The sequence below is a fragment of the Nicotiana sylvestris genome, chromosome 6 (genome assembly GCF_000393655.2).
Source record: "Nicotiana sylvestris chromosome 6, ASM39365v2, whole genome shotgun sequence".
Taxonomy (NCBI): Eukaryota; Viridiplantae; Streptophyta; class Magnoliopsida; order Solanales; family Solanaceae; genus Nicotiana; species Nicotiana sylvestris.
In genome coordinates this window covers 194,591,999-194,654,392 of record NC_091062.1, presented here as the reverse complement: position 1 = coordinate 194,654,392, position 62,394 = coordinate 194,591,999, and the positions used below count along the sequence as shown (strand labels likewise).

At 37.1% G+C, this 62,394-nt stretch overlaps 2 protein-coding genes across 5 annotated transcripts; one reads left to right on the top strand and one right to left on the bottom strand.

Moving 5' to 3' along the window:
• Positions 1-12,885: 12,885 nt before the first annotated feature.
• Positions 12,886-16,954, top strand: LOC104247831 (pentatricopeptide repeat-containing protein At5g61400). Its single transcript, XM_070149805.1, has 3 exons — positions 12,886-14,437; positions 14,540-14,890; positions 16,917-16,954. Exons 1-3 carry the CDS (start codon positions 12,886-12,888, stop codon positions 16,952-16,954), a joined length of 1,941 nt encoding a protein of 646 aa, XP_070005906.1.
• Positions 16,955-20,649: 3,695 nt separating this feature from the next.
• Positions 20,650-23,638, bottom strand: LOC104247664 (NAC domain-containing protein 100). Of its 4 annotated transcripts, none has more exons than XM_009803832.2 (4): positions 23,426-23,638; positions 23,127-23,322; positions 22,444-22,721; positions 20,650-21,699 (listed from the first exon to the last, which is right to left on the bottom strand). In XM_009803832.2, the coding sequence occupies exons 2-4, from the start codon at positions 23,314-23,316 to the stop codon at positions 21,136-21,138; spliced, it is 1,032 nt and encodes a 343-aa protein (XP_009802134.1). In that variant the 5' UTR covers positions 23,317-23,322; positions 23,426-23,638; the 3' UTR covers positions 20,650-21,135. The 4 variants fall into 4 exon arrangements, with proteins under 4 accessions (XP_009802134.1, XP_009802185.1, XP_009802067.1 ...); XM_009803883.2 differs by lacking the exon at positions 23,426-23,638 and adding an exon at positions 22,866-23,003 and having other exon boundaries at positions 23,127-23,258; XM_009803765.2 differs by having other exon boundaries at positions 23,127-23,638.
• Between the last annotated feature and the right edge of the window lie 38,756 nt (positions 23,639-62,394).

Genomic DNA, 62,394 nt, shown 5'->3' with positions numbered 1-62,394 from the left:
AAAGGGCGGTAGTTTTCTTATAAATCCCAGTAAAAGTAGAATAAGGAAGGTCCTTTTTAATGTTATAAATAGCAGATGCTAGCTCATTATTAAGTAAATTTACAAGAAAGCATACCTTTATAATTCTACAATAGGGTTACCGCGCCATTATCAAGGGAAATTTTTTCCCTACTTTTACTTTCGTGTTTGGTATATCAAGGTATTGATAGCAAAGATAAAGCTAAGATAAAGCTATGAAGCTGCAGCAAACTATTTATATTCTTGAAAAAATTCCAAGTCTTGCCCGATTTATGCTCGCCTTTTTTCAAGCTCTTTATGAAGAAATCGATGGAGATTATGAGACTAATGAGACACCATATTAATGGATAGGATATTGAATTTGTATGACCATCTCATTTAAAAATTTATGCTAATTATTTAATTATATTATATCTTAACATGCCCCTCATGTATGACTGTAATTCTCTTTTTATGAGCTAAACTCCTGTTTTTTTTTTTTTGGTACATTAGTTGCAGTGAAACTCGAACCCGAGATATTTGTTTGTTTTGGTATTATATTTAATTTGTTTGATCAATCATTTAAAAGTTCAAAGTTATTAGAGAAAGCGCTGTTTTAATTAGTATTTAATTATATCATTGAATATAGGGAGATCCATGATGCAGCAAGTTCTTGTTATGTAGCAGCTAAGAAGCCTTTTCAAATCCAATATATGAGAGGGGTTTGAGATTATCAACCTATTATTTTAAAGCATATTAATATTTTGTGTAAAATAATAAAGTATAAGTAATTTCCATCTTGTTTAACCAAAAAATAGAATTTTAGTCAAAACTATAATTTAGAAGAACGCGGGTTACTGATAATCAAAAGAATATGTAGAAGATAATTTGAAGTAACCAGAATGTAATCAGGAGAAAAACAAGTGAATCAGAGTATATTTCAATTGTGTTTGTCCTTACAAGTGACTCGATACCCCCTTTTATAGGTGTCTTGAAGGTATGCATTTCCTTCAAATCATAATGAGGCTATTATGAATAATTAAAGATATTAAATGCTACGTTACACAATCATTGTAATCAATACAAATTCTCTAACGTATCCGGTATTTAATGCCTATCGAATTCCGTATCTGCGCTCTTTATTAGGGTCAGATCCGTTCCTTTTGATAAATGATCTAAATAGGTACGGGCGCTGAATCCTTCAAATGTCCTCCCCTGCCTCTTCCTTTGCCTTTGCTCGTTTCTATTGCTGCCCGTGACTCTTGACTAATTATAATTCTTTGACTATTTGCCCAGTCCACGTGTCTCAACATATATAAATTCAATTTTTCCCAATACAGATAGTCCCCCCACTTTCCATTTATTCATCAATTGAATATTTGGGAAGTGGATTTCATTAAAACGAGAATTTTTGTCACCATTAATGCTATGACAAAACTGACGCTTCAATTGTCACTTCCATTTAATACTTCATGCACGTGTCGATTTTCCATTGGCTCTGCAATTTTTGCAGCCTTTTTTCAAGGTTTTTACGGTGCCACTATTAACGAAGTGCCAGTTATCATAATTATGTTATTTCCACCTCTGCACTTTTACCTTTGGCGGTTGCTTATCGGTATAAATATAATTTTTTCCTTTGTCTTTATCACATAAAACTTATTGAACACTTATTTCTCCAAATCTTTGTTGACTTCTTCCTTAGACTATTCCTCTTCGATATGTCTTCTCCAAGCCCTAACCCTGAGAGAGTTTCCATTACTGACTCCTTCCCTAATGCCCCTGTTAGGCATAGAAAGGGAGGTAGACTTCGTAGTTTAGGATCTACTAGAGGAGGTGGTTCGTCTATGCCTTCTTCTAGTTCTGGTCCTTCCTCTAGAACCAGAGGTTCCCTTTCTCAAAAATCTTCTTCTAGGGGTAAAGACCATTCTGAACCTTTACGCGAACCGTTAGTAGATGAGATAGTTCCTTCAGAATTGTCTTTTTACCATGACAGGGAATCTCTTAGAAAACAAGTTTTCGCATTAGATCGTGTCGATACTTACCCTACTCAAATTACAGAGGTTTTGACTCCTGTGATTCGTAAGGACTGCCATTGGAGTAATGATTTTTCCATTATTATCCCTAATCCGAATCAGAGAATTACTTCCTATTTAACGGGGTTCTTTTTTGTTTACACTTACCCTTTTACTTTAGGGTTTAGACCAGCAATTGACCCAATAATTCTCGAATTTTGCCGTTTCTTCAATGTCTGCTTGGGTCAAATTGGCCCAATCATATGGAGGGCAGTTGCCTGTTTAAGGCATTTGGACACTAGAGCTAAAGCTCCTTTTACTTTCCCTCACTTTATTCATCTTTACTCACCTAGGCTTTTTCGTAATGGTGTTTTTACACTAGTGGCCAGGAGTAAGAGGGTTTTGGTGAGCCCTGAAGATGACAAGGATCGTGGCTAGTATGCCCGATTTGTTGTTGCCCCCACTGTTGGTTTAGTGGGTGAAGATAATGTCCCCTTTCCTGAGAAGTGGAATTTTGCAAGTAGGTCTTTTATCCCTCTCGTACCTTCTTCTTTCAAATTTATCAACTTTACTAATTTTACCCCCCCCCCCCTCCTTTGTTTTTATTTATAGCAACCATGGGAGTTGTGGGGGATGTTCCCAATTTCCGTGGTTGGGTAGATAAATTGCTGAAGATCGCGCCAATGGACGGTAGATCTTGGAAAACACTTTCTAACCATTTTGGTTGGAAGGTTAAGACTCACGGTAAGAGTTCACATTTTGTTTTTGTTTTTTTTATTTCTATATTCTCCTTTATTGTTTTAACTTTTATCCTTCTTTTTGTCAGGATTTGCTATTCGAGGGGTTACTGCGGAAGCAGTTGCAGCCTCTCGTGTCTCTTTGGAGACCCGTACTCCTTCGGGAACCCATATCTCTCTAGAGAGAGCCCGAGAAATAGTCTTGGGTTCCTCTCTGCAAAAAGGAAGGATGCTGAAGAGGAAAATTCTAAAGAAGAGGAAAATGAGAGCCCGTTGGTAACGAGGCCACGAGTTAGGAGACGCATTGTTTCTGATGACGAAGCTGAAGTCTCGGTTTCTTTTATTGAACCTGTTGAAACCCCAATAATAATTCCCGATGATGACGTCACTCCCACGACACTCGTGAGTCTATCGACCAACTTTTTGTCAGTGGATTTGGTCGTGAAGATGTTGGGCCTGTTTTAGACAAAGTACCTTTATCATCTTTCTCATTACCCGTGCCTGTGATTCCTTCTTTACCGGCCCCAGCTATTTCCGTTCCTTCTTTTACTGCTCTTACCTCTTCTCCTGCACCTCTTTTGGTTATTCCCCCCTATAGTTCATCATACTGAAACGGGCTCTTCAAGTAAGAGTGCCGCTATGAGGCGGGTAACTATTGAAATTCCTGCTGAGAATAGCCTTTTGAGAAAATCAGGTCAGACGGATATATGGCTAGAGCCTCTTATTGGCTCAATTGAAAAAGCAAAGCTGGAAAGCCATAGTTCTCTGACTTTAATGAATGACATCATGCATGCCACTCTGAAGGTATTTTCCTTCTCTCCCACTTTGCAAAATTTTTCATCGTTGAGATTCTTATTTCTTCTCTTTTCTTTTTTAGGCTAATCTCATCGGCACAGAGTTGATGAAAAGAATTGCTCCTTTGGAGAAGACAGCACGTGACTCTCAATTGGAAGCAACCAATTGGAAGGGGCAATTTGAGAGTGCTCATCTTGACATAGAGAGCTTGCAAGAGAACAAGAATACCTTAGAGCAGCGAGTACGGGCCTTAACCTCAGAATTGGCGGTTACAAAAGCTTATTCACACCAAGCAGAGAAAGACAAAGAGCATCTTGAGTCCTCCTTTTCAGAGCAGCTATCTAAAGCTAGTGAAAAGATCAGATAGGTAAAGGCTCTTTTAAATCAAAAGGAAGTTTACTCTGGGGAGCTTGTGCAGAATTTGACTCAAGCACAAGAAGACCTCAGAATATCTGCTGATAAGGTGCGTGCTTTAGAATGCTCCCACGCCTCTCTTCAAGCTTCCCACAGCTCTGCCTTGGCTGAAAATGAAGAGCTAAAAAATGAGATCACTGCTTGAGAAAAGGATTATGAGATCCTTGAAGAAAAATCTGTTGTTGAGGCAAGTTGGGCTTTTTTGAATTTCCGTCGTGAAACCCTACTTGAAGCTAGCCAAGAAAACTTCAACCTGGAGTTAGAGTTAGCTAAAATCAACGAAACTATTAAAAAGGCTCAACAGACTTAGGACTTCCCTTCTCTTATGGATGAAGTTCCCGTGGCTGAAGCTTTTATGAATGTTGAAGCTGATACGGGTATCATGACTATTTCAACCCCGATCGAGCCCATTGCTGCAAGTCAAGTTGAAGCCGCGCCTGCTGATGCACCTGCCCAAATTGAGCCTGCTGCTATCGATGTTCCTGCCTCAATACCGCAAACTTCTCAGTGACCAGTTTTAATCATTCAAATGATTTTATTTTTGTTTTGACTTTGGAAGATAGTAATCAAACCCTTAACTTCATTTGAGGGTTGATTTTAGGAACGTCAGTCCCCAAGTCTTTTAATGGGGTAATCTAAACAATTTCGTAGTTTGATGACTAAGTTGGAACTTAGTCTTAGATGTTTTTTTTCTTTTTTTTTTTTACATATTAAGAAGTTTTTATCTTAAACTTCTGCTTGCTTTATTCTCGCCTTTATTTTTAAGGACTTACAGAATAATTTGCATTTTTATTTTCTGAAAAATGCTTCTGTTAACCTCATGATTAATTTAAACATGAGTTTTATAAAAGAGGGCCCTTTTATATTCCAATACTTAATGAAGAAGACATCTCACCTTCATAATGGTATTATCATACGACAAAAGAAATAGGAATACACATGTTTTTCTGAAATAACTTGGACAAGTTTTTATTTTTGAACCTTGTCTAGTTCCGAATAAAACTTTACATGTAATTGAATTACATCCATAAATTTCTCGTAACTGTTTTTCTTGTAACAGATTTAAAAAATAATAAATAATAGACACGGGGTTTTTCCTTATAACCTGTTTTAGTACAAAGCCTTTATCCCTAGTGAGGTTTTTCTTTGGCCTTAGCTCGTGGCTTTATGACTTTTACTCTACACTTGACTAGCTTTAGCTCGTGGCTTTATGACTTTTACTCTGCACTTGACTTGACTCTTTCAGGCTTGATTTTTCCTTAATCTTCTTTGCCTTCTTTATACACATGTCCGTGTATATTATGTAGTCCCCAAGTGTTTGAGTGTTGAAGTATGAAGCCTCGAGCACTTGATAGTTTCTCACATTTGGTCCTTTCCCTAAAAAGGAAAAACATACGAGACTCGGAGGGACGATTATAGATGAAGACTGCATAACCCATTTGTATTTCTATCAGAATAATTGTAACCCTAGGCCAGGAATTTTAGGTTACTCCATGTGCCTTGCAGGTCGTGACTCATCATTTAGTACGGGTTAGCGTTTTGCCTATCATCTAAAATCGTTAGTAAAATCTTAACAATTCAAAAATGAGATTTAAAATGGTTATACCTGACCGTGGATTTTCTTTAGAAATAGTATCTCTTTAAATGAACAACATTCCAATGCGAAGGTAGTATCTTGTCATCCACTGTCTCCAGTTCGTATGCTCATTTTCCTGCAACATCACGTACTTTGTAGGGTCCTTCCCATGTTGGACTTAATTTCCCTGTGTTAGCTACCTTTTGTAGACTAAAAAACCCTTTTAAGCACGAAGTCCCTAATTTTGAAGAACCCGAGGCGCGCTTTTCTATTGTAGTATCATTCTATGACTTGCTTCTGTGCTGCCATTCTTATTAAAGCAGCTTCTCTCCGCCCTTCGAGTAAATCTAAATTGACCCGCATCTCCTCGTCATTAGACTCTTGTGTCGCCTATGTGAACCGTGTACTTGGTTCCCCTATCTCAACTGGAATTAAAGCCTCAGCTCCATAAACGAATGAAAACGGTGTTTCACCTGTACTTGTTTTTGCAGTTGTGCGATAAGCCCATAAAACTCCAGGTAATACTTCAGGCCAGTTTCCTTTTGATTCCTCTAGCCGTTTCTTTAAGTTGTTGATAATGACTTTGTTCGTTGATTCTGCCTGCCCATTACCCACCGGATGGTAGGGTGTTGACGTAATCCTTTTAATTTGCCAGCTTTGAAAAAATTCTGTGATCTAAGCTCCAATAAACTGAGGACCATTATCACATACGATCTCCTTTGGTACGCCGAATCGACATATGATATTCTGCCAAATAAAGTCTCTGACTTCCTTTTCTCGCACCTGTTTGAATGTGCCTACCTCTACCCATTTAGTAAAATAATTAGTGAGAACAAGCAAAAATTTTACCTGTCTTTTTGCTTGCGGTAATGGTCCTACGATATCCATTCCCCATTTCATAAATGGCCGCGGCAAAATGACTGGATGTAATAATCCCGCAGGTTTATGCATATTGTTACCGTACTTCTGGCATTTATCACATTTGGCTACGAAACTTTCTGCCTCCTCTTCCATTTTAGGCCAGTAATAACCTGCCCTAATTAAGGTTCTTACTAGTGATCTTCCACCTGCGTGATTCTCGTAATGACCCTCGTGTGTTTCTCTCATTACATACTCTGTTTGTGAAGGTCCAAGGCATCTTGCTAAGGGTCCACCAAACATTTTACGATATAGATTGCCTTGTTTTAAGCAGTACCGAGCGGCCTGCCTTCGAAGCGCATATGCCTTTTTCTTGTCATCAGGGACGGTTCCATACTGCAAAAAAGCAACAATTTCGTTCCTCCAATCCTAGGTTAAGTTATTAAAATTTACCTCATTCGCATCAGGATCAAAAACTGAATGAAATAAATGTATCATTGAGGCATTTGCATCGTTTTCCACGTCAGCCGCAAATGCGAGATTAGCTAGGGCGTCTGCTTCAAGATTTTCGTCCCTGGGTATTTGTCTAATCTTCCAATGTTGAAATTGTTTTACCAATTCCTGTACCTTTTTCTAAATACTGCTGCATCCTTGCTTCCCTGGCTTTATAAGTCCCCAGCATTTGATTAACTATGAGTTGTGAATCACTCTTGATTATAATCTGATTTATGCCAAGTTCCCGTGCCAGTTCTAAACCTGCAATCATAGCCTCATATTCTGCCTCATTGTTAGTTATGGAATGACATTTAATAGTTTGCCGAATGGTTTCACCCGTAGGTGGTACCAATACTATCCCCAAACCTGCTCTTCAGATGAGCCATCAGTGAATAAAGTCCAAGTTCCTGGGTTGGCTCTATTGAACACCTGTAATTCTTTTTCTGCTTCTAACTGTATTCCCTGACTAAAATCAACCACGAAATCAACTAATACTTGCGATTTTATAGCAGTTCTAGGTTGGTATGCAATTTCGTATTCACTTAACTCTATTGTCCACTTAGCTAACCTACCTGATACTCATGCTTATGTAGTATGTTACGTAAAGGGTAGGTAGTTACCACAACGATAGGATGGCATTGAAAGTAAGGTCTTAACTTCCTAGATGCCATGATTAGCGCAAGTGCAAGTTTTTCTAACTGAGGATACCTCGTTTATGCATCTAACAAAGATTTACTTACATAATAGATATGTGATTGTTTACCTTGCTCTTCTCGGACCAGAACAACACTTACCGCCACCTCCGAAATAGCAAGGTATAGGAGTAACTTTTCCCCAGCTTTTGGTTTTGCCAACAGAGGCGGATTTGATAAGTACGTTTTCAAATTCCTAAGTGCTTGTTGACATTCCTCATTCCATTCAAAATGATCCTGCTTTTTAAGAGCTGAGAAGAGTTTAAAACACTTCTCTGATGATTTAGAGATGAATCTTCCCAAGGCCGCAATTCTCCCTGTTAATCTTTGAACTTCTTCCTTGTTTGAAAGTATGTCAGGGATTTCTTCAATGGCTTTAATATGTGCAGGATTTACTTCAATTCCACAGTTAGAAATAAGAAAACCCAAAAACTTGCCTGATGCAACGCCAAATGCATAATTTTCGGGATTTAACTTCACATTATATTTATGCAGAATTGAAAATGTGTCAGACAAGTGTGATATGTGATTTTATGAGTGTTGAGTTTTAACAAGCATATCATCTATATATACCTCCATTGTCTTTCCTAAATATTCCTGAAACATTTTGGTAACTAACCTCTGGTACGTTGCACCTGCATTCTGTAGACCAAAGGGCATTACTTTATAACAATAAGTCCCCCTGTCTGTTATGAATGAAGTTTTTTCTTCATATGCCGGATCCATTTTAATCTGATTATATCCTGAATATGCATCAATCAATTGATCTATATGTGGTAGTGGAAAAGAATCTTCAGGGCAGGCTTTGTTAAGATCTGTATAATCTACATAAACCCGCCACTTACCATTTTTCTTTGGAACCACAACAGTATTAGCTAACCAGTTAGGATACTTTACCTCTCGAACGGAAATAATTTTTAGCAATTTTTGGACTTCTTCTTGAATCATGCGATTCTTGAAAGTTCCCTACTTTCTTTTCTTTCGCTTCACAGGAGGATATGATAGATCTTCATTTAGTTTATGAGTCATCACCTCCGGTGGTATTCCTGTCATGTCGGAGTGGGACCAAGCGAAGCAGTCCATGTTAGTTTTCAAAAATTCGATTAACTTACCTTTCATTCCTTGGTCAAGATTAGCCCCGACATAGACTTTTTTATCAGGCCACTGAGCAAACAACACGACATGTTCTAATTCCTCTATCATTGTTTTGATATCTTCATTCTCTTCTGGTTCTTGAATGGTATCAGGCCTTGAGTCTACATCTGTTCGCACTTGTTCAGTTAAGGTTTGTGTTGTGGTGTCCTCAACTGCCTTCTGTGATTACTATTTGCCTTCACTTCTCGTGCTTGTATCTGCAACGGAGTTAATAGCCCTGGATGTATGTTGATCTCCGTGAATTTGACAAATTCCCCATGGCGATGGGAATTTGATAACTTGATACAAGGTTGAAGGAACAATATCTATTTCATGGATCCATGGTCTCCCCAGAATCACGTTGTAAGACATCTCCATGTCTACTACCTGGAACTTTGTATCTTTGATGACCCCTTCAACAAAAGTGGTGAGTGTTACTTCTCCTTTTGTGACGACACTAGAATTATCGAATCCAGATAGAGTATGCGCCTTTGGTATTACTCCATCTTCAACTTGCATCTCACGTAGCACTCTTAGCAAAATAATGTTCACGGAACTACCTGGATCAATCAAAACTCGTTTCACATTAGTATCATGCACAATTAAAGATATTACCAGTACATCGTTATGAGGGATTAATACGCCATATGTATCTGTATTACTGAATGTAATATTGCCTTCTTCTAGAACATGCCGCACCCGTTTCCCTTGGGTAATAGTTATTTGGAAGTTTTGTTAGCCGCAGCATATGACACACCATTAATGTCTTCACCCCCACTTATAACGTTAACAGTTCTTTTGGGAGAAGGTGGCTTTGGAGGCTCCTGCCTGTTCTTCATGTAAGCTTGCTTGCCTTTCTCGCTGAACAACTCTGTAAGATATCCTTGTTTTAATAAATGATCAACTTCACTTTGTAAAAACCTGCAATCTGCTATTTTATGCCCGTGATCATTATAGAACTCGCAGCAATGGTCAGGGTTGCGCCTATTTGGATTCGATCTCATTTCCTTTGGCCATCGAACCTTATCTCCCATACTTTTCAAAACAGCTACGAGCTCGGAGGTGCTGACGTTGAAGTTGTAACCTCCGAATCTCGCTTTTAAATTTCTATCATCATCCCGTGACTCATAGTTGTTTCGCTCGTTCCTAAATCTTGATGAAGAACCTGATTCTCTATTTCTTGATCTGTGATCGTGCCTTTGATTATCCTGTTTTGACCGTGAGTCTTTCCTCGTAGGTCCCATATAAGGCTCGTACCTATTTTTACCGGATCTTTTTTCGTTCTCTGCACGTCTTGAACGTATACTTTCTTCTTTTTGAGATCGGGGAACAATATCTTCCTCAATCCTCAACTTCGTACTATACCTGTTATAAACATCGTCCCACGTTGTAGCTGGGAATTCTCGAAGGCTTTCCTTTAGTCTCCTCGTAGCTTTCGAGCTTTTTTCATTCAAATTGCTTGTGAAAGTTATAGTTGCCCAGTTATCAGGTACACGCGGCAATGTCATTCTTTCGCGTTGAAATCTGTCCACGAATTCTCTAAGCAATTCTGAATCTCCTTGCTTAATTTTGAAAATATCCTCCATTCTTTTTTCCACTTTTTGGGCTCCCGAGTGCGCTTTGATGAAAGAATCTGCAAGCTCAACAAAAGAATTTATAGAATTTTTAGGTAAAAGGGAATACCACGTTAGTGCTCCTTTGGTGAGTGTTTCACCAAATTTCTTGACTAATACCGACTCGATCTCCTGCTTAGTCAAATCATTGCCTTTTATGCCCGTTGTGAATGCAGTCACGTGGTCCTGTGAGTCTCTCGTTCCATCATACTTTGGAATATCAGGCATTTTGAACTTTTTTTGGAATTGGGAGTGGGGCAGCACTCGGCTTCCAGGGTTGTTGCGAATATCTGTCCATGTCTACCCCTTTGATTATGGGCGGCACCCCGGGTATCTACTCTATGCGTTCACTTTGCTCCTTGAGCTGTTTCTGCAAGGTTAGTACTAAATTTTGTAAATCAGAATTAATTACATTACCTGGTTCTCTCTCCTGCGATTTACTGGGGGTTCCACCGCTGCCTGAGTTAACAAGCTCGGAACGAGGGTTTTCTATAGTGTTATTATTTGGAGAAGGTGTGGGTGTTGCAACAGGTAACTGGTTAGCAAGCGCTTCAACAGCTTTGTTGACCTGAGCAGTAATTAACTTCTGCAGAGCTTCATCAACAGCTTCAGCATTTTCAAATTGAGCATACTCGTTTATTTGAGATCCATCGAGAGTACCCTCACGAGATTGCCGTGGATAGTCCTGCGGAGTAGGAACCTGAATGTTAATGTTCTGTGGGTCTCCCTGACTTTGTTGGTTCTCTTGGTTTCCTGGGGTGTTGTCATTGTTATTCGACATGATTGATGTAACAAGGAAGGTCAAGTGAAAAGAAAATAGATTATCAGATTTCCGGTAACGGAACCAATTTGTTTAACCAAAAAATAGAATTTTAGTCAAAGCTATAATTTAGAAGAACGTGGGTTACTGATAATCAAAAGAATATGTAGAAGAGAATAATTTGGAGTAACCAGAATGTAATCAGGAGAAAAATAAGTGAATCAGAGTATATTTCAATTGTGTCTGTCCTTACAAGTGACTAGATACCTCCATTTTATAGGTGTCTTGAAGGTATGTGTTTCCTTCAAATCATAATGAGGCTATTATGAATAATTAAAAACATTAAATGCTACGTTACACAATCATTGTAATCAATACAAATTCTCTAACATATCCGGTATTTAATGCCTATCGAATTCCGTATCTACGCTCTTTATTATGGTCAGATCCGTTCCTTTTGATAAATGATCTAAATAGGTACGGGCGCTGAATCCTTCAAATGTCCTCTCGTGCCTCTTCCTTTGCCTTTGCTCGTTTCTATTACTGCCCGTGACTCTTGACTAATTATAATTTTTTGACTATTTGACCAGTCCACATGTCTCAATATATATAAATTCAATTTTTCCCAATACACATCTGCTCCTTATTTTCTTATTAAATCTTCTTTTAGGGTATTAGCTACTAAGGAAAGGTCATAGCTGCTGCATGATCGAAAATTACTGGAATATATATATTGGTAAGAAGGGTGAATTCTGTTATATAAACGTTATGAATTGATCATTATATAAATGTAATTTAGGAATAAATTCCTCCTTTTTAGATTTAAATTTCTCTACCCCTCTCTCTCTCTTTTTTCCATTTCAAAATCATCTTAATTTCGACTTTATACTTATTCAATATTGAGTGAATTTCGACCTCCTAAACCTTTTCTGTCTAGAAAACCGAATCTCTAACCTTGAACTCTAAGTGAATTCATAGAATGAGATCATGAACACCATAATTTTTTTAAAAAATTCCAAAATTCTCCAAAGGTAAAAAAAAACCCCTCTATTATGGATTATAATACTTTTAATATATTTCAAAATTAAGAGGTTAACATATTTTTAAAAAGTTTACTAAAAAAGATATTACATGTTCATTTTTAATTGGCTGATTTCACAAACCATATAAGTTTATAAACTTCGACAGGTTTTTTACTAATATTTTTTTTTTATTACATTTGCTCAACATTTGAGCAAATAGGCCTATCATATTTCATTTCAAGTTCAAAACAAGATTTATTTCAAGTCAAAACTACTACTCCATTGTCAAATCTCAGTATACAGCTCAAACAGCAGAAACCAATGAGATGTAGATATGGAATCAGCTGACAATCACCAGCGTGATCAGCAGCAATGTCGAAGTCCTTTTCTCAAAACATGAAATCGATTTTCCGTTTAAAGTCCCCAGTCATTTCAAGAACCATTTCAGCATCTCCATTTTCTTCTTCCCCTGTCTCATCAAACTTACCCGCAGCAATCCTCAATGCCAAGACCCTTAGCCAAGCCATGCAGCTATTCAACTCAGCATCCAGAAAAACAGACCCAATAAAGGATCTTACACTACACTTAGCCATCATTCATTACTTAACCCGAGCTAGATTGTATCTCGACGCCAGATGTTTGATAAAATGCCTCATCGAAAATCTTAGTAAAACCAGCAACCCCAGAAAGGTTTGCTCTTTAATTTTCAATTCCCTTAGTAAAATAGATTTTGGGTGTCGTTCTAATGTGTTTGGGGTGTTGATTATTGCGTTATCTGAAATGGGTTTTCTTGATGATGCCTACTGGGTGTACCAAAAGATGGGGGAGTTACCCTCTTTGCCTGCTTGTAATGCTCTTTTAGATGGGTTTGTGAAAATGGGTAAGTTTGAATTCATGTGGGGTATTTATAGGAATATGCTCACATTAGGGTTATGTCCTAGTATAGTGACATATGGAGTATTGATTGATGCATGCTGTCTGAAAGGTGAGATTTTGAAAGCTAAATTGCTATATGATGAGATGGCTGAGAAAGGGATTAAACCAAATGTTGTGATATGTACTACTCTGATACGCGGGTTTTGCAGTGGGGATAAGATACTGGAAGCTGAAAGCATGTTCATGAAAATGCGGGAGGTTGGAGTTAAGCCTAATCTTTACACTTATAATACTCTGATGGATGGCTATGGCAAGATCGCTGATGCCGGAAGAGCCTTTCAGCTGTATCAAGAAATGATGAATCATGGAATTCTTCCGAATGTTGTTACTTTTGGTATCTTGATCAATATGCTCTGCAAAGTGGGTGAAGTGATAGCAGCGAGGAATTTCTTTGCATGTATGGTGAAGTTTGGGGTACATCCCAATTTATTTGTCTATAATTGTCTGATTGATGGCTGTTGTAATTCGTATGATGTGTCAACCGCGCTAGAGATGCATTCTGAGATGGAAAAGCTTGGTATTTCTCCAGATGTTGTAACTTATGGTACACTTATAAAGGGTCATTGTACTGTGGGGCAAGTGGACGAAGGAGAGAGGCTTTTGCAGAAAATGGACGAAACAGGGGTGGTTGTGAACTCTGTTGTTTATAATCAGTTGATTAATAGGTACTGCGAGGATAGAAATATGGAGAAGGCTTTGGCATTGTGTTCTCAGATGATAGAGAAGGGTGTCCAGCCCAGTGTAGTCACCTTCTCGATATTGATAGATGGCTTTTGCAAGGTAGGGAATGTAGAAGCTGCAATGGGTGTATATACTGAAATGATTATTAAAGACTTGAAACCTGATGTAGTTGCTTATACAGCTTTGATTGATGGTCACTTCAAAAAAAGAAACACTACTTCTGCTCTACGGCTATATAAGGAGATGATGGAGGTTGGAGTTGTTCCTAACGCTTTCACGTTTACTTGTTTGGTTGATGGATTTCGCAAGAACGGAATGATTAGTGATGCAATCAAATTTTTCTTGAAAGTAACTGGTTCTGGTTCTGCAGGAGTCAAAGTAGACTCCAGTAATGGTGTTCTTTCTTTCCCTAATAAAGTTACATATTCTGCCTTAATCCATGGTTTATGGAAAGATGGGCAGTATTTTAAAGCCAATAAGTTTTTCATGGATCTACGACGCAACAATCTGTATCCAGATTTACCCACTTATGCCATGATGATAAAACGTCATTTTGAGGCCGGGCACATAACTAGTGTCATGATGCTTAAGGCAGATATGTTAAAGACAGGTTTTATGCCTAATCTTTGCATGTACAAGGTCTTGCTTAAGGGCTACCAAGATATGGTTGATCTCCATTCAACTTGTAAGTGTTATGAGGAATTAATAGATTCAGGTCTGGTTGGTTCCGCAGCATCTCTAATGCAAAGCCTCCAGGATCATGTAAATAACAGTACCCTGTCAACTTCCCTGTTAACTTAACTAATTGTTGTGCTAGTGGCTTCCTTATCTGTAAAATTCAGTATCTTCCGAGAACCACCAAGCCTTTTGATTCGTGCTGATTATCTTGAGTGTCGCTGGGTCAATTTCGCACTGGAGAAGTGCGTGGGGCACCCTCAATCTTCTGGGAATCGATCATCATCGAGGCTCAAGGATCCCCTGGGGTTACAAGTATTGCTGGAGCTATGGGATATGCAAAATTTCATAGCGTTTAATGGACAATATCCTGCAGACACTATGGCAGGGGAAGACCGTGGAGCAGCTGATAATCTAAACATCAAGCGAAAGATATATCAACATGCAGGACCCTGCATACAGAGAGTTGTCAGATATCTGATACTATGGACAGGTATGCCCGACCAATAAGAGGAAGGAAATGCAGAATCTCATTTCCCTGCAGGCCCATGAGTGTGGAACCTCCAGGCCTAAATTGTTGTAGTATCACTGGTATTCAACCCCAGTTGGTGACTGTCATATGGGAGAATTCTGGTCAAACACAAATCATGTTTGGTGTTATGATTTTTTTTTAAAAATAATCTTGGTGATACTCATAATTGCTAAAAGTGCTAATGCATTGCAAGCTAAAAAGGGTAACTCTTATTCTGTGCTTGTGCTAAGTGCACACAGATATAAATGACTTGACAATTCCAATCATTTTGACTTCCTCACCTTTACATTGTAGTTCTCCTGTGATGGGTCACCCTGCATCTTGTACTTCATGCAGCATCTAATCCCCTGGTACTGCAGGGGCGGATCTATAGCCCCAATTAAGGGGCACGTGATTAAATGAACCCATGGTCTCACAGTCAAATTAGGTATTTTATGTACATATATTTTAGAATTAGTCTAATATTATCTGCTGACTCCCATGCTCCAAAAAGATTGATGATGCACTTGATTGAATGCTGGGTTATTTACCTTTAGGAACGTGGATCAATTCCCACTTAATACTTTTTTTCTACTTTTTTTGGTGGTGCACCCATGTTCAACAAATCCTAGATTTGCCTCTGCCTGGTAGACCAGGTTTCACTATATATAAGTTTCTTCTAGCAGTGATGTTTGTCTTAACTCTTATCATGGTGTTATATGTGCTGGTCTCACGACATTTTGTCTTGGTTGACTATCAAATGTGGCTGGCCTTCTTCAGACGGAGCTTAATGCATTGGATTCCCCTCCCCTCCCCCTCCTAACATGCAGACCAGGGCTGTGCTAAGCCCGCATTTTTCAGTTTGGTTCAACTGTAATTGGCTCGTCAGTGCTGCAACAGTGATGTGTTACGAGCTCTGAAGGTTCACACAGTCAGTATCCTACATTAAGAGCAAAACATATATACGTCGCATTAAATGCATCACTGTGAAAGAAGAATATTTGTGAAGTTTAAAGAGCTCAACCTGCCCTCAAGGCTTTGGTGTAGTGCTAAGAGCATATGCATGATGTGTGGCTTAGGCGCACGTCATGGACTCAAATTCTGAAGTAGACCAAAATCTAATATTTAAGTGGAAATAAATAGAGGGACATTCCCCATTATCCACCGAGTTTTGCATTACTGAATCTCGAAGATTTCTCGATTATCAAAAATAAAGTTGAAAGGCCTCATATCCCTTTCTAACAAAAAAAGGTACTATAAAAGAAGTGGGTAGAACCAAGGAAAGCAGAGGACAAGATATATAGGACTGAAACAAATTGAACACAGTATACAAACGTGGACAAAAAGGATGAATAGAAATGCAGGCTTCCTAATTATTCATAGAGAAAAAGTAATAAATTAATAGAGTCCTCAACTTCTGGTTTCACATTGTATCTGAGTCCCATCAAAAAGAGAAGAAAAGAAAAAGAAGAAACGATTTTATGGAAAAGACTAAACGATAAGCTTTCACTTCTCCATACCTTATCTTAACAAATTTATGTGACTACGTCCCCAATCTTGCAACTTATTATCATATAGTAGAAATTAACAAAGGAAAATAGGAAAGCAGTTTTGATCAAATTAATGATACGTAAATGACTTTAATTTGTAGTCATTAGTTGACCGGTTGATTTTTATTTTTTTTAGTTGCAGTAATCTTTAATTATTTCTGGTTTTGTAAGAGTTAAGAAATAACCTTTTTTAAAGGTTAATTAAACACTTTTAAAAAGGATATCATTTTCAAATTGTTGACGACTTTCAATATCTTGCCAAAATAGTGCCTCATAAACTTTTCTTTATATTCCGCGTTTATCCTCATAGTATTTCTTTGGCGTCAATGGAACTAAAATGTTTCTTTTATTAGCATCTATTAATCGCCAAGGGATATTTTCATTAAATTGTCCAATTTATCCTCCTTCTCCTCCATACTTTTAGTATCCTGTTTTTGTTTTTGTTTTTCTTTATTCAGCAAAGATTAGTTACTGTTACTTTTCATTTTGCGCTTAATCAATCAAATAGTCTAATTAAATTAAACTGTTAAATCCAACTTCTTTTAAGACTTGAAGAGTTTACTGTTTTCAGTGGGGAAAGAAGAAACTGAAGATGTTGCGTGTATATGATATATATACTTCACGTTTCTACAGTCTAAATGAATTAACAGTAAAACATCTTATAATTATATAAATACGAATGAGATATTTCGTAAATATATAAGGATAATATCGAATTAAAATGAATAACCCAACGGAAAAATGAATAATGAGAATCCAAGAACTATGCAAACATTAACTCATGGCCACTCCGCTTAGCAGAATGGAAAGCAATGTTGAGTTAATTAAAATCAGTAAAAAGTTTAACGGTTAAAATTAATTAATTTGATATATGCAAATGTTAGATTCTGACCTTTTGATCAATGAATTATTAGCTTAACTACTTAATTACACAAAAAACAAATGATATATTGTTCTCTTCTAAAAGACTAAAACAAGCGTTACCCAGGCCCTTTTTAATAGCTAGCTTTTGTAGTAAATTTCTATCAGAGTCTTCTATTTTATTTTATTTTGGTTTCTCATCCTGTGTTCGGTACCCGCATCGGAGCACTACTATATCCGGATTCGCACTGCGTAAGGCCCCATTCGGGAAAGCGCTTCCTACCATGGATTTTTCCATACCCAGAGCTCGACTCGAGACCTCTGATTAAAGGAAGAACATCTCATCCATTGCACCGTATATTTGGTGGTACGGAGCCTTCTATTAAATCCTACAATCTACGGTTTTAGGTAGACCTCTTTTTTTCGATAACTTAAAAATTGAGATAAAATTAGTGCATACAAAGTCAAAAGTCATCTAGTTTGACTTTTTATGATCAACCAAGTATATGTCCTTAATCTCTTTTCTAGTATGTATAATTTCAGTGAAACATTATCCTAGGACTGCTCTAAATGACTATATGAAGTCATAGAGAACAATGCGCAATTTAATTCTGTAAAACCAAAGTCAATCTTGTTAATGACTTAAACTTTCATTATCATGATTTACCAAACTGCCCACAAAATTTCAGTAAAACGATATGCGCTGATAATGTAAAATATATTTATAAAATCAAGTCATTTATGAAGTAAATTTTATGATAAATATGTAATCCTATTGAACTATAATGCTAGTATAAAATTTTTTACTCTATTGATGTATAAAATTTAATCTCTTTAAGATAACTTAGAGGATTAATTACGTGTCAAGGATCACTTATTATACTATGAAACCAATTGGTTTTTAATGATGTCAATGTCGACATAATGATAGTAGGCTACACGTGAGAATATTTAATACTACTAACATATATTATTACAAAAATTACTTTAATGTTTAAATATATGACGAATTGTTGGACGTGAGCCAATATAATTGGTTAGCAAATTCTCCAATAGAACAGTAGATTACAAGTAATGACTTTTTTTAATTTGTTAACCCCTTCCGAGAAAAAAAAATCGTTTTAGTATTGGTTTCTGATAGTGTATGCTAATTATAATTGAGTATTGTTTATGACAAAGTGGATATTCATGTGATTACATTTAAAATACTGAATTATTGAATTGTAGGGCGATCTTGAGAAATTTAATTTAGTATATACTTGATTTCTTAAATAAATAAAATTAAATAAAAGGCTTATAGATCCAAAAACTCAATCTAGAAATGTATATTAGTAAAGAACTACTGTACCAACAAAGTTGGATCATTTCTCTACGATTAATGCGTGTATGTAACTAGCACTTGCCAATTGTCATGTATATCAGGGGCAGGTGTAGCCTATACCGGATACGACCCATAACTTTTGACATGGAATAAATATATATATATTAAAAATTACTAAAATCTCAATAATATTATATTTGAACCCTTAATTTTAATAATATAATAAGTTTAATTTTAAAAATTTTTAATAATATAATAAGTTCAATTTTAAAAATCTTAAAAGTTGAAACCATTAAATTTAAATACTAAATTTGCCTTTGGTATATTCCATTTATTTAGTGTAAACATGGGGCAGGAGTAGTATTTTTTTTTCATTTTTAAATTTAAATCCGATATTCTAATAAATGTTCTTGAAGTCTTGATTCGACGCTGAATTTTGACGACAACGATAAAAAATTTACTGATTTTAAACAGATAAAATATAAAGAACTCAATAAGAATTCATTGTTTAGGGATAACATGACTGCATATTCTATAAGAATTTATGAACTCTATCTTATTTGCAATTACAAGAAAATCACAACCAAGTGGATAAGATATAATTTGTGGATTATAAAATTATATGTTTGATTGAAGTAGATTTATGTTAATAATTTAGTACTGTATGTTTTTGTATGTACCTCATATGTTTCTATCCAAACGTAGAGAAGAAGAATCTTTAACACTATTTTCATTGTGTCGAAGAAGAATATAGTTTCTTCTATATTACCAATTGTATACGGTAAAAAGCGGGACTACCCGATTTCGTTCTTCAATAGAAAAAGTGATACCACGTCGAGAGGCCAGGACACCGAGCTCGGGGTCGAGGCTCTTTTCCAATATCAAGGTCGAGATCGATAACTTTAGTTCGGGGTCGGAAGACGACCCACTTCGAGATAATACCGTTATCGTTCGGTAATAGAAAGAGCGAGATTCTCACAACGACCCAAAAATCACGACGTAAATTCCGGAACGGATTAGTCCTTGGCGGTTAGACAGCTGTATAATAAGATTTCATACTATAATTAGAAGTGTACCTTATTTAGGATTCTCCTATTATATAAAGGGGGGCTCATTCATTTGTAAGACACGGATTCATTGACAAGAGAATATACATTCATCACTTTCTTGCTTATTGTTCATCAGAGTTGTCTTATAATTTACTGTTCTTACTAACCCACCTCGAGACTATCATAGCTCGAGGTCCGAACTTGGCTTGCACGCTGGTTTGACTTACTTTACTCTTCAATTTATATATTTAATTCCTTCTTTATCAATTGGAATTGGACTAAATCACATATCTTTAAAACCACAATTTAAGTTTAATTATTAATCGAATTTTAAGGTAAACACCAATATATCAGATTATAATTAATTATGTCACCATACTCTTATTTGTTAATTATAAGTTTAATCATATATTCTCTAAATTCATTCAGTATAATTATTCGAGCTGAATTTAAATTATTAAGTTAATTCTAGGCAGAATTTTATTGTAGTCGGGTTCGTGCCAATGTAACTTTTTAAGTAGTCGAGTTCGAGCAAATATCAATCCTATCCATCCTATCCAACACAACCCTTTGGTAAATTAATTATTTTGGCCTATCACTTATTGGTAAATTCATTTGTTTCATTTGATTTTTCAAATATTTGACTAACATAACACATTCAACTAATTGAGCTATACACCTTTAATCCCTTCTAACAGAGTTACAAAATTGACTATTTTTTAATTATTAAACCGTCTGACAATTTTCATGTTGGGAAAAAACAATAACAACAACGACCCAATAAAATATCACTAGTAGGTCTGAGGAGGGTAGTGTACGCAAACCTTACCCCTATTTCGAAGGAGTAGAGATGTTATTTCTGAAAGACCATCGGTTCATGAATGTTTTTTAGCTATATAACATTTTTCACATGAGATCAACAAAAAACTTGCGTAGTTGCAAATCGACAACCAATAAAAAGGATCAAAGCACAATTATTGCATTATGAGATTTATTTATGAATCATGACATAAATAAATACAAATTATGCATAATGGAGGGAGAGGGGTCCACAGCATATAGATTTCCAAAGAGACAAAACACAAGAAAATATCACAAACTCACCAACCTGATCTCCCACAATCTCATGCTTATAACATTCAGTACTAAATTCATAACTTCAACATCACCATATTAAGTAGCCCTAGATAAGCAACAAGAAAATATAAAATAAAAATAAAAAAATCAAAATATAACATTGTTTTCGTGCGACGGATTCAAGCCCGTATAAAGAAATTTTTACATTATCAGTTCAGCCTTTTGTATCGATATGATTTGGATTTTGGACATCGGCCTTCAATGCAACTTAAGAAATCAGAAATCCATGCACATACAATTAATTCCACACCATAATAACTACTACTAGTGCTGACTCTTCTCTGCTCTTTCTTCTGATTTTTGCTTATTTCAGCAACCCCAGAGGCAGTCAAGGCTCTGATCTTCAAGTAATCTTCTTCCCATTTCAAGATTTGACACAATTGAGGAAATTTCATTATTCATGTCAGTGCTTAGCTTTGTTTCTTGAGATAAACTAACTATTTCCTCTTTCTTAAAATTCTGAGTATAATTCTCAAGTAAAGTCTTAAGAATTGTAGGATTTTGCATGCCAAATGAAACTTGACTTTGGAAGCTGCTCTGAACTGGGACTATTTGGTTACAAGAAAATGTATTTATGGGAATATTATTCATTGGATTTGAGAGAGCAGAGAAATTAGGAGAATTGTTGAAACAATTGATCAAGTTTTCTTGGCTCTTTTGAGCAGTAAAAAAATTGGAGAAGCAGTGCACGTGGCTAGATTGGGAAGCAGAAGGCTTGATCTTGCTAGTATAAGGGGAAGAATCTGTCAATGGTGGCAGACAATTACTATTCGCCATTTCATTTTCATCAGAATTCAGCTTCACTAGGCCTGAAATATGGATTTTCTTCCCACCACAGCTCTTTTGAAATACTCTGCAAATGACCCATTCATTCTACAATACAGTAAAAAAGAAGAGTGAAAAATAGAATCTTGATGCAGAGGCGGACAGGGGCGGATGCAGCATAGGAGTGCGTTGAACCCACTATTTTCCACGCACAACAAATAAGTAGGTGTAAAAATCCACCAAAATTACAAAAAGTAGTAAATATGAATCCATAATTTTAAAAATACAATTGATTCAATGCTAAGAATAATTGAGGTCGAACCCATAGAATTAAAATCCTAAATCCACCTCCGGAGGCGGATCTCGTATTTGATGTTTATAGGTTCCTACCGGGGCGGATGCACACCTAAGGAAGCGGTGTCAAGTGACACCGCTTCGTAGAAAGTTTTACTAAATATATGTATTAGTACTGTGAGAAAATAGATAAGTAGGAAAAAAATGACACTATTTGACATAAATTATCTCTTGGTTTAAAAATTGTGATTAAGTAGAATTGGACTTATGACTTTTTCTATCTTAACACTCAATAAAATCAATAGATCAAGGTTATTTCTTGTCTAGAAATATGATAATTAAAGTTATTATTCTCATTCATCTATAAATTTCGGCACCCCTTTGAGAAATTTTTGCTTACGCCTTCGGGTTCTTACATATTATAATAGTAACTCGATTTCAATATTTATAGATATTTAGTGAATTTTTTAAACATATATGTACAGATTGGACAAAAGCACGGTGGATCCGCCCTGCTTGATTGAAAGAGGGGACAGAAGAAAAGATGACAAGAATGACCTTTGCTGTTTTGGGCAGATTTTGAAGAGACAATCTTCCCTCAAGTCTATATTCATGAATGACCCAATTTGTCTTTTCACCTTTTGGAGCTCTCCCTTTGTAGAAAACCAGAGTTTTCTTCATCCCAACTAGAGATTTTCCTCTGAAAATCTCCCTGTCTTTTCCGGTTGCTTTCCAATAACCTGCAGCTGTTGCCCTGTTTGTCCTCAGCCCTGTTGGGTACTTCTTGTCTCTCACACAGAAAAAATACCATTCTTTTTCCCCCATTTTTGCCTTCCCTACATTCCCAAACAAACAAAAAAAATCATTAAAGATATCATATCTGAAACTAACAACAACAATAACAACAAAAGGTAAGGTCGGCTATATGAATTATTAGTATTCATGTCGCTCCATTTAAACACGTCCATCTCAATCCATACATGAAAAATGGATAGTTTGGTGCACGAAACAACCCGTGTTCATGCAGGGTCCGGGAAGGGCCGCATCCTAAGGAGTGTGATGTAGATAGTCTATCCTGATTCAAGCATCATGACTGATTCCACGGCTGAACTTGTGACCTATAGGTCACACACAAAAACAACGGAAACAACTTTACCGTTGCTTCAAGACTCTTTTTTCTAAGTCCACATATGAATTGGGGAAAATGAAAAGATTATAAAGAACTAGTTTGAGAAGCTTACATGGGAGGTCCCAAGGTTCAAACTTGTTCAAATCTACTTCTCCAATAGCAATAGCAAAGAAATTGCTATCCACAACTTTGTTAGACAAATAATGAGTAATCAATTCTTCATCAGTTGGATGAAATCGAAATCCAGGAGGTAATTCCATCTGTTGATCATCCTCCTTAACAAGTCCGGAATAATTTTCCATCAATACCTAAAACTTAAGATTTTTGAAAACTGCTTCTATTTTATGTAATCAAGAATTAATTATTTCACTTGTATGCACACTGATAAAGATTTTATTGACCACCACTCACCAGCTGGCTCTGAAATATAAATGGGATTTGGCCAAACAGCTCAAAAGACCATGAGAAAGAATACTAAATCAAGAAAAGTAGGAAGAAATGGGGAAGTTGGAGAAAAAAGGTAAAGAGAAGCCATGGAACTAAACTGAAGGAATGAAAAAAAGAAGTATGAGGAATACAAGGCAATAAATAGAGGTTTTGGGTTTGGGAGGGGGAGGGGTGTGTGGAAGGTGTCTGGGCCTTTTTTTTTTTTGGTTTCCCATCACCTGTTCTATAATCGTATTAGGGTTCAACTAAATCAGAATTCGCACCGAAAAATTCCGGGTAGGCAAAGACGATTTTATATTCAGAGCTCGAATTCGAAATCTCTAGTTAAAAATAAAGAAGTATTTACCATTCAACCAAACCCTGATCAGTTGTTTAGGCATTCTCTTTAACTCTTTTCATAACCATCATATAAAAGATCTATCCACCTTTTTTATAATTTGACCAAATACAACTCATCCCTAAAACCATGCATGTAACATTTTCAACTGCTTTTGTCATTTTATTTTAACTATAGTCATATTCATTTAATTTTTGGAACTTCATTCTCTGGTGTGGATAGTTTGAAAGCTCCAAATGTTGCTTTCATGGTGGTTCCAACTGTATACCAGAACCATCCAACATGACTTAATATTAAGTTGTTAAATGGCAATTAAGAGTGCTTTAAATGCGTAACTATCTCTAATTAGTATATGCTCATAAAATTCTAGCATTATTCCCAAATTAACCTCCTTTTTGTATAAAATACTTGAGCCCTGTAAAAATGACTATTTTTCAACTTCAATGTGTTTACTCGAGCGTGTGAAACCTCATTTATGAAAAATACATGAACGTGACATCAAAACTTTCAAATGCTCTTTTTTTTTTTTTTTTTCAATTTTAAGCAAATATATGGTAAAGTTGCATGACCTATATGTTGGGGGTTAGAGCCGTAAAATTAGTTGCCTATATCACGCCCTTCGAGGTGTTGTCCTTCTCCGGATACTGCATAAACGCAGGATACTTCGTGCATCTGACTGTCATTTTTTTGTTCAAACACACCACATGTCTACATGTAATTAAGAAAAAAGGAAGATGATCTCGCATGTGTCTCGTTCACAATATGGTTGCGAACATTATCTTTAACCCATTGTCGTATATATCCACATACTTGTTGGTGCTTGAAATCCCAATTTTCATCAGATATACTCTTGGGTTTATGAGCTGAAAAAGCTGGTAGATACATCTTCTTCACGAACAACAAGTCTTTCATCTTGCTTCTCCAAACATTATAATTGCTCCCATTTAAACATACCATCTTGCCCATATTCGCCTCCATTCCGTAACAACCCGGATAAATAACCAAGGCTCGTTAGTAGTGGCTCGAGGAGTCAAGTCTGGTCATTTATATGTGACACAAGGCTTTATTCTTAATGATTCCATAAATCTGGTGGAAAGCGACACTTTATCAGAAGTGTGGCATAGAAGATTGAGTCATATGAGTGAGAGGAAGATTACGTGTTTGGCTAAGAAAAGTTTGTTTTCTGGAGTGAAGCAAGCAAAGCTGAAAAGATGTATCTATTGTTTAACTGACAAACATAAAAGGGTTTCCTTTCATTGTCATCATCCCTCAAGAAAGCCCGATTTATTGGAGCTACTACACTCTGATTTGTGTGGTCCTTTTAAAGTAAAGTCAAAAGGTGGTGCACTTTACTTTGTGACCTTCATTGATGATCATTCTCGTAAGCTATGATGTATACTTTGAAATCTAAAGATCAAGCACTTTGCGTGCTTAATGAATTTTAGGCTTTAGCTGAGAGACAGATGGGAAAGAAATTAAAATGTATTCTCACTGATAATGATGGTGAATATTGTGATCCTTTTGATAACTATTGCAAGGAACAAGGAATTCGTCATCAGAAAAATCTTCCCAAGACGCCTCAATTGAATGGTTTGGCAGAGGGGATGAATAGAACTCTAATTGAGAGTTAGATGCTTGCTTTTAGAGGCTAAACTTCCAAATACATTTTGGGTGGAAACACTTAACAATGTTGCCTATGTTATCAATTTGTCTCATGTTGCCACTTTGGATGGTGATGTCCCAGACAGAGTTTGGTTTGCCAAAGAAGTTTCTTATGATTACCTGCGCGTTTTTAGGTGTAAAGCTTGTGTGCATGTTCATAAAGATGAAAGATCGAAACTGAATATCAAAACTAAGAAGTGCATCTTTATCGGTTATGGTCAAGATGAGTTTGAGTATCGTTTTTATGATCCAGTTAACAATAAACTTATTAGAAGTCATGATGCAATATTCTTTGAAGACCATACTACTGAAGATATTGACAAAGCTAAGAAGAAAGATTCTCAGAGTAATGAGAGCTTAGTTGATATTGATCCAGTTTCTATTGTTAAGGAACCTATTGCACATGAAGGAACCCAAGACAATAATGAAGATAGTGATCAAGATCAAAATGATTATCATGGTATAGAAATTATGGATAGGCTTAGCCGCAAGTCTAGATTTAGAGGTTGAGAAGATGGATGTCAAGACTGCTTTTCTTCATGGTAATTTAGATGATGATATTTATATAGAGCACCCTGAGAAATTCGTAGTTAAGCTTGTAGATAAGCATGTGTTTTGCACAAAATTGATAGGCATGAAGCTTGTTAATAGTTCCTCTATTTGAATACATATTTGGCCCTTGGTTGGAGGGGGAGTTTGTTGGGCACATGCCTATATTGTCCAGCCAAAGGCCCAATGGCCTAATCTCATTCTCTTTTGATTTTCATTTCTATTCAGAATTGGAATTGGATTTGGTTTTTATTCCTATTCAGAGTTAGTTTTGGCTTTAAGAGAAATCACCACTCATAATCTATAAATAGGACTATCTTGGAGAATTATTCAATGCTCATTGGTACAAGTATTTAAAAGACTTAAGCATATAAGAGTGATTTTTGATAGATCTTTCATCAAGAGAAGAGAGAAGAAAAGTATTGGTTTTGCTGCAGATTTTTATTCCGACCAGCCAATTTCAAATAATGTTTTCTGATTCGTAAAACATTGGATCGGGCTAAAATTTTGACAAAATGTTCGTAATATCTTGGTTTTTAATTTGAACGGTGAAGATTGATTTTGAATCCTAAAGCATCTGATTAGAGACCCGAACAACAGCTCCAGTTTTGTAACTTCTCCTCCTTCAATTGATTTGTTGCTCCTCCTATTGGTATTGTTTCTCTGTATTTGATAATTGTGTAGCTAATTTGGAGAACTTTTGTACCCCTCTTATTATTATAGTGGAGTTTTTTGGATTTTTGTGATCTTGTGATTTTTACCTTCGATTTGAAGGGTTTTCCGCGTTAAAATTTGGTGTTCTTTATCTTCTTCATTTTCGGGTTTGCCTCTTCCTCGACATAAAAGTGGTATCAGAGCGAGGCAGGTTTATCTAGACGGTTTAGTTCTAGCTACAACCTATTTGACGGTAGTAGTGATTTTTGTATGAGAAATTTGAATGGAGTATTACTCACGTTGAGACAAACTTTGCAGTGGAGATTTAGAGATGCAACATGTTGAAGATTATGTGAAGAAGGTGAATCAAGTTTATTTTGTCAGGAATTTCAGGCCAAGAGGGAGATTTGTTAGGTGTTTGTCCTGATTTTCTTACTATGTTTGGTTTTCCTATCTCTTGAAGGAAAGGATAACATGTTTAACATAATTGAGTTTTATTTCTTATAGAAGGAAATTATAAATCTCTCATATTTTCTTAGTCCCTTTTCTTGTAGGTAAAGATTGGACTTCTATAAATTGAGGATTCTTCATTCTCATTCAATAGCATCCATAATGTAGCCATATAGGGTTTGAGAGTCTTGTTTAGGAGAGAACTTTACGGGACAAGTGTTAGCATGTCACTTGTGTTTGCTTCTTCGTCTTACTATTTTGTACTCTCTTTTATTATAGTGGATTGCGCTCTCTTTTATAATAGGATCAAAAAATCAGGTGTCATGCGGAATCTAGCAAAGAAAATCTTGAACAACGATAGACCACACAACAAAAGAGAAATTTACCAAACGAGACACAAACATTTAACGTGGTTCGGCCAATTGACCTACATCCACGACGAAGATGAGTAATCCACTATAATAAAATATAGTACAAAATATCGAGAGAACAACCTCACGAAGAGGCAAACACAAGCGACATGCTAACACTTGTCCCGTAAAGTTCTCCCCATAAACAAGACTCTCAAACCCCATATGACTACACTGTGGATGCTCCTAAATGAGAAGGAGGGATCTTTAATTTATAGAAGTCCAAACCTTTTCCTACAAGAAAAAAGACTAGCCAAATATGGAAGAATTATATTTTCTTTCTAGGAAAAGAAAAATCCAATTATGGTAAAAATATGTTGTCTTTTCCTTCATGAGATAGGAAAATCAATTAATGGTAAGAAAATTAGGACAACACCTAACAATTCTCTCCTCTTGGCCTGAATTTTCTGATAAAATAAATTTCATTCACCTTCTTCACATAATCTTCAACATGTCGCATCTCCAAATCTCCACCGCAAAGTTTGTCTCAACCTGAGTAGTACTCCGGTCAAATTTATCATACAAAAATCATGATTACCGTCAAATAGGTTGCAGCTAGAACTAAACCACCTCGATAAACATGTCTTGAACCTCGCTCTAAAACCACTTGTTAGGACCGAAAAATCAGGTGTCATGCTGAAGCTAGTAAAGCAAACCTTAAAAGGCAATAAACCAGATAACAAACGAGAAATATACCAAAGACACAAATATTTAACGTGGCTCAGCCAATTAACCTACATCCATGGCGGGCGGAGATGAGCAATCCACTATAATAAAAGAGAGTACAAAATATCGAGAGAACAACCTCACGAAGAGGCAAACAAAAGTGACACGCTAACACTTGTCCCATAAAATTCTCCCCCTAAACAAGACTCTCAAATCCCATATCGCTATATTGTGAATGCTAATGAATGAGAAGGAAGAATCCTCAATTTATAGAAGTTCAAACCTTTACTACAAGAAAAGGGACTAAGCAAATATGAGAGATTTATAATTTCCTTCTATAAGAAAAAAAACTCAATTATGGTAAACATGTTATCCTTTCCTTTAAGAGATAGAAAAACCAAATATAGTAAGAAAATCAAGACAAACACCTAATAAGTACAAACTTAGGCTTTAGATTATCTATATGAAACTAGATCAAATGTCATTAATTAATCCAATTGAATGCGACAATTCTAGCCCATGAATATCCATTACGAACACAACTTAATTTGTGCAGACCAGCACTGGGAAGAATCTTTATTGTGCTAGCTTTCAGATTAGTTAAGTTCAACCTGCCATATTAAGTATAACATTTGTCAAAAAATTCTAGGGTTATTTAAGGCCTGTCAGACTTTCAATTGGAAAGAATTATTTGTTATTCACTGTATTGTATAGTATACTGAAAAGAACCTTCACTACTAATACTCAGGTTTTAAACAAAGATTTTTCCACTGCAGTGAGGCAGAATTTTCGCTAAGGAGGTTTAAAAAAAGAAAAAGTTAAAAAAATTAAAAGAAATCATATCCAATGAAAATTGAACCAGCGACCTTACAAAATTTTTGAATCCCCTTAATTATTAAGCTAGACTTTTGGGTTGTGTCAAAGGAATTCAAAATATAAAATATAAAGGTACAAGTCGAATTTTGCCTTATATTTACAGTGTAATTTTTCGGAACCCCCTTCCACCCACTAAATCTACCCATTGCCACTAGAGATAGTGTAGTAAATATAAGTTAAATTCAAAAAAAGTTGCGCAGTTAGTACTGTATGAAATTAAGCTAACTGTAAGTGAAATATATGAGAATTGAGAAATCATGTGGTTTCAATACGGATCTAAGAAATTCAGCTAATTAAAGACATTCTTTTGGACCCAACTTGAATTGTATGTAAATGCAAAAAGATAACTACTGAAGTCATCCTTTGTCTTTATAAATACTTTTGCTATGGTGGGGTTGTTAAAAAGATTAGTTATTCTTCTTTATATGTGGGACTCTGCCCATAGTCCTTTTGAGCCACTTTGATCACTTGCAAATAAATGGTAATAAGATTGTTATTGTAAGGACCTTCAAAAAGAAAGATACCTATAAATAGGTCTTTCTAAGATTTGTTTGTTTCATCATTGACGAGAAAAATAAACACCTAGGGTGTGTTTGGTACGAAGGAAAATATTTTCCAATTTTCTCATGTTTTATTGGTTTAAATATTTTGGAAAACATTTTCCTTATGAACTTATTTTCCTTCAATTGGAGGAAAATATTTTCCTTATCAAGAGAAGAGAAAACATTTTTCAAAGTTATGAGTTCGGAGGTTTATGTGTTTGGAAGTTTACGGGTTTAGAAATTATAAAGTTCACGGATTCGAATATTTGCGGTTTCGAAAGTTTAGTTGTTCAGAAGTTTATTAAATTTATGGGTTCGGAAGGTTGTTGGTTTGAAAGTTTATGGCTTTATGTTTATTGTATCTAAATTATTTATGAATACTTTTGAGAAGTTATTTTTCTTAATTTGCGTACCAAACACCGGATAATGAATAAGATTACTACTTATTTTTCAAAAAAATATTTTCCACGGAAAATATTTTTCATTATACCGTACACACCCTTAAAATCAAAATTATGGGTGCCAAGTGGATGGGTTGGATTAAATTTGAGCGGGTTGCAAGAGGCTGAGCCAATAATCACGTTGTGTCATAATTCACTCAATGTTGCTTAGGTCAAAATGAACGGATCAATTTGGGCTAAATTAGAAGAATTAACCCAAACTTTCGCCCACCTTATCTATTAAACTGAAAATAACCTGCGGATGTTGTATAATATGTATATAATTTTGTATAATCAATATAAAATTTATTTATATCGGCTAGAAAAATAAACAGTGAATGACTGGCTATTTGTGTAATAATCAGTGGCGGACCCAAGTGGTGGCTAGCGGGTTCAACTGAACCCGCTTCACCAAAAAATAATATTGTGTATATGTATAAATTAGGATTAAAGCTGTGTAAATTTTATATAAATATTTATTTGAACTTACTTGACAATTACTATTTTACGACTAAAGTTATATACTTCTAAGATTGAACCCGCTTGCAAAAAATCCTGGGTACACCACTAGTAATAATCCCGCTAAACTATGTGTCATAACTCAACTTGTCTAACGCACATTTATTTTTATTTATTTGCTTAATCTATTATTATTTGCTCCATTCACAAATCAAATTAATAGAAGTTTTTTCTTTTATTTACATATATCAAACAAATCAAACCCCAAAAAGTCTTTAGTTTCTGTATTTCAAATAGTTATTTTATGGGTTAATTTGTGCTCTGTGGTCCGAATTAACCCAAACTTTTAGATTGACTACCTTGGCTATGCGCAAAATGACCTATTAATAAAGGTACATATAACTAGCTTAGGTCATCCAAGTTTGAGCGAGTTGGAAGGATTATATTTTTATGGGAAGAAATTCAAAAATAGCCAGATTTACAACTGGTCGTTCAAAAATAGCTCAGTTTCAAAAGTAATCGAAATTTATCCACTTTTTATGTAAAAATAAATCTGAGCGAAAACACTATTCAATACCCGGAAAATACGCCAGTATATTATATTGGAGTTCCAGCATAAGTATGTTTGAACTCCATCATATTATATTGGAGTTCCAGGATAAGTATGCTGGAACTCTAGCATAATATGATGGAGTTCCAGCATAAGTACACTAGAACTCCAACATAATATACTGGAGTTCCAGCAAGTATAATTGTCCAGTATAATATACTGGAGTTTGGAGCACCGGTGCTTCAGTCTCCAGTATATTATACTGGAGCCAGCAAAGTATACCGATCCAGCATAATATGCTAGAGTTCATACATATGTGCACCGAACTCCAGTATATTATGCTGGACTAGTCTCTGTTGCAGCAAAATAGTGGCTATTTTTCATTGACTTCGTAAACGCCGGCTATTTTTGAATGACCAATCTGAAAACTGGCTATACCGTGCTATTTTTTCCTTTTTATGGGCTAAATTTGGCAACTCTAATCCTAGTCCAAAAGAAAAATTTATAATCAAGAACATAGATGACGTAAAAATTGCACGGGGCGCCCTATTTAGTTGCCCCCATTTAACCTATACCCATTTTTTTTTTAAAACTTTTAACTTGTACCCACTTTTTAAATAACTTCAGCCCCTTTCTCCTCCTCCTCCTCCTCCTCCTCCTCCTCCTCCTTCTTCTTCTTCTGCTGCTGCTGCTGCTGTTGGTGCTGCTATGGAACTTCAGTTCATGGGATGATTGCCATAAATATGGGTAGTAACTTTCAGTTCTGCTGGTTAAAGTTTGTAGCCATTAAAATTTGTCATTATGCATTTACATTCAAGAACCAACTACTTCTGTCTCATCCTAGGGTTGTTTCAGCTATTACTATTGACTACACTATAAGAAACATAACTGAAAGTTACAGTGAGGCATATTTATAGAACAGAAAGATTGGCATATCCGGCATATCCAGAAAGCGGTGTCTTTGTTGCAGAAACTTTAGCTAAGATCAACTTGTAGTTCGATTGACATGTATAACAGAGTAAGAATGACACCTTGTGGGAGCGGTGCATACCTAGCAACATTGGATGCGACCCACATGGCTAAATGAACTAAATAACTTCAGCTCTAGAGCCGAAGTTCGGCAGCTACAAAACAAAAACTTCAGCTCTAGAGTTGAAGTTCGCCAGTTACAAAAACAAAAACTTCAGCAATGCAAATAGAGAACAAAAACTTTAGGCCCGTTTACTAGAATGCTGAAGTTTTGCGTGATTGTCTTTGCTACTTCAGCCCCGTATGCTGAAGTTATGCGAAAAAGCGGGTACGCTTGCAACTTTTTTTGCAAAGTGGACACAAATTAAAACGTGACACAAAAAGCGGGTATAGATACAAATGCCCCATAGATGACACACTATTGTTGATCTTTAAGATGAGAGCACTACATAAAATTCTGGCATCATCCTTAATCCACAATTATTACAATCGTCTTTGTCTGTGTTATTTGTAATTGTGAAATGTCACTATATCTGTTTTTAACCAACGGGCAGTAGCGCACACACAAAGAATATATATATTTTAACTTAATAATAAGCGAAGGTTCCTTGGACGACCTAGGGAAAAACGGTAAACTCAAGCTTATGGAATTACGTCATCTTTGTCATACATAAACTAGCAACTTCATTATTATTATCGACGCATTTTTTCCCTTACTTTATCAATTTATTACATTAGATGCCCTTTATTCTTCCTGAAAATTCAGCTAAACTTGAGCCCTTTTTTGGTAAATAATTCTTTTAGGACTTTCAAGTGTACATATTCTGGCATCTTGCTACTCCTTCATCGTTCTCTTCTCCCTCTTCCAGAGAAGGACCATCGCTTTGCTCCTAGGTAATGCTGCCGATCTTCTATTAGACTGTTGTTTAGCTATTTCTATCTATTTTTCCTTATCTTTGTCCTTTTTCTTTGGGTTGCTTTTCGTGCTTTTAATTTCTGCTTCAACCGTCCATGATAAGCATAATCAAAGACAATTTTAGAAGAGTCTTCAAACACTCTTTGTCGTCTGCCATAGACATAATGTTAAAAGTGACTCACCTTTGTACGTATTTATTGCATGTAAGACTCAACTCTTTTCCCCCTTCTCAATTCAATATTTTCTTTGTTGCGCTACTATTTTCTCTGTTCCGATGCAATATATAAATGTTAGTTAGTGTTGGTTGTTAATTTGAGTTCTTTTCCTCCATTTTCATGTATTTTCTTTCTTACAGTTTTTAAAATATTTTTCCCCTTTTGGTGACCCGATTTTCTACATGCATATTCTGATTTACGGCCTTTTAAGTTGGTCTTGAGATTACTGAGAAATTATGGATTACAAATATTTTGTGGTCTCAGTTTGTGCATCCTTCTAGTTTTTTTGTCATGTTCGACATATGCCTCAGTAAAAGGAAGCATATCATGAAGGCATGCCAAAATCCAGTTTGGATATTCTGAGGCCAAAGGTATTATCTCCTAGCGAGACACTGAAAATGTGCTTTAATCGTTATATTTTTTCATCTTTCGCCTGCTAAAACTTAAATGTGTGTGTGTGTTTTTTTTACCTAGGGTCAAGTTCTTATCTATTCCTTCTCCAGAAAAATAACCAGTATGAGCATATCTATCTTCCATGAACTCAGTTTGTTGCAGAAGAGGGGTGCAAACCTGTCCGGTGGTAAGTTCCTTGATGCTAAAGAGCTTTTACAAATTAATGAGCCATGTCTTTATATAGAAGTTGCTATTTTGGTTATGTAATTAAACATAACAAATAATTTTCAAAGAGAAAACATAAATCTAAATTTTGGACTTTAGATTTGCGAACTTGTGATTTTACTTTATTGTATTATTTCTTTTCTGGTAATGAGCTTGGGTTGACATGGATTTGTGTTAGTGAAATTAATACAAAAATAATATAGTTCCCAGAGATGCAAAGCTACGATGTTGTGTGGTTCTAAATAAGTATCTCAAATGGTGCAATAAGTTTTTTTGCTGAAAAAATAATTATTTTAATATGAACAAAATAATAAATGATTTTTACTTTTCTGATCTCATTTGAAGCAAAATGTTGATCTTAATATATGATTTACTTTGGAGTACTTTAAACCTTAATATTTGTGTAGTGTGTGGTTAAATCTAAATATTGACAGATTTAGCACAAATTGAAATACTTTGGAGCACATGCATCCACAAAATTGATCTGAAGGTGTTCTTCCGTTATCTTTTAAGTCAAATTTGAGATTAGCTGGGGCTTCAGGGTAGTGGAGTAGGTATTATCCTTGCTTTAGATCTATTCATCTGTTATGCAATGTTAGGATACTAAGGAAGTTGAGATCAAGTTTATTTTTTCTGGCTTGTTAGATTCTGTCTTATTCTTTTTCCGGTACTTATTAGTCCTTTGGCACTTTATTTAATAGCTTTTAATTCAATGAGAGGTAATATATAAATTCGGTAGAAGTAAAATGAAGATGGGAGAGAGAATAAAGCAGTAACACAAACGATACATATGATGTTGCAATTGCAAGAAAGTTGTTATTTGATGAAGCAAACAATCGATAATATTACAATAATTCATGTTAATGAGGTTGTGCCATTACAAACGAATTTAATATTTTACCTCAGAAATTTAGATTTGCAGAACTGCTGAATGTAGGTGTAAAATGGTGAAGGAAAAGTTGAGTGCATTATAAACTGTATTACTTTACTGGTATTTTCCAGCTTCTTTTTCTTTATTCCATTATTTGTTTTTAGCTTTTCCAAATTTTGGGAGAAGGGATGAAGAGTATGGTAATGCACTTGGAAGATCAATGAAGCGGATCATCATGTGAGCCATATAGATTTCTTTTCTCTTTATTAGAAAACCTCATATTTTTCCTCCTTTTGCATTCAACAAGAAATTTGAATGTCCTCTCAGAAATTTGTACAAGTTTGAATCAAACACTAACATCTTCTCAACTTATTTTCATCAATTACTTTTACTTAATTTTATATTTTTACCGGTGAAGATTGCTCGTTTTCTCTCTTTCCTTGTTTTGTATTTGGTATTCACAAAAGGCATAACATATATTTTGATATTCCTTGAAGGTTATTGCATTGCATCCGCTTTTTATGTTCATTGGTACTTCTCATTGATGTCCTATACTAATTTCAATAAAATTTTCTTACTTTAACTGTTGGATATCCAGTGCAGTCTGGTGACGAGAGGGTTTCTTAGGTGGTGAGTGTTGAGCTAGCTGTAGGCATGGAAGTGAGAAGCATAGCCAAAAGTTTTTTGTTTTGATGGGTCCATAGCTGGATTTAAAGACATATTAATAAAAATGCTACTACTCGCCAGGGATACAGCCTAAGACAGAAGTAACAATGGTGATTGATGTCATAAGGAAGACTTTGATCACTGATTAAAAACACTATGGAAGACTTTGAACAGTGGCACAAGCCAAACGTGGCCAAGTACAGGCTTTTCTACCAGGCCATATTATGAACGTGAGGGGAAGAACTTCAACTGTTCCCATTTCTGAAAGTGTTTCTGGGATTTTGGATTCTATTTATTGCTCGATTTATCCCACCAGGAGACAAAGACAAAGTGGTGTGATTTGGTATCCTTGATATCCAATTCGGTGATAGCACTGCCAACGGGGTTGACGCGTTTATATGTAGCAGATGGACTAGGTTCTCAGTCTATGAAACTATTCAACTGAGCATTTCTGAAATTATCACTCGGCCTTTTGGAAGGCAAATGTGGTAATTTAATTCAAGCATGGGTGTGTTTGGATGAGAAAGACACGTCTGAGCATCATAGAGACATTTGCAATTTTTCTTCATTGTATTAAATTATAAAGAATTAGTTCACTAGAGTGAATGGAATTTTAGAGCCTACATTTGACGTATTGATGTACCTTTTGGCCCGTGCACACGGGCAATCATATCTAGTATATATATATATATACCCACACATGCAGCTACAAACTTTAAATAAAGGAATTTGTTTTAGATATGACAAATTGAAATCAATTAAGAGTCCGTTTGGATTGGCTTATTTTAAGTACTTTTAAGCCATTTTATAGTATTTGAATAGAGTAAATAAGTGCTTTTAAGTACTTATTTTTAAGCTAAAATAATAAAAACAAGCCAAAAATCAAAAGCTAGTTCCTAACTTATGGCTTAAAAACTATTTTGACTTAAAAGTCACTTAAAATAAGTCCATCCAAATGGATTCTAAGTTTCTAAAAGAAAATTAAGAAAAATAGACAGAGAAAAACGAATAAATGCTTCTATTAATCAGGATTGTAATTTGTCGTTTGACATTCTTCTTATGATGCATGCACCAAATGTATAACCATTTGTCAAGCTAATTATGTAACATCACAAGTGACAGGGAACACTAGTGAACCCCAATGCTCTTCCAAAAAATGAAAAATAGAAAACTGATAAAATGTCCATATTATTCCATCGCGTCTATAGTACTGTGTCATTGTTAATATTTAGTGTTATTACTTTTCTCTCTATTTTCTGGTTATTCTGTTGCTAGTATTATCTTTCTGGATTTCTCTGTTGTTACTTCTACGCTGTCTCGTTTTATCTTATTGCACCGAGGGTCTATCGGAAACAGCCTCTCTACTCCTCTGGAATAGGGGTAATGCGAACACACTACTCTTTCCAGACCCCACTTATGGGATTTTAGGTTGTTGATAAAATTACCAACTTTACCTTTAAAAAGGAAATGCAACCTCTTTAAATACTCCATTTAATTAGATTGGTTCAAATAGTCAACCACATATATAGGAGCAACCAAAAGCTTCTCAACGAAGAAAAAAGGGAAAAATGTAAATGTGGTCACATCTAATGAAGATCCTTACACAACTACACACTTGGCTACTACCAATTTGATCCAAACAAGAAATATTAACCAAAATTTGGTTTAACTATTTAACCCCCTACATAATGGAATTTGAGGGGGAGGGGGGAGGGGGAAGGGGGGACAGAAGTAGTGACCTATACACTTGTTACTAAGGTATTGGATGAAACGCCAACAAAAGCAAAAATCACCTTATGGAAATACTTTCTAATTATTTGTTCTAAGACTGCACAAATCTTTAAAAGTACTTTTCTAAAATATGCCGTAGTGATCGAGTGTTTTTATGCATTACCGACTATCAATTTGAGATGGCGATTGACTATCTTTTGATGATCTTGTTAAGGTCCAGATTATATTGCACATCAATTTGTATGATTAGGATATTTTTTATTAGGCACGTGGCTTACTAGCAATTTCGAATTTATAACTCTCTTTTGATCAATGGATGTAAAATTGCCACTTCTCATGCTCCCAATCTTTATAGAGTTTGACCATGTATTATTTAGGAAGAATCAAATCTTGCGTGTTTCAATGTGTATATAAAGTTGATTGCTTTTATGTTAGGTGTATTGGCTAACATAGGCGGATTCAGAATTTAAACTTATGGGTTCAACCTTTAAGGGTTTTAGTATTTAATCTATCATACTTTTAATGTTATAAGTTCATATCTACTATTTTCTGCAATTCTAATCGATTTTTACAAATAAATTAATGCCCCGCATCGAAAGTTAACGCCCCTGATTGACATGTAAACTTTAAGAGAAAATTGTTCTTTGGTGATTAATTAACTAGCAGGTTTCACTAAGCTAATTAAAGAGAAAAAGAGGTTCGGTGCATGAAATATTTCGCATTTACTCAAGATCTGCGAAAGAACCACATCACAAAGGATGTGATGTAGGCAGCCTACCCTAAGCTAATTAAATAATGTAGAATTTGATAATCAAAACATGAAAGACGATTACACATATATAAAAGGGTTGTGCAGTATTATTCTTGATAGAATATAAGGGTCCACCAAATTGTATAGAGAACCAGGTTCTCTATTAGTTCCCATAGAAACCACGCACGCTGCAGTAAGTAAATGACACAGAGGAATTTTACGTGAAAAATTCTCAGCTCAACGGGATTAAAAACCTCGACCTACCGTTGTAGGATTTCAACTTCACTACTGAGCAATCTTTATATTACAACCTATTATAACATAGGAATTAACCTCTTAATCTCTCACTAACTTTTATCAACTCTATTACAAAGAATTTACAACTTGACTAACTCTAGCCAAGACATAAACACAAGGGTTTATGATTTACAAAAGGTTTTTTACACAATACTTCTAACTAAGTTAAGTATAAATTGCAAGTAAGGAACTTCAACAAAGTTACAACACAACTAAGGATATATAATAACTCAATACATGAAATTGGTGTGTTGCTATGTTGTTCTTTGTTCTTGATGCCCAAGAAAGTCACTTGCCAGATTGATAGATCACTTGAGAGAATGCTAGATGATTTCTTGAATGAGCAAGTGATTTGTTTTATGCTTGAGTTTAATAATTCATTTGTGACATCACTTGAATGATGTAAGCAAAGTAAGTAAAGGGCATTCCCCATAAAGTTGACTGCTGCACTATTTTTGCATGGTTGCATGTACAGGTAGCAACTTTACAGCTGGAGCAGTTGACTTGTCCAGTCAGCACGAGAACTAGTACTTGTCTTTTCCATCCGTTGTTCCTTTGACTCTGAAGAGTTGAACTATGTCCCAATTGGAACCTTGTTGATCTTAATGTCTTGAGAATGTGTAACATGTTTCTTATCTGGTTCTTGACAATAAGTTTGTTAGATCATCAAAACATAACAAGGATGCATATATAACCTATCAATTTTTCCCTTTTTGATGATAACAAACTTATAATTCAAGTACCCCTTAAGAACTAGAATGACATTCAGATTTCCTGTATTCCCCCTGAACTGTTCTCCATCCTGTTCCCCCTGAATTATTTTTCCTCTTTTGGCATCATAAAAAGATCAGTAGTAGGCTTTAAGCAAAAAATGCCTAGCTTGAGTTAACTTATGCCACTTATGTGCACACAGCATGACTAAAAATAGAGCATAAAAGCAAGGCAGATACAACAAAAAAGGAAAAGCTTCCATTAAACAATTTGGATTTTAAAACAGGGAGAAGATTCAATGTTGCTAACAACCACCCACAATTCAGAACAAAAAGAGAAAAACAAGTACCACACATAAACAATCATAAGAGACCGACACTTAAGACTTGACACTGAGAGGACACTGTTTAGGAAGCACTGGAAGGAGAGGGCTTAGAGGAAGAGGCAAGGGTTTGGAGGACTAGATCCATTCGAGCATTCGCCGACATTTGCTCATTGAGCAGTTTCTTCTTCAGGTCCTCCACTTGTTTCTTGAGCTCAGCATTCTCCTTAGTCAAACGGGCAACCTCTGTGTTTTCAGAGTTACTGGAACCACGTGCCTCCTGAAGCTGACTTAACTGACCCTCAAGAATAGCATTCCTTGCCTTCAACTTCCTAATCTCAGCAGTGGCACTATTTTGAGCATTGATCAACTGGGAGATGGTAGAAGTGGTGCCAACCCCTCCATCCTTTTCAATACATTCATATTCCACAAGAGTAGTCTTAGAGAAAGATTGCTTATAGGTACCCACTTTTGCTTGTCCTAAAGGAACTTTGAAGTGCTCAAACACCTTAGTAAGAAGGAACCCATAAGGCAGCCCATGGTTACCATTTTTGAACTCTGCCACTTTCTGCATGTGCTCTATCATGATGCCAGGAAAGTTGATGGTTGTGTAGTTATCCAATGCTTCCATGAGATCAAGGTCTGCATGAGAAGTAATTGATCTTCTCTTAGCACGAGGAAGCAAGACCTTGTTTACCATTTCAAACAACAATTGGTACACTGGAAGGAGAGCTTTCTTTGGTACCCGTTCCCCTTGCTGAACTGTTCTGTCCTTCAGGATAGCGTATTTGAAGTTTGAAGAGCAGGTTCCCTGAACGGTAGACAACCCTTCAGCAAGTACACCCATAATAGACCCCAGCACAGCAGAGTCCATTACGAAGTCGACCCCATTCACCATCATGCAGATATGGTCATCCTCAACTTTGAAGAAATCAGCATGGAAGCTACGTACTTCCTCCTCATATACTTTGGGAGCATCTCCTGTGAACAAGTGCGTCTACTATTGAAACTCACAAATTTCAACCAATTGTCGCATTCCAGCCTCCTCCGGAATATTAGGGGAAAATGTGCGGCCCCATAGCACCTTTTGATTCCTCAATTTCTCTTTCCCAGCACTCTGAGGATCATCAACTTTGACATTTTTAGAGGAACCAGGTTCCTTATCGACATCAACTTTCCTTTTCATAGACTTACAAATAGTTTTTCCTTTCTCAACGGACTTTGCTGACACTGTTTTCTCAGACACATGACCATGTTCACCAGAATCTTTCATCCCCTTGTTACCAGATTTTCCACCACTTTCTCCAACTATCTTGTCACCAGATTCTTCCACCAAATTTTCACTAGAGATAACATCATCACTCTTGGGTGGACTCTAAACACTCACAGAAGATTTCCTTTTAGACTTGGAGAGAGTGTGCTTTTATGAGCACTTGTGAGTCAAGGAAGCAGGTTCCTCATCCATTTCATCATCGTCAGTGACAACATGCGCTACTTTCTTATGTACAACCTTCCCATCCTTCACCAATTTCCTCTTCCTTTGGCTTTTCTTAAGAGCGGACTCAAGAGCCTCATTCTTTTGCATCCTAGTAGTAGGTCATTTAGGAGTTGACTCTTCAGCAACAACTGATCTACGCCTAGTCAATCTAGCAATCGGCAAATCATCAAAATCCTCTTCACTATCCCTATTTTGTTCTTCAGACACAGATCTCATCTCAAGCAAAACCACACATAGAGGTTCAACATAGAAATGAGGAGAGGGAGCAGGGTCATTACTGACCTAGGGTTCTTGAGAGGACCCCTGAGTTGGATCCTTCGAAGAGGGATCAGGTTCTCAACCAGATTCCCCAGTAGCACTATCATGTGCTGATGGTTCAACAGGCACAAGCTCTCTACCTTCTACCAAGGTCTTAGACTCTCCCCCCTAAGGCTTAGACCTACCTCCTTCGATAATAACCCCTTGACTAGCTATGGATATCATGTTTTCTATTGCTTCTTTCTCTTGTAAATCTATGGAAAATGCAGGAGAAAAAGGAGTGTTACCTGTCGACTCAAGATTAGGAACTGCCTTTGTTGAGTCAGCATTCTCAGAACCAGCAGTTTGGTCTACTTTTGAGCCTTCGTCCATAGGAAGACTGGAGATTTCTTGATTTTCCTCTTCTTCAACTGTACCCTTTTCACCCAGTTTTTCTGGCGAGGCAGAAGAAAAGCTCGTAGCCACAGACTTTTTAGGAGTCGAGGTTTTGCGGCTCCGATAAGAACTAGAACTCGATTGGGTAGGAGAGGAGACTGAGTGTGGGGGTGACTCTGCCTTAGGGTTTTGGCTAGTAGTGATATTGAGTGAGGAGTCTAACATTGGTGTTTTAACTGGTGAGGACTCAATAGGGGTGTTACTTGGAACATTCGAGGTTTCTTGATTTTCAGTCATGGTGAGAAGTGATGAGTTGAAGAAGAGGGTTTGGTAGTTTGAAGAGAGAAGTAAGAAAGAAAATTTTGAAGTTTGATGTGAAGAGTTGTGACGATGATGGATGTATTTAATATGGATGAGGGATCGGTTATGAAAAGACGGCAGTTTTGGGAGTCGGGGTCGCTTACCAATGGGTGAAACATTTAGGTTCAAAAGACACAAAAAGAAACTGACACACTGATGATGTGGCACTGTTTTATCTGTTCAAAATTATGCATGAGAGAACAGAGAAACTACTAACCTGTGTTAGGAGAACCAGGTTCCCTAATGAATCTTGTACGAGTAAGCTTTTCCCTTTTTACCAGTGTGCACTGCATCAACTGCTTATTTTCTCTGTAATCATCATGTGTGTCTACCTGTAACAGTATATAGATGATTTAGACTTTTCCAGAAAATACTTTTTAGCTAATTTTACCTGCACATTTCTTTCATAGCCAATCATCGAGGGACCAGGTTCTCAGTTGGGTTTTATTAACCCTAGTGCCAGGCAATTTCTTTCAAAATGTTCTCTGCTCGAAGCTTTGGTAAATATATCTGCAATCTGATCTTATGTGCTGCAAAATATACAGATGAGCCCTTTTTCAACAAGGAAGTGGTGACGCGCATCAATGTGCTTGGTTATCTTATGTTGGACTGGATTTTTGGCCATGTTTAGTGCATTTGTATTGTCGCACAGGAGGGGTACACAGTTAGAGAACACTCCAAAGTCTTCCAACAATTGTTTGACCAACAACAATTAAGCACAGTAAGAAGCAACTGCTACATATTCCGCTTCTGCAGTTAAGAGTGCCACCGAGTTTTGCTTCCTTGTACCCCATGAGATTAGACAGGAACCTAGAAAGTGTGCCATTCTAGACGTGCTTTTCCTGTCCACCAAATATCCTGCATTATCAGCATCAGTATATCAAACAAGATCAAAGTTGTCTCCTAAGGGATAGTATAGAACTAGGTCCTGCGTTCTTTTGAGATATCATAATATTCTTTTGGAAGCCTTCAGATGAGATTCCTTTGGATTAGATTGAAACCTTACACGAAGACCCACACAAAACACAATGTTCGTTCTGCTTGCAGTGAGATACAAGAGTGACCATATGATGCCTCTATACATGGTCTGATTTAAAAGGGGAACCAGGTTTATCCATGTCTATATGAGTAGCTATTGCAATAAGAGTGTGAATGATTTTTGATGTTTCCATGCCAAATCTCTTTAGCAGCACTTTGATGTATTTATAATGGCTTATCATTGTCCCCTTTTGAGATTTCTTCACTTGTAGATCCAAGAAATTTTTTAGTTCCCCCATCATACTCATTTCAAACTCACTTCCCATGAGTTTTGCAAATTCTTCACATAGGGAATCAACTATTTCTCCAAAGATGATATCATCAACATAGACTTGTACAATGAGCAGGTTCCTTCCTCGTTTCTTCAGAAAAAGAGTGTTGCCGATTTTTCCTCTTGTAAACCCATTTTCTAGAAGGAATTTTGACAATTGTACCTATCACGGGGAGTCTGCTTTAGACCATACAAAGCCTTGTCAAGTTTGGAGACGTGCTCAGGATGCTCATGATTCTCAAATCTAGGAGGCTGCTTGGTGAAAACTTCTTCTTTTAGAAATCCATTCAGAAGACATCCATTTGGAATAATGTAAATTCCATATGTGATGCAAATGTAATAAGTATTCTGATAGCGTCCATTCGAGCAACGAGATCAAAAGTCTCATCATAGTCAATCCCTTCCTCCTGATTATAGCCTTGAACTACACGCCTTGCCTTGTTTCTTGTTGTGTTTCCAAACTCATCCAGTTTGTTACCCACCTGGTTCCAATAACAGTTCGATCTGCAGGTTGGGGAACCAGGTGACATACCCTGTTCCTCTCAAATTGATGAAGTTCCTCTTCCATGGCTATAATCTAGTCTACATCTTGGAGTGACTCTTTGATATTTTTGGGCTCTATTTGAGAGAGAAAGGCTAAGAAGGCAAGTGAGTTTCTACTTTTGATCTGATTTGAATTCCTGAATCAAGAAGAGTGATTATGCTATCAGGGGGATGTGAACTTTTGTGCTTCCAGTTGGATACATGAACCATGTTGTGAGAAGGTCTAGGTACTTTTGACTGTGAACCTTGATTGCTTCTTATCTCAGCATGTGGGGTCCCTTGAACAACATCGACAACTCTGTTTTCAGCTTCAGTTGTTGTAATCTAGGGACCGGGTTCCTCTCCATCAGTTGGAGATATGGTTGCACCATCCTCAGTTGAATCTATAACGTGGTTCATCATTTCAACCTTTCTATTTACTATATCAATAACCTCACTAGGGACAGTTGATTGGTCTCTATCTTGATCACTCTTATCATGAGACTCCTTTCCACATAAGTGATTAGATTCATCAAAGATCACATGTATGTTTTCCTCAATGCATTGAGTTCTCTTGTTGTATACTTTGTAGGCTTTGCTTTGTGATGAATAGCCTAGAAAGATTCCTTCATCAATTTTGGCATCAAATTTTCCAAGAGCTTCCTTGCCATGGTTGAGGACGAAACATTTGCAACCAAAAGTCCTTAGATGAGTCAGCTTGGGCTTTCTTACATTCAACAGTTCATATGGAGTTTTGTTCAACAGGGACCTGATCATGCACATGTTCACCAAATAACTTGTTGTGTTGACAGCCCTACCCAGAAACGTTTTGCAATCCCACTATTATCAGCATTGTTCTTGCCATGTCTTCAAGGGTCCTATTCTTCCTCTCCATAACACCATTTTGTTGAGGTGTTCTTGGAGCTGAAAAATTATGAGTGATACCATTTTCAGCACAGAATTCGTCGAATTTTGCATTGTCAAATTCTTTTCCACGGTCAAACCTGATACATACTACATTGAGACTCATCTTCATCTGGATCTTCTTCACAAATGCCACAAACACTTGAAAGGTTTCATCCTTGGTTCTGAGCAACAGAGTCCAAGTGAATTTGGAATAGTCGTCCACTATGACAAATATGTACCTCTTTCCTCCTCTAATGGCACCCTCATAGGTCCATATAGATCCATATGGAGGAGATCAAGTGGCCTCGAGGTGCTAATTTCCTTTTTGGGATTAAAAGAGGATCTCACTTGCTTTCCTTTTACACATGCATCACACACCTTATGATCCTTGAAGCTTGACTTGGGCAGACCATGAACCAGGTCCTTCCTGACTAATTTGTTCAGCAACGTGAAATTGACATGACCTAACCTTCTGTGCCATAGTTCAATATCATCATCAACAACACATAGACAGTTGAGATCCTCATTTTTCAAGGACTCAAAGTCAGCAACGTACATATTTTGTATCTTTTCTCTAATAGCACCACTTCACCTGTCACAAGATTTGTGACTATGCATATCTTGGATATAAATTCCACTTTGTTTCCCTTGTCACAGATTTAGGAAACACTCAGCAAGTTGTACTTCAGTTTGTTCACATAGTATACATTTTTAATTGAGTGAGAGAGAGACTTCCCAATCCTTCCAACTACTAGAATGTATCCTTTCTTGCTATTTCCAAAAGATACACTCCCTCCCTACAGGGCCTTCAGTGAAAGGAAATCATTTGTACTTTCAGTCATTTTCTTTGAGCAACCACTATCTATGTACCATTGTTGGCTACTTCCTTTCATTGTTCCCTGTACAAGAACGTCAAGAGTTAGACTTAGGAACCCAAACGAGTTTGGGTCCCTTGTAATGAGGAAAGGGGTGAATGAGGGCTCTTTTAGTCTAAGCAGGCATCATGCGTTTTTTGTATGAAGGACCAGGTCCTTTAGTAGTAGTTACGTTTTCAGCAAAAATTTTATTTTTCTGTTGAGACTGAAATTTGGCATTACAACTTTCTTTATAGTGCCCAGTATTGCCACAATGAGTGTAAATCCAATTTTTAGGTATAGTAACGTACTTGATATGAGGACTATAGGAAGTCTTTTCCCTTTGGAACCCAATTCCCTCCCTATTTCTCCCATTTTTTGTGTACAAGGTAGTGATAGCATCAGAGGACCAGGTCCACTTAAGTGATTTTTTGAGATCACTCTTCACTCTTCCTAGTTCTTCCTGAAGTTGTTTATTTTTCTCAAGCTCAACATACAAACTAGATTTCATTGATTTTAACTCGTTTTCAAGCTTAAGGTGTTCTTCACTTGCAACTTCCTTCCCCTTTTGAGTGTTCCCTGGCCTACTTGCCATCTTAAGTTCCTCAATTGTTTCCTTTAGATCTACCACCACCACTAATAGGTCATCTTTCTCATGCTCAATATTAGCAACTCTCTCAGTTAAACTTCTTTCTCCGTTTTGACACTCTCAATTGTGTCTTTTAGATCAATTACAACTACCACTAGATCATATCTCTCATGTTTTATATTTGTAATTTTTTCGGCTAAGGCATCCTTTTCTTTCTTCAGACTCTCAGTTGTTTCCTTTAAATCAACCACAATGACTACTAGGTTATCTCTAGATTGTTTTGATTCTCATAGTTCCACAGTTAAAACATCTTTATCATTTATAAGACTGTGATAAGAAACAATTAAAATATTTGCCAAAGACATAAGTTTTTTAGGAGAATAAGACTTTAGATTTCTTTGAACATCCAGAAAATTTACCTCATCATCATCATCGTCATCTCTATCATCATCAGACTGTGCCATCAAAGAAAAAATAGAGTCATACTCAGCTGCTTTACTTTCCACTACCATCATAGAGTTGTCACCTTGATCACTATCTTCTTCAAATTTGTTGGAAGAGTCTCCCCATGTATCGAGAGCTTGCTTCACAATATTGTCAGTGACATTCTTCCTCTTGAAATGTTTATCAGGAACCAGGTTCCTCTTGGCTGCTTTGTTTGTGTTGTGCTTGAATTGATCTTGCTTTAGAAGGGGACAGTCCTTGATGAAGCATCCAGGCTTGCCACATTTATGACATATGTCATAATTTTTTGGCTTGCTAGAACTGCCCCTTTTTGGGATGCCTCCATTTCTGCGAACCATCTTCTTGAATCCGGTAAGTCATGTCAGTATCCTCACCACTTGAATCATTTGTCTGTCTTGAGGACCAGGTTCTTTTCCGTTTTGGGCTCTCTTCTTTCATTGTCCTTCTTCTTCTTCATTTTATATGTTTTCATATTACCAACAAGTTCATATATGGTCAACTCTTGCAAGTCCTTTGCCTCTGTAATGGCATTTACTTTGCTTTCCCAGGAGTTGGGCAGGACACTGAGTATTTTTCTGACAAATTTGTTTCTTGGAATGATTTCTCCAAGAGAGTGAAACTCATTTATGATAGAGGTGAACCGAATATGCATGTCTTGGATGGATTCATCATCTTTCATCCTGAAAAGCTCATATTCAGTTGTAAGCATGTCAATCTTTGATTGCTTGACTTGTGTTGTTCCTTCATGAGCTATTTGGAGCGCTTCCCAGATTTCCTTACCTGATTGACATGCAAATATCCTGTTATCTTCATTAGGACCAATGCTACAAACAAGAATTTTCTTTGCACGAAAATTCTTTTCTATGGCTTTTCGGTCAGTATCGTTGAATTCCTTTTTTGTTTTTGGAAACAGTTACATCTACAACTGGGTCGCCAACAGTCTTGGTAGGAACGAAGGATCCATCATAGATGACATCCAAAGTTCGGAGTCTTCAGCCATGATGAAGTCGTGCATCCTAGTCTTCCACCATCCATAATATTGGCCATTGAACCTTGGTGGCCTGTAGGTAGATTGACCTTCTTCAAAGTTTGGAGGAGCAACCATGAGGATCATTTCTAGGTGTTAGCCTGATAGAAAGACCCCACTCTGATATCAAATGATAGAATTTAAGGGTCCACCAAATTATATAGAGAACCAGGTTCTCTATTAGTTCCCACAGAAACCACGCACACTGCAGTAAGTAAATGACACAGAGGAATTTTATGTGGAAAATGCCCAGATCAACTGGATTAAAAAGCATGACCTACCCTTGTAAGATTTCAACTTCACTACTGAGCAATCTTTAGATTACAACATTTTATAACATAGGAGTTAACCTCTTAATCCCTCACTAACTTGTAACAACTCTGTTACAAGCCACTTTGTATTAACTCTATTACAAAAATTTTACAACTCGACTAACTCTAGCCAAGACACAAACACAAGGGTTTATGATTTAAAAAAGGTTTCCTGTGCTTCTAATTAAGCTAAGTATGAATTGCAAGTAAGGAACTTCAACAAAATTACAACACAAGTAAGGATAAATAATAATTCCATACAGGGAACTGGTTTGTTGCTATGTTGTTCTTTATTCTTGATGCCCAAGAAAGTCACTTTCCAGATTGATAGATCACTTGAGAGAATGCTATATAATTTCTTGAATGAGCAAGTGATTTATTTTATGCTTGAGTTTAATAATTCATTTGTGACATTACTTGAATGATGTAAGCAAGGTAAGTAAAGGGCATTCCCAATAAAGTTGAGTGTTGCACTGTTTTCGCACAGTTGCATGTGCAGGCAGCAACTTTACAACTAGAGCGGTTGACTTGTCCAGTAAGTACGGGAACTAGTACCTGTATGTTCCCTACGTTGTCCTTTGACTTTGAAGAATTGAACCATGTCCCCAACTGGAACTTTGTTGATCTTAATGTCTTAAGAATGTATAACAGGTTCATTATCTGGTTCTTGACCGTAAATTTGTTAGATCATCAAAATATAACAAAGATGCATATATAACCTATCAGTTCTTTATTTTTATCTTTGTTTCCATAAGGGGAATCGAAGAAATAGATGTAAGTCCATTATAAGAGAGTAATAAGCAAACAATAGAACAGTATAGAACTCTTACACACCTGTGGGAAAGTTTCATTATTTGATTAATGTTTGGTTCAACTAATAAAGCAATAATGTCACTACTTGATCAAATATTTTCAAAAGCGGTCTCGGATTGAGTCCTGGATATAGAATCGCCTTTGTTCGAAAGCACTTTACCCTTATATATGGAACTTTCCAGCGTGAAATCGGATTTACTCGAACCTTTACGCAGGTACCAGACGCCGAATGAGAAATAGAAAAATACTCCCAAAAACACGGCCTGAGTGCATAATTATTAATATTTTGATTATGAATTATTGAAAATAGAGTGTATCCCAGAAATTAATTTAATAAGAGCTAGATAGAAAAACATGATTGGATTGGAGAACTTAACAAATATGAAAGGGATAGTGATCAGTTCATCTTTTTTGTTCTTTTTGTTTAAGTGATATATATACATTGGAAGTACGGTTTAACCACTTGTTAACAAGTAATAATTGATAAGGATAATTCAAAGCCTAACAAATCATTCTCATCAACGTAATCCATTTACCTTAAGCTACACTAGCTAGAGTCCAAGTTATAGTCACACTCAAACTCTTGTGAATATCTCTGTTGTACTTGTATATTTAGCTTGAACCCTTATGAATTTACTATATAAATTGTACATGGTTGAGGCAATAGAAACAATCATTTTCCCTACAAATATTAAGATTCTTTATGGTATCAAGAACCTTCTAAAAACTCACACGAGTTACTTCCTTATTTTTTCAGAATTGGTGATTCACAGACTCATTCTTCAGCCACCTCGTCTACTTCCCCCACTGTCACAATTAGTCATGCGAACATTGCTCAGCTATCCCAACTAATTTCATTCAATCTAGCATCCCAACTCTCCTTGAAATTACAAGGGAGTTCCAACTACTGTTCTTGGAAATCACAAGTCATAACTCTTCTTTTTGGTTATGATCTTCTTGGGTATGTGGATGGGTCACTTCCCTCTCCATATGTGCATATCCAAGATGGAGCAAACAATGAATTTCCCAACCCCGCGTTCAAGATTTGGCAGAGACAGGATAGCCTTGTCTGCAATACTATCATAGCCTCAGTCGATCCTACAATCGCTTCTCTTATTGCACATTTTGCTACTGCCAAACACGCTTGGGAAATTCTTCAAACTACTTATGCTAACAAATCCCAGTCACGTATATTCAGCCTGCGTGACACTCTTGCTAATCTCAAACGAGATTCACGCTCTATTAGTGAGAACATGAAGGATATTAAATCTATTTCGAATGATCTTGCATCCAGTGGCTCACTTCTCTCAAATGAGGAACTTGTCATCAAAATCCTAAGTGGTCTAGGATCTGAGTACAAAGAATTATCTGCTGCTCTAAGGGCTCGAGATAATCCAATATCGTTTGAAGAGCTCTATGACAAATTGCTTGTGCATGAGATATTTATTAAACACTCGGAGCCAAAGCTTGAGAACCCAATCATCAGTGCCCAGTTACATAAAAAACCAGCCGACCCAAACTCAAAATTCAGGAACTATAATCCAAGCAACAACCACATGGGTCCCATTCGGAACACATCAACTAACCAATGCACGAATCTTTCCAAATTCCAACTCCTTCCACCCCAACAACCGTAGAAACCAGCAGAGAGTCCAATGCCAATTGTGTGACAAATTTGGGCACATCGCCAAACTCTGTTGCTCAAAATCACATAGTGCACTAAAGGCTCAAGCCAACTTCACCAACCGCTTGTCCTATGCATCTAATCCCGCAAACAATTGGATTGTTGACTCTGGAGCATCACACCATATCACAAATAATTCACAATCTCTACAAGCCGTAACAGAATTTTCTGGCACTGATGAAATAATCGTTGGAGATGGTAAAACTATTCCGATTACTCCGATTGGTCAAGCTACACTTTCTTCATCCCATAATTCTTTTAAGTTATAGAATATTCTTTGTTCCCCATATATAAAGAAGAAATTAATCTCCGTTGCTCAATTTTGTCGTCAAAATCTAACATCTATCGAATTTGTTCCTTATTCTTTTCTTGTGAAGGATTTGAGCACGGGGGCATGTCTTCTACGAGGTCGGAGTAAAGATGATCTCTAAAAATGGATACCAACCAGTGTCTCACCCCCTTCACTACTAGCCAACTTTGCTACTCAAGCATCACCGTCCCTTCACCTTTGGCATGCTCATCTTGGTCACCCTCAACCTCGTATCACCAAAGCATGTGTGTCCTCATTCAAGCTTCCAGTGTCAATTAATGATCCTTTTACCTTCTGCAATTCATGTCTATGTAATAAAAGTCATTGTTTACCATTTGGTAACAATTCTTTATCTAGTTCTAAGCCATTTTATGTTATTTATTCAGATGTTTGGAGTCCCTCTCCAATTCTCTCTTTTGACAACTTTCGCTTCTATGTTATCTTTGTTGATCACTATACTAAGTATACCTGGTTGTTCCCGCTCAAAAATAAATCAGATATTAAAAGTATTTTTATTAACTTCACTCGAATGGTTCATAATCAGTTTAGTGCATCCATCAAGACACTATATACAGATGGATGAGGTGAATATATTGGTCTTAAATCTCTCTTGCTGGAAACGGGCATTCAGCATCTCATGAGTCCCCCATATACTCCTAAAATAGTTGGAACTGCTAAAAGAACACATAGATATGTCGTTGACTCTACCCTGACCTTACTTCATCATGCCTCGATACCCCTAAAATTTTGGTCCATTGCATTCCAAACTGCATTATTCCTCATTAATCGAGTACCAACACCTTCGCTCAACTTAAAATCATCATTTCAGTGTTTGTTCAATATCATACCTAATCATCACAATCTCCGGATTTTTGGTTGCCTTTGCTATCCTTGGATTAAACCACACTCTAGCTCCAAACTTGATACAAATCAAAACCTTGTGTCTTTATGGGGTACTCCTCTGTCACTAACAGTTTTGCTTGCCTAGACCTCTAGACCTCAAAAACTTTTCTCTCTTAACATGTTGTCTTTGTGGAACATATTTTTCCATTCAAGTTGCACTTCCCTTCCCTTGATCGTGCTTCAACCTCCAACTTGGAGTCTTGGCACTGTCCAGTAGCTTCCTCCTCCTTAATTTCCCTACCTTATACCAATGAATCATGCATTCCACCTCTTATACCTCAAGCCATCGACCTAGTTGTCCCAAGGACTACTCAATAGATCACTACCTCTCCAACTACTACAGAGGATATGTCATCAAGTACTGTTGTAAGTACCTCAATTCACCCTCACCCTCTACTCCAAGCATGCCCAACACTATGTCTCCTATTGCACAATATACATTGCCTTCACCACAAAATTTGCCACCTGCTCCTACTCACTCTATGATCACGAGATCCCAGAATAATATCTTCAAACCAAAAATTATCTTTGACTGTCTTGCTATCTCTTCCACCAAACCGCTTCCTCTTGCTCCGACAACTTTTGCCCAAGCAAACAAGTATCCTGAATGGAAAACAGCCATGAAGGATGAATATACTACCCTTATGAGAAATTGCACCTGGACTTTGGTCCCCCATCTCCTTTCAAAATGTAGTTGGATGCAAGTGGGTTTATCGTGTCAAGCATAAACCTGATGGGTCTATGGATCGCTACAAAGCGAGATTAGTTGCAAAGGGTTTTCATCAATGACCTGGTATAGACTTTCATTCCACTTTTAGTCATGTGATCAAACATACTACAATTCGTCCAATTCTTGTGCTTGTGGTGTCATTTAAGTGGCCCTTGCGGCAATTAGATGTGAACAATACCTTCTTATAAGGTACACTTCATGAAGTTGTATACATGAATCAACCACCCATTTTTAGGGTTCCAAAATTTTCACAACATGTATGCAAGCTTCATAAGTCAATATATGGCCTTCATCAAGCACCTAGGGCATGGTACAACGAGCTCAAACAATACCTTCTGTCATGTGGTTTTCAAAGGGCTAAATCTGATGACTCTTTATTCCTGAAATGTACTACCAGGTCATTACTTTTTGTGATGGTCTATGTCGATGATATCATCGTCACTGGTTCTAAATCTTCTCATGTCCAAAGTACCATCAAACTACTAGGTGACAGGTTTTCCATCAAGGATCTTGGTTCTTTACATTTTTTCCTTGGTGTTGAAGTTTTGCAGCATGCTCGTGGTTTGGTTCTCACCCAAAGCAGCTTCATAGCTGATATTCTAGAAAGATTCGGCATGCTCGATGCGAACAGTGTTAGCACTCCGATGTCAACCAATGAACCTCTTTCACTTGATGGTAGATCATCATCTGCAGATGCCAAGTTATTCAGGTAGGTTATTGGTTCCTTATAAAATCTAACATTCACTCGTCCAGATATATATTTTGTAGTGAACAAACTTGCTCAGTTTCAACATCGACCAAGCCTGAAACATTGGCAAGCAACCAAGATACTTCTACGCTACTTGAGGGTACCATTACTTATGGTCTTCACTTCACGCCAAGCCACTTCTTTCAAGTTGCTAGCTTACTCAGATGTTGATTGGGGTGGTATACCAGACACTAAGCACTCAACTTCTGCCTATGTTATACTCCTTGGTAATAATCCAATAAGTTGGTGCTCTAAAAAGCAATGCACAGTTGCTAGATTGTCTACTGAATCAGAATACAGGGTTGTTGCTTCTGCTGTAGCTGAGCTTAATTGGATCACAAACTTATGGAAGGAATTGCATGTTTCCATGTCCAGCCCTCCTAAGGTACTCTGTGACAATATTGGTGCTACCTACTTAAGTTGAAATCCAGTCTTTCATAGTCGAATGAAGCATGTGGCCATTGATTTTCACTTCGTCCGCGATCAAGTAGAAAAAAATGAGCTTTCAGTAAGTGACATACCTACTGGGAGTCAACTTGCTGATGCTTTGACAAAGGCACTGCCTAAACGATCATTTGGACAATTCATTCACAAGATTGGCCTCAAGGAGATTGAGCCCATCTTGAGGGGGCATGATAAGAATAATTCAAAGCCTAACAAATCATTATCATCAACGTAATCTATTTACCTTAAGCTACACTAGCTAGAGTCCTAGTTATAGTCACACTCAAATTCTTGTGAATATCTCTGTTGTACTGATCTATTTAGCTTTGAACCCTTCTGAATTTACTATATAAATTGTACATGGTTGAGGCAATAGAAATAATCCTTTTTCCTACAAATATTAAGATTCTTTAATAATAACTAACCTACTACTCCTTCCGTTTCAATTTATGTGAACCTATTTTCTTTTTAGCCCGTGCCAAAAAGAATGACCCCTTTCCTTATTTAGAAATAATTTACCTTTATACAATGATTTATAGCCACACAAAATATATGTGCCTCATTTTACACCACAAGATCAAAAGTTTTCTCTCTTTACTTAAGCTTTGCGCCCAGTCAAATGAGTTCATATAAATTGAAACGGATGGAGTATAATACGTTAAACTACAGTGATAGATAACATAACCGTACATTCACTATTAGTGTGTGTGTATATATATATATATATATATATATATATATATATATATATACTTACATCATTTTTTATAATGAGGCCTACGTGTCAAGTTTATTTATTTTATTGTATTGCGCATTACTTGGTATCATTCCTTTCGAGGCACGGATTTGCAACATACTTCTTCAATTATGCATGCTGTAGACAAGTTTGCCAAAGTTTTTCTATGTTAAGGAACTAGGTGGGAGATGTGCCATGAATGGTGATCATGCAAAACTTAATTATATTTGCTTTAAATCAAACGAAACCTTTCATTTCCGAGATTACACAAAAAATAAAAGAATGCGACCTCCTAACTGTTAGTTTTATTTTCTTAGACTCTTAGTCACAACTTACAAAAAATAAAAATTAGTGACAGACAAATTCTTTAGCTAAACAACAAAATCCATTGCTAATCCTATTTAGTGACATATTATCAAAAAATCCTATTAGTTACGAGCGATTTAGCGACAGATTAGCAACAAAAGTTCGTAGCCAATTTTTTTTAGTAGTGTTACTTTGTCAAGATTTTAGCCCTTATATATGTGATTGATTTTGTACCGTTATTGATCAGTTACAAGGTTTACTCGTGAGCTATTTGATAACCATGGGAACGTACGTGTTATATGGTGCACCAAGTGTTTGTTATGGCCAAAAAGGTTTGATTCTATTTCTTTCATGAAAGCCCTAACTTAATCATTTTGTTTCTTAAAATTAAAGAGAGTCTAGCTAGGCTACTAGGATGACAGAAACAGCTAAATTTTGCAGGTAAGCTAACATTGTTAGGATCAAAGGAAAAGAACATAATTAGAATTACTTATATGAAAAACTTAAGTAGGATAAGACAAAAGAAAAAATCATCCCGGTGCACAAAGTATTCTGCATTTATGCATAATTCGGGGAAGGATCGCACCCCAAGGGATGTGATGTAGACAGCTTACCCGAATGCAATTATTAATGACTATTTCCACGGCACGAACCCGTGACCTATAAATTACACGAAAACAACTTTACTATTATTGTAAGATTCCTCCTTTAAGTAAGATAAGACAATAACATCTAAATCCAGAGGCCCTGGCTGATGCATGCTCTCAAAAGTCCCACTCTCTACTCTACTCTTTCTCTTTAAGTCTTTTAAGAACAAAGCCAAAGCAAGAGCTATTTCTGATGTAGGTGTCCATGTCTACATTGTACGCTCCAAACTTTAAAGAATTTGGCAATAGTTTGGTAGGTGGCTTGTAAATCTTAGGCGACCCCTCTGTCCTCTTTGATGAATACCAAAATAGGAACAGTGAATATTTCCTACTCTTACAAGTGGCAACCCCGTGTGTAAAACCAAGTATTTAGTACTATTTACCCTAAAATCGGATAACAATTGAATTTATACGTGGTTTTAAAGATACGTGATACAACTTGATATAAATTAAAAAACAGACATTAATATCGAAATTGACTGTAAAAGAAATGAATTTAAACCAAATGAATCGAATAGCCTTGGCCCTCGAGTTCTATCACCCTCGAACAAAGTGAAGTTTCAGTTGAACAAGAAAAGAGTAACAAGATAATGAAAACTAAAGAAAGACCATATATTGCTTGTATTGCGTGAATATGATGTATTTTACAAATGATCAGACCCCCTTTATATAGTAGGGGAGTCCTACTTTTGATACAATTCTAAATACAGTAAGAAATCCTATAATTAGCTAATTAATCGACCTCTTCTTGATACGTGCCAAGATTTCCTCCGTGATCTCGCCCGATCGTAGATATTTTGGCTTTCTGTTATTTGGCTCAGTAAACTTCCCTTGATCTTGCTCGATCTCTATCCTGCTTGGTCTCGATCTTGGCTGATCTCGATCTCGATTGGTCTCTGAGTCACGAACTCGGCAGTCTAATCTTTACATCATGGTCTGATACAACATGGAGTCGAACCTTGGCCTGCCACGCTCTAGTCTCGATTAGTCATACAAAAAGGACAAACCCGATTTTGACTGTATACAGATAGTCCCCTCGTTTTTCAGAGAGAAGATGACGAGAAACGATATAAGCTTTTCCAATCCCGTTTTGACGGGCCATGACGTAAGCGACGAACCCGACTATGACATCAGCGACAAACGGATACTGAAACATCATGTCGGTTCGGGTACCGAGTCATTAAATGCCTGTCAGTTGTTGTTGGCCACTACAAGTTCTGAACCGTCACCAGCTACCTATAAAAACCCTAGCCTTTCCTCATTCAAACTTTTACTCTCAAAGTTCCTCCTACTTTTGCTTTTTCTTCAACAAATCCCTTTTCTCTATAATTTTCACACCGGAATTCCTTGAACCCTACTCAAAATTGCGTATCATCCCAATTCTCTTTTATCTTGTTTATCAATGAGTAAGACTTCCAAAACCGTGCCGCAAAAAGAGGCCTCTTCCTCATCACGACCCGCCGGCGGTGAGGCTCCCGTAGAACCCCACCCTAAGAAATTCGTTCCGGCAGGGTGCCCAACCAATGCTGACTTTAAGCTCTAAAAGACTCCCTCGGTGTCGGGCTGATGTGAACCGGTCTCGAGGTATATATGCACCATCACCAAAGACAACCTCAAAAAGGTAAAAGTGTAGTGTAACTGGGTGAACAAGGACATAGTAGTTCCTTCTCCTGAGGAATCGATCACCACTCACGTGGAGGGGTATCTAAGTGTTTACACTTACCCCTTCACGATGGGTCCCTTAGACCCCGTTATCGTCGGCTTTTGCAAGAGGTACAATGTCACCCTTGGCCAAATCCACCCTTCATTCTGGAGAATAGTCATTCTCATCCGTTTCTTCACAAGCAAAATAGAGGGATGTCCCTTCAACCTCGATCACCTCATGTGCCCCTACAATCCCCGGCTCTATAGAAGAGGACTGATTAAGCTCGCCCGTCGGGCCAGTAGAGCCCCATTCTTCATCATAGACGAGGCTTGGGATCGAGGCTGGATGGGCCGATTTGTCCGAATAAAGACTTCAGACCTGATCCCCACTGAAGACATGCCGTTCCCTGAGAAGTGGAACATGAAACGTAAGTACACTTCACCTTGAATGTTTAATTTGCTATTTTAATTTCTATCTTCTTTGCTCATCTATGTTTTGGTGTTGCAGGTGTGGCCCCATGCCGGAACCAATTCTGGAACTCAAGCAATGGGTCGAAGGCCTAGTGTCATAGAGACCCTACTCCGAACGTGCCTGGATGGAGTTGTCGAAGGGCTAATGGGAGGCCCGCAATCACAGTAAGTCTCTTTCTTAGAACGGTTACCGTTTAGATTTTTTCTTGAGCTAACTCATTTTTTTTTCCTTTATAGGCCTCAAGAAAGATGTAGTAATGAGGCCCCCATTTGCTGAAGAAGAAGCACTTCCCCCACCACATGCTTCGAAGCAGGCCAATGAGAAAAAAAGAAAAGGGGTTTCAAGTCCCCCTGGCCCAAAGAAGAAAAGACCTGCAAGGAGGTCTCGTAAACCCAAGGAAGATACCAATGTCATGCTTTTGGACTCGATCCGCCGATTAAGGGATGAGTCCGAAGAGGAGGAGGAGGATAATAGTTCCACACTGGTGACCCACGCACGGGCCAGTGTCACCACACAAAACCCCTCCGAACCGGAGGAGGTTGAGGAGGGAGCCTCAGCAGAAGTTTCAGAACCAGAAGGAGTCGAGGCCGCTTTGTCCCAAATTGAGATGGTCGAGGAAGAAAAAAGGGGTGAGGCTTCCCGAGTAGCTGAAGATGTCCCGGGGGATGATCTCGGAGTGATTGACATCTCTAAATCCCATCAATTTTCGGATGCCACGATCCGTGAGGCTGTTAATTTAAAAGGTCGCTTTTGCGAGGGTCCTCAGGGGAAGTTGACATCCACGGCTTCCTGGATGGGGTAGAGTTCGAAGCTCTAGGAGATGTCACTAGGTTCGGTGACTTATCGGTGCCGAAGAAATTACTATCATCGGACGTCGTTGGGTCTTCATCGAGTCCAAAACTAGTGGACCGACTCTCAGCCCCCAGTGCCAACCCCGATCATAGACGTAACATTGTGCTTACTGTCCCCGAGGATGCATGGGTCTTCTCTCACCCAGTGGGGATCACTAGCTACCTCAGGTTCTTGGTGACCGATGAAGACCAAACCGTGATGAATATGGTAGGAGCCGCTTTCCTGTTCAATGAGGCTCAACACACTCTAAATCGGGTAACTTCGAGGGTCATTCCTTACTTGTAGGCCTTGGTATTGCATCATGAGGCTTTCCTCCGAATCCGAGAGGAGTGCAAGGCTGAGGTTCGGGACCTCACTAAGAAAAATGACACATATAAGCTTCTCAGTGAGAAGCTTCAGGCAGATTTAGTGACTGCTCGGGATGAGCATGCTGAGATGGCCGAGCAGGTATTCCGAGTGCTTCACGATAGTGAAGATGAATTAGAGATAAAGACTAATGACTCGATTCTGCAGGTCCGATAGAGGCTTGAACAGATCAAGGATCTCCAGAGACAAATAGATGCCATACGAACCGAGGTTGAAGAGTTCAAGAAGAATATGGACATCTTAGTCTCGAAAAAGGAGGTCGTTCAAGCAGAGTTGGAGTCGGCTGAGTCCTAACTCTGGGCTGTAAGAGAGAATGCCTCGATACAAGTCAAGAAAATCGAGGAGCTTCAGTCTCAACTGGACTTGGCTATCTCTGATAGAGCAAAATTGGCCAATGATAAAGCAAACTTGGCCAATGAGCTCGAGGCGACTAAATCTGAGGCGGTCGCGATCAACGCTAGAGCTGATGCCTAGGTGGCCTAATATAGGGTCGAGGCCATCCAGGTGAAGGCCAGGAGCATGGTAGATCATGTGAAATGGCAAGCTCGAAGGGAAGCCCTTGAGGAGGTTCAATCTCAAGGTTTCGACAATACGGCTGAAATCGAGAATGCCAAAGCAGAGGAAGCCAGGGCCCGAAAGTTGGCCTTTCCCGAGGAAGACTCCGAAAGCTTGAGCGAGTCCGAAGACGGGGAAGACCTCGAGGATGGAGATGCTGCCTCCGATGGAGACCACGCTGCTTAGGCCTTTATACTTTTGCTTTATTTTGTATGTTTTTAGGCCATTTTGGCCATTGTAAGTTCTTGTATTTGGCCGATCTGGCCTTCATAAAAAGATTGCTTAAATATATACAAGGCTTGCTATCCCTTTCGACTCTTAAATTTTTCCTTTATTTTTATGGCGTATGTTTACAAAGGTCGGGGTGCCTTAGCACAAAACAACTTAAGTTGTGTAAGTTTGAACAACCCTTGCCTTTACACTATTTAGTTTCGAGGCATTTTCGGTTCGGTGTCACCGGGAACTTTCTCCCGAAATAAATAATTCAATTTGCCAAGGGTTAGCCTTTATAACCGGTTACGAAAATTTTGAAGGCCTATTTTTTTTACGGTTATCAAACGTCTCCAAGCCGCGTTAATATGGTCGTGGCCTTTTAATTTTGGGTGTGGCCCAGTGGGCTTACTTCCCCGAGTTATCCAGGCTTGCCTAAGATAACAGTCCCCGAGTGAGTATGGCCTTGGCCTTTAAAATTAGGGGGTTGCCTAATAGGTCTTGCATTCCTGATGTTTTAATAACTCGATCTATTCGAGTTCGTTTCCGGACGGCAGTCCCCGAGAGAGGGAGTGATCATCCGAACTTTGGCTACAATCGGCCCTTGAGCTCGTTTCTTTAAGAGGTCAAAAGTACGGAATTGTAAAGCGAAAAATTTTCTAAGACATAAAATAGTTGCAATGAAAGTACTTATATTTATTCTTGTCAAACATATTCATACATGCGAACATGTTTTATGCCAGGGCTCAAACAATCTACGTGGGCACGGTTCGTTCGACCGTTTGGCCCTTACAACAATTCCTACCTATCGAGACCCTTCTATTATGAAATAACTTCCTTGTTAAAGCAATTTGGTATTCAAGGGTAATCCCCCCAGTATTCGAGGTTGATTGTACAGAGACTTTGGATACTATAAACACTGTCTTCGATACCGATTTGTGATCGGCCTTTGATTCTAAGTTAGCACGATCCATTGTTGCCTCGTTAAAAGCCTTGCCAGAAAACCCAGTCTAAGGAAAAAAGAGTGCTGACGAAGCTTGTGTGTATAGGATTTTTTGCTCGTACTCTGTCAAATTCTAGTATAGTTTATGATATCGTCCCACAGAGATTGGACAATCTAAGCTACAGACTTGTAATATTTTGACTACTATTTGAGAGAACCAAATTGATGAAAGGTGTGTTTGGAATTATAAATTAAGACAAATTTCTTCTGAAAAGTTTATATTTAAAAAGAGTTGGGAATCGTTGAATTCACTTGTTATATCATCACAATAAAATCTCAGTTTCATACGTATTTCTCTAAAGAATAATTGCTTATTGCATACAATTATATTTTTACACTAAAAAATAAATAAATAATTAACACTCCGTGAGATTATGTTAATTAATTGATTTAAAACTAGTGACGATTAAACTGAAATATCTTGCCTGAATTGTGCTCAAGCGTAGTAAAAACTTCGTGAGAATATTTTTACTAGAAAATCAACAATCTTGCCTTCAATAATTTCTCTGTGAGAATTAAAATTGAGGAAAGCAAGATTACAGACTTGAAATAATAATCTTACTAAAAATTACTTTGACTCTAATATTATGTGCTCAACTGTAGTAAAAACTTTGTGAGAATATTTTTACTAGAAAATCAATAATCTTGCCTTCAACAATTCCTCCGTGAGAATTAAAACCGAGGAAAGCAAGATTACAGACTTGAAATAATAATCTTACTAAAAATTAGTTTCACTCTAATATTCTATTTATCAGTTATTATATATTAATTTTGCTCCGTGAGAATTACAAAATTATTATAAGAATAACTTAGATGTAAAATATGTAGATGTGATAATAATGATTAAAAAATCATCATTCCATCACAATATGAAATGTAAATAGAGTTTCAGGCCAAGAATGTACTGAAACTGAGATAGTATTATAATTATATCAAGCTTCATCAACTATCCCAACAAAAAGAAATTACTCCATTATGAAGTAAGAAAAGCTAAAAAATACTTTCAAAAGACTAAGAATATTTTTACTACAAAGAGAGACTAGAGAAAGAGACCAAGATTACTCTTCTCTTTCTCTTTAGAAACTAAAAAAACTAGATAGGAAATCGGATACAAAGTGGGATGATCTTTCTTCTACAAACATAGGAAAATTTCTACAAGACCTTGGTGAGAATTTGCAAGATAATATCAATATATCATATGACCTTGATGAGAAATTGAGTTTGTCATGAAATTTTGGTGAGCATTTTCCATAACTTATGTATCTCTTGACTTTGTGTAGTCTTAGATGAAGTTGTCACGGATATATCCTTCTTCCTTGAACTATAGGTTCTTTCTTTTTCTCTTTTTCCATGTATTCTTTTTCCTGCAAGAATTGTTAGAAAAGTGTGAGAATAGGATATAAATTGGTCATGTTTTATATCTAAAATATTATATTTTTTTTATTAAAATATAAGAATAATTTATTTCCATCAAGTGCAATACGTGCTTTCAGACCTAAAAACTTCATGTCGTACCTTGTCGATCATCTACAAGTGTTTGTCAAAAAATAAAAGGAAACGAGAAAGGATCATACCTTAGCAGTAGTATTGTTTTAGGTGAGTTACATTCCAATTGCTCGGTAGTGGTTCCCCGTTCAACATTCCGAGTTTATAGGATCCTTTCCCAAAGACCTCGAGGACCTGGTACAGTCCTTCCCAATTCAGACCTAATTTTCCCTCGTTCGGGTTTCAGCTATTGAGGGTGAATTTCCTTAGCACTAAGTCCCCAACATTAAAGTACCGAAGATTGGATCTTCGATTGTAGTATCTCTCAATCTGTTGTTTTTGGGACGCCAGTCGAACGAGGGAGGCTTCACACCTTTCATCTAGTAATCCCAGGCTCATATTCATGGCCTCATCATTTGATTCCTTTGTTGCATATCGGAACTTGACATCAGCTCTCTGACTTCGACCGGTATAAGAGCTTCGGCACTATAAACTAACGACAATGGGGTAGCCCTAGTACTAGACTTCGAGGTTGTATGATATGCCTAAAGAACTTTGGGCAGAATTTCCTTCCATTTTCCCTTGGCGTCGGATAGCCTCTTCTTAAGATTCTGGATGATGGTTTTGTTGGTCGATTCGGCTTGCCTGTTTCCGCTAGGATGCTAAGGTATCGATAGGGTTCTCTTGATTTTATGATCTTTGAGAAATTTGGTTACTTTGTTGCCGATTCACTGTTTCCCGTTGTCACACACAATTTTGGATGGCATCTCGAATCGACATACGATGTGGTCCCAAATAAAGTCGATGACCTCCCTTTCCCTAACTTTCTCAAAGGCCTGTTCTTCAACCCACTTAGAAAAATAGTCGGTCATAAATAAAATGAATTGAG

Coding starts and splice junctions, on each gene's coding strand:
- LOC104247831 (XM_070149805.1), top strand. CDS start 12,886: ATGGGTTTTCTTGATGATGCCTACTGGGTGTACCAAAAGATGGGGGAG. Junction 14,438..14,539: donor TGAGGAATTAATAGATTCAG/GTCTGGTTGGTT, acceptor TTGTTGTGCTAG/TGGCTTCCTTATCTGTAAAA. Junction 14,891..16,916: donor ATATCTGATACTATGGACAG/GTATGCCCGACC, acceptor TTCTTTATTCAG/CAAAGATTAGTTACTGTTAC.
- LOC104247664 (XM_009803765.2), bottom strand. CDS start 23,316: ATGGAAAATTATTCCGGACTTGTTAAGGAGGATGATCAACAGATGGAA. Junction 22,722..23,126: donor TGAACCTTGGGACCTCCCAT/GTAAGCTTCTCA, acceptor TTGGGAATGTAG/GGAAGGCAAAAATGGGGGAA. Junction 21,700..22,443: donor ATCTGCCCAAAACAGCAAAG/GTCATTCTTGTC, acceptor ACTGTATTGTAG/AATGAATGGGTCATTTGCAG.